The 72,089-nt window shown below is 34.0% G+C and overlaps 2 protein-coding genes and 1 long non-coding RNA gene across 6 annotated transcripts; all 3 read left to right on the top strand.

Annotated features, from left to right (window-relative positions):
• The first annotated feature begins 916 nt into the window (after nt 1–916).
• On the top strand, nt 917–26,794 carry LOC147382804 (sterol 3-beta-glucosyltransferase UGT80A2-like). Of its 3 annotated transcripts, XM_086428676.1 has the most exons (14): nt 923–1,216; nt 3,532–3,716; nt 5,488–5,730; nt 11,077–11,188; nt 12,015–12,185; nt 13,371–13,434; nt 13,716–13,773; nt 13,879–14,056; nt 21,930–22,060; nt 22,290–22,392; nt 22,520–22,596; nt 25,049–25,096; nt 25,189–25,338; nt 26,393–26,794. In XM_086428676.1, the coding sequence occupies exons 1-14, from the start codon at nt 1,045–1,047 to the stop codon at nt 26,567–26,569; spliced, it is 1,869 nt and encodes a 622-aa protein (XP_086284802.1). In that variant the 5' UTR covers nt 923–1,044; the 3' UTR covers nt 26,570–26,794. The 3 variants fall into 3 exon arrangements, with proteins under 3 accessions (XP_086284803.1, XP_086284802.1, XP_086284804.1); XM_086428678.1 differs by lacking the exon at nt 923–1,216 and having other exon boundaries at nt 3,575–3,716; nt 5,480–5,730; XM_086428677.1 differs by lacking the exons at nt 25,049–25,096; nt 25,189–25,338 and having other exon boundaries at nt 917–1,216.
• Nucleotides 26,795–33,325: 6,531 nt separating this feature from the next.
• Nucleotides 33,326–36,202, top strand: LOC147382803 (uncharacterized). The gene is made up of 2 exons (XR_015173972.1): nt 33,326–34,770; nt 34,970–36,202. It is a non-coding gene; the product is annotated as an uncharacterized LOC147382803 (long non-coding RNA).
• A 23,726-nt stretch (nt 36,203–59,928) lies between these two features.
• On the top strand, nt 59,929–65,948 carry LOC147382802 (putative pectate lyase 8). 2 transcript variants are annotated; one of them, XM_086427517.1, is made up of 7 exons: nt 59,929–60,143; nt 60,661–60,717; nt 62,445–62,516; nt 64,186–64,828; nt 65,131–65,234; nt 65,354–65,492; nt 65,683–65,948. In XM_086427517.1, exons 1-7 carry the CDS (start codon nt 60,043–60,045, stop codon nt 65,902–65,904), a joined length of 1,338 nt encoding a protein of 445 aa, XP_086283643.1. In that variant the 5' UTR covers nt 59,929–60,042; the 3' UTR covers nt 65,905–65,948. The 2 variants fall into 2 exon arrangements, with proteins under 2 accessions (XP_086283643.1, XP_086283642.1); XM_086427516.1 differs by having other exon boundaries at nt 60,661–60,741.
• The last annotated feature ends 6,141 nt before the right edge of the window (nt 65,949–72,089 follow it).

The following is a 72,089-nucleotide window of genomic DNA, read 5'->3' as shown; positions in this document are numbered from 1 at the left end:
ATTTTTTGAATGTCTAGGCTTTGATATTGATAGAATCAGGTAAGAGTGACTTAAAATGTTTTAACAAATTAGTCTAAAAGTCAAAATGATTTCTATCAAATTTAAGTAGTTATAAAGATTTTTTAATAGGTTTGACCTATCCTTTTAATTAAAAAATCCAATATCAAATTACTTAGTAGTTTGACCTACCTATTTGGTGGGTTTTGATGACATGATTGTGGATTAACCCAATTTATGGGTATGTAGGTCTAAGACCTAGTATATGTCACTTGGGCAAGTAAGGAACTTTATATTTTATTTGTGAAAATTCAAATTCAAATCATAAAAAGCATTTAACAAATGAGTTCAATTTCCAGGTGTAAAGCCCATTAATAGTCTTAGGGACCCTTTTTATTCTTTATGAAGAATAAAATAATTACTTATAAATTTGAGAGAATTTAGGGACTAGTGGAAAATTTTTATTCTTACACCTATTATGAAAAAAGAAGAAAATGGAAGATATCTCATTCACCACCCATGTATATCGAGATTGGATGATTCTCGATATCATGTTGTTTTTACAAAATCATTATATTTCTTTAGAGAGCTATTATTGTCACACCAATTTTTACTAGTGCCACATTTATTATCAAAGAATCACACACAATTGAAGTGGCGTTAGCAAAAGCTGGTGTGGGAATAGTAGTTCTCTTTCTTTTTTTTCTTTGTCTTGGACTCCAGCATCGAATTTTTTTTTTACCGAGGACCGACCAAAGTATAAATAAATAAAAGGTGGCATCTATACAAATCCCTATGTTTAGAACAAATCTCGAGGTAACAACAGGTTTTTATGCCTCTCCAAATCTAATAATAGAGGGATAGCTTCATCGTTCATCGCTATAGTTGAAAAGAACTGTCATAGACACGTGGCAGCCATATGCTCCCAAAATCTAAAACTCAAAACAGTTTCAGAACTTCGGTTTAAATTCAATAATCTTCTCTGGCAAATTTCTGTCTCTGTGGCTGTCTGTATGTCCGTCTTGCTATCCCTCCTTCTCTCCTTCCATGGCGTCTGCAAACGAAGGAGAGCAAAGTTCTTCAGATCTGCATCTACAGAAGCATGAGAGCAACAAAACTGAAGTTTCTCATGAATCAGGGGCTACGAATGGTCGAATCTCTTCTTCAGATAGTTCTGATGTTGAGGTGGTTGTTGATGGTGGCGGTGGTGAAGATGATCGTAAGCAATTTGGGTGACTTTGGATCTGTTTCGTAAATTTTGATTGATGATATAAATTTAAATTCTTTAATTTTTCTTGCATATTAGGGTTGTTAATTATAATCGAATTTGTCTAAATCTTACTCATTTTGTTGAGGATGTTATGTGTTTTGTGATCTCTGTAATTTTATTGGGATAAGGATTTGATGATGATGACTTGCTGTGTTTCATGGGGTAAAATTGATGGTCACTTCGTAATTTCAGGAATGAAGAACGAGATGTGATAAAAATTGCTTTTGTTTTGTTAATTTCATTTCGGTAATTTTGATCATATTGTTCAATAGAGGAGATATAAGTCAATAAGTATGAAAGTCTTTTTCTTATGGTAAAATTTAGTTGTGTTGGAGTATTTTGTACTAAGATCAAGGGTGCATGTGCATTAACAACTAATTCCATTTAAAATGGGAAGGGGTAAGTTTTTGGTGGTTGCTTGTTCTTAGAATCGTACAGTTTCTTGGTGATAATTCACGCAGAAATGTCTTATAGACACTATGTAATTCATGCCGACTTAATGCGCCAAAAATAAAAAAGAAAAAGAACTTTAATCCTATGAGCGTTATGATAATATACAAAGTGATATTGATGTAATTTAGACCAGGGTGTCCCTCGTTTATGAAAAAATTTCTATGAACTAGAAAACATCATCAAAAGAGTGCAATGATATCAGTTTAAAGAATATATATATTATCTAATGGTATCATTGGTTTTCGGAGCCATTAGATTGATGGTTCACACGGCTAATTTCCGATCTCCATAGGAGAGTCATGTTCTCAGTTCGGGTTGAGTGTGAACCACAACTCGGCCCTGTACTTGACTCCGATCAAGTATTTGAATCGTTGATCTCAATGATTCATGTTTAAGCGTCGAGTTCAACGATTTGAATTATTGATCTCAACAACTGAAAGGGGACAACGGGGCATTAAGAAAGCAAAAAAGTTTACTAACTGGACTATCAAGTTTTTTTTTGATACATGGGTATCCAGACTTAGTTCGACTGATCCCATGGACACGCCCGTCACCACTTCCAGCACGTGCCTTGTGTACCTAGCCTTTTAAAGCACCAGGTGGTGCCCAACAAGGGGTGAAGCGATAATTGGACTATCAAGTTACAACACAAAAGTTAGGGGTATTTAGAAAGAATTCCCTCTGTCAGGGTTCATTTTGTAATTTTCCTTAAAATCTAATGCCTATTGATGTGAAAAAGTATGTTTTTAATTATAATTTTCATTTTAAATACTTACAAAATAGTTTTCTATGTATTTTTGAATAAGAACAATTTATATTGGTTAAAGGTCAATGTTTCAATTTATTTAAAAAAACCGAAATAATGTAGAAAAATGGGATTTTAAACCGTGGGGATCACCACTAATCTTTTATGGGGAGATGCTTAGCGAAGGCAATACCGAATCCATTTTAAGGGATAATAATTTTTCTACGATTAAGAAATTTCTAGAGAAAGTAATGTGGGCATATCTTTGATGTTGGCATCATATTGAGAGCTTTCTCTTTTGGATGATATTGAAAAGGATGACAATGGGGAGGCTGCGTTGGTTGATTATAAAGAGGATGTCATCACTAACTTTTTTTTAATGGGCAAGCTAGACTTGAATTCGCGGCCTCAAGGATATCACATTAACTTGATGCCTTTCAAATGTTTAAGAGAATTCAAAGATGCCAGCTTGCTACATTGGTTAAAGTACGCGAGTGTTGATACCATGACCTAGGTTCAAAACACGCCTTCACATACTAATTACTGAACACCAATCTGGCTTGCCTAGTAGCTATAAAATGTTTGCTCATCCCCAATAGCTGAGATCTTCTCAAATGTTTTATCTTTTTCAAATTTACTTAAAGTCGGCTTTGGCATTTTGATAAGGAAGGCATAAATTTTTATCACCTGAAGATATTTACATAACAGGTAATATTTGTTTTGGTCATGATTTTATTTGGTGGAACTCTACAAGCCATTGATTTTACATGATACCCTCTTTTGTTGTAACTTTTTTCGTTCCCTTTTGAACTTCATGGGGTTCCTTTACTAGCTTTATCAACAATTATTTCTAGATATTTGCAAAGCATGGTGGATTGTCTATTTAGTTGTGGCTTATATTGGTCATGGTTGGATATAGGCCATGTTCTGACAGGGTGAGTTAAAGTTTCTGTATGGACATGTTTGGTGGTAGTTTTCTTCCAATGGCTTTCTTCCTTCTTTATAGTTCCAACGGCCTTCTTTTGATAAATCATTATAATGCCATTTCTGAATGTACTTTATTCAGGGATTGCCGATACGAGTTATCCTAAAGTAAAAACTTTGCCTGGGGAGACTTCAAATGCTGGCAAGTTAGAGTCAACCATGAATGAATTTAAGTTAGAAAGATCAAGCATTGAGGGGCATCAACAAAATCCTATATGTCATCAGGCAGCACATATTTTTGATGACAAGGTTTCCATCAGCCAGAAGGTATAATCCATTGGAGAATGTCTTCTAAAGTAGTTATATTACTATTTAACTTGGAAATCCTACTGAATTGCTAAGATATTCCTTGTCACAATAATATATGCTCATATTAAATGATGGTCAGAAGCATGCTTCCTTCATTTTACATGCTCAAACCATCTCATTCGACTTTATATAAAAATATAAAAATATGCCCAAACATAAAAATAGTACATATTTACTACTCATCCATCATATAATCGTCATCTATGCTATGCTCATTCTACAAACAAGCTTACTGACTGTCCAAACATTTAACTCTATATAGCATAGCTGGTCTTCAGGGCATAACAGTCGAATGATTTTGTCAAATGAGATGGAATTTTATATTTTACATAAAAATATGTGCTATTCCTTGACTCCCTTGAGTGTTCTCAATTTTGTTATGCTTCTTACTACTCATCCATCACAGAATCCTCATCTATGCTACGCTCATTCTGCAAACATGTTTATTGACTGCCCAGACATTTAACTCTATATAACATACTTGGTCTTCAGGGCATCTATAAAAGTTTTCCCTCGGTTTGGCTGGTAAACATGTCACATAATATTCCAGAGGCTCAACTCTACTTTTGCTACCCAACACTACACATCATCATCAATCTTTTCTTCTTTATAAATACTAAAACCTAAATAACATGAGTGCTTCTTTGGTGTAATTATACTCATCAATCACGACTAGTGTCTCATCTTTAAGAGGGTCCGTACTAGAGTTGTACTTTTACATTGGTATTACTTATCTCAAAACCCTTAATTGTGAAGTTATACATTCGTAGTTCTAGTTTTGTATTTATTGCATATTTAGTTTTATTGATTGATACTAGATCATTTGCAAATAACATAAATCAAGGGACCTCTCTTTGAAAATACATTATTTAATTTTACCTGGGAGTATGTTTTTGATGCTTTTGGATATGGAAATACACACCTCAATGTGCAGCAAAAGTTGACATAAATTCACATAGTTTCCTCAAGCCCAATATCTAAATCAGTTGCCACTTTTAATTCTTTAAAATTAGTTTCGGAATATGCTTTCTAATGCTTTATTTATTTTGGCGGACTCTCATAAATATATCAGCTTTCTCACCCTTTTAGCTTGTGCAACTAAACTTTGAAACATGTATGAGACTTCCATATTTTAGAGTGTTGTATTCAAATTATTAATAACCTAGTTTTTTCCATCAAACGTTTCAATTTATAAAGGTATTAAATTTTGAATTTCCCTTAAGCTTTGGTCAATTGAAGTTTTGAATTAATTTGGCATGAAGGAGCTTTATAAACTTTTCCAACTTAAAGAGTAGTTTGGATAATTATTGTCAAAACTATGGAAAAGCATATTGAATATCAAATCTGGTTCAAGTAGAAGACTTTGACATATGGTAGCCTTTGTTTGTTTTCATCAAGTTACATGTATACCTGATAACATGATCTCAAATGTCAACTTTGCATGAATTCCTAGTGCATCTCATTTGCAATTTGGGTATCACCTATTGGGGCAGTTCTTGAATGCCCTCAGGGTGTGTATGTTGCGTCGCTACCTTTATTTTTTTAGGTTATACTTCAATTGGTGGCGGATGGCAGTGTTTTATGTTTGTTATGCTTCTTGGAAAAGCCTGGAATTCCAAAGATCTTATTGGACTATTGAGATTTGCAATTTTGTATTTATCATTACTACTTGATCTTTTGGTAATTTTGCACTTGGTGGGATTCTTACTAGACTATTATAGTTCTGCAGCTTGAAATGTTTAAACGAATGGCTACTGTGAAACATGATGGAACTGTAGAATTTGAAGTTCCAGGGGATGTTAAAGCTGAAAATCTTGATTTTGGAACTGAAGAAGTTTATAATGAAGCTGCTGATGAAGAACCTCTCGACAGTGCTGACCTTCAGTACATACCACCATTGCAAATAGTAATACTTATTGTTGGTACACGAGGAGATGTTCAGCCCTTTATTGCCATTGGTAAACGCCTACAGGTTGTGATCTTTTCTCATTTTTGTGAGCTTGTTTTTATTTTATTTTTTTAAGTTTCAAAATTTTTTTTTCCCACTAACAACTTGTTGACCTTTATCTTGTTGCAAGTCTAGAATTTCTGATTCATTGTGTTCTGTGTTGTAGATATTTACTTTCAACAGCTAATGCTTGATTGTAATGTTGTTTCCTGATGATACTATTAGATTCAAATAAAAATTTAATCTTGTCCGGGCTGAATCTGAAAAAAGAAATGATACTCTTTCCCTCAAAGGGACATTTTTATCATGTTGATGTATTTTCTTTTCATAGGTAATTATAATTATTGAGTTATTGGTATTAATGAACCTAAAAGGGGCATGCCCCTAAATTTCAAGGCCACTCTACATAAAAGCTATTTAGATGGTTGACCCATTCACAAACCATGCTCATACAACTTTCCCAAGGGTCCCTTGATGTAGGACATTAGCTCCTATGTCAAATTGAGGTAGGACTATTATAATTGCTTGTGTAATAGATATTTATTTTCAACTGATAATGTGTGATTGCAACGTTGTTTCCTGATATTACCAGGTTCAAAGCAAAACATAATCTTGAGCAAGCTGAATCTGAAAAAAGAAATGCAACTGTTTTCATCAGAGAGACATTTTTACAATGTTGATGTATTTTCTTTTCATAGGTATGTGTTAACTTAATAGGGGCATGCCCCTAAATTTCAAGGACACTACATAAAAAGCTAATGAGATGGTTGACCTATTGACGAGGTCCCTTAATGTAGACAATAGCTCCTAAAATGAACTAATGCAGGACAACTAAGATTAATTGTGATCTGTGTGTTATAAGGGTAGAATGGTTGTTTTACCTTCATGATGTACATGTTTGTCTCTTTTCTTATGTCTAGGGGTAATATTGTCACCCCAAGTATATTCTACAAGCGATCCTTGGAGTAACAAATCATGACTCATGAACTTCTGTTCTCCTGATTCAACTTTTTTCTATTTTCACCATTCTTTTCTAGGTTTTCTTCCCTTTTTACTTAGAATATTCACTTGGTATCAGAGCCAATGAAGGGCTAGATGGTTTGAAGATCAAAGAAGACCATATTAGAGGATTGTTGGAGTGTTGACATTAGATTCCGTACTGCTGATGTTATTAGGCGTAAAAAAAACATACGTTAAAAAAGAACCTAGGTTAGCAAGTTGAATTTTTTGCCATTTGTGGTGATTTTTTCAAATTTTTTTGAAGTCATTTTGATGGTTTTTGGAAGACTTGATTGGAATGAGTTTTTTTCCTCCAAAATTTTATTCATCAAATGGATGCAATTTGTGGAAGCCTTTTTGGTGGCTTGCATCAATAAGTTTATGTTGTGTGTATATTTTCGTCCACTCTCGTTTTTGTCATGCCTCAATTAAGCCCCGTGACCCTCTCATATTCATAGTTCTCCTCCTCTCCAACAGATCGATCTTTTGGGGTAATTGGTTGGTTAACATGGTATCAGAGCGCTAGGTTTGTATAGGTCACATGTTCAATTCTTTCCACCCTTATAGGTGAGGGAGAGTGGTGAGTGTATATTTTCCTCCACTCTCGTGTTTGTCATACCTCAATTAAGCCCTGTGACCTTATATTCATAGTTCTCCTCCTCTCCAACAGATCAGTCTTTTGGAGTAATTGGTTGGTTAACAATCTATAATCACCCCAAATTTCTAAACATTTCAAGATTGATTTTGGAGGATTTGTAGTTCGGCTGAAGATGTGGTGATTAATTCTCTCGTCTATGTTTACCCACTTTTTTTTTGGTTGTAGAACCCTTGTAATACCAATGGTATTGATTCTAGGGACTATTTTGTGTAAAATAATCCCCATCTGGTGTGAGGATGCACTACGTTGCTTGGTTGCATTTAATAAGCATTGATCTGTCACGCCCTAACCCGACACATATCCCCATGATTTGTGTTAGAATCTCAAGGCGTGAGATGAGACCCAACACAATACAAACTACAATAACAATGAAATAAACATAATTATATCTTAATTAATCACAATTCATTCTATTTTTTCTTAACTTGAACCTAATGACTCACATAAAAATTCTTGAGTTTCTCACCAAATACACTACGAAGGCTTTCCACTTTTGATTAAAAGTGTTAGATCACTTGCAACTGAAGGTGGAGCGAGGCGTGAGTAGCATGAGTTACCCAACATAAATCAAGTGTCCAACATATAGTCACGTATGCAATCTTGAGCATTCTAAACAATTTTGAAATAATGCATGTTCTACCAAAATTATTTGTCAATCACAATACATAATACAAACAATGGTAGTGTAGTTGATAAGAGTAACGAGGAACCCCCACTTGTGGTAATTGAATGTCCCAATACTTAACCGCTGTGTAACACCACCGTTCTGTCCTTATTTTGTGGGCAGTCTTGCATACCACAATTGAGTGACCATTTATCCGAGTCAGGTAAGTCATTGATCAAGAACACAATACTGAATTTAACTAACGGTAAGGTCAATCATTTGACAACTACAAACTTTCAGTGATCACTAAGAAGCCCAAGAGCATTGCCCCTCGTGTCTTAATACCAATGTGGTAAACATGTGAACCTCATACATCTCTACTCTATATAGTATAACAACTACTTTTACAAACAAGTTCATCAATAAAAGTAGAGAGGAATCTCCTGGATTTCACTAGTGATCCTATTCTCCGTAGTGTCCCATACACCAAGGAGAATGAGAACCTCGAGTACTATCCTAGGCAATTGACCACCTCTTGAATGCAGTGGTAAGTTGCCTTTATAGGCTTTCATATTGATTCATGTACATTAGTATATACAAATTTTCTTTTCCTTATTATTATTTTGATGTTTCATCCACACTTTTTTTATGTGGATCATCTATGTAGTGCCAATCCAACACAAGTCCTTTTTTTCTGTATTAATAAATTGCATTTCTTTTGGTCTCTTAATGTTCATATTGACAATGGTGTATTGATCAAATATAATTCGATCGTAGATAAATAGATCTATTAATCTCCGTCCTATAAGTTTCTTTCTTTTACTTTACTTCATGCAACATTGGATTCGATGAGACACAAGATGTCTCTTTTGAAAGCAAAAAAATATATATAGATAAATTGAATAAAGAAAATTTCTAGCCTGTCCTTTTTTTTTTCTTTATCTAGGTTTCAAATAATTTAAAATACAAATCATGTTTGTGTGAATGATCCTCCATAATCTAATGCCTATCAACCAATCTATCAAGACTTACATGGCATAGCCAATGTGTTTCCTAAAATTGGAGTCATTCAAACATACACGCGATCAATTGAGAACTACATGTTCTCATCATCCATCCATCAATAAGACCAATCCATCATTTTCCCACAAAATTTATATTGTTTGGACATTCATTGGAAAATAATATTTTAGTGAAATACAAACTCATTTGATCTAAGTATATAAAAAAAAAAGCATTCTGAAATCTTTTTTGGACAACATTATCTGTTAATTGATTGAGGAAAACCCAACAATTTGAAAATAAAGCTTCTACAATCATGCTAACACAATTACAATTCAATGGTATAACCAGATAAGCTAAACAACTAATCATTATAATTTTTAAGTGTAAGTTGTGAAGTTAGCTAGCAATTGTATTCAAAACAGTTTGTAAAAAATTTATGACTATATGAAGGTTTCAAGATTCCTACCTGATTTCCCTCGAGTAGTTTTTCTTCCTAAATTCAAAGCTTTGATCGTAGGTTTAACGCCAAACCACTAGCTTCGAGTTCAAGCTCCTAACTATCCTCCAATCTCTTTGCTAACCTTGATGCTAAGTTACTGTTTTTTTTTTCTTTCTTTCAAACTCTCCTTATGATAAGTTGTTGTTCGAAGTAAAAAATAGTTAAAAAGATGTTGGAATTGATGATTAAAGAGTATCATAAGGTGTTGATTGCAGATTTCTTCAGGAGTATGAAGTGTATCTATAGTTTAATAGTTTGGAGAAGACTAGAAGATGATTGAAGTGAAAACTTTTACTTTCTAAATTCAACTTTCTCTTTACATAATTGAACTTTGTTACAGTTTATAAACATTTACAGACCAAAATATTTGTTTTCATTAATATGAATACCTTGTTTTGTACAAGATCAACATATCTATTTCTCTGCTATTCTATTTGTACGTCATACAAACTATAACTTCCCCTGGACAACACAAAAAGATACACTTGACAACTTTTTACTAATCTATCAACTCAAAGTTATCTTTGACACTTTCATCTCCTTCAAACTCAATAACAACAGGTTCCTGAAGCCTACAAATAACATCCTCCTCGCGTACTGGAACCTTCTCCTGAATAGGAGACACTAGTGGATTAAGAAGAAGGTGCTGATATTGACTACCTGTAACCCTAATTACCGGTCTATAAGGCTCTGCTCTCCTACTGGTATGTCCATCAATATAGGTTGTCTTGTGGCACATTCTCTCATCACCCTCCTCCAGCTCTATGACTATAAGCTTATAGAGCTTGTTAATATCCTCCTTTATGTGATTGACCACATTAGGAGTTGGTTAGAGGCGGTCTCTTAGTTTTTCTTATATGCTGAGGAGTGCAAATTATGCAACAGATTCTTCAGCTATAAAAAGGTGTAAATAGAGATTTTTGGTATATTGGGAATTCCTTGTTATAACCTTTACAATTTTTACATGTCCGTTGTCAAAAAAGAAAAACATTTGTAAAATCACCCTTACTGTCTTAGCAATGCAAAGATTGAATTGCCCTTGTAATGGGTCCTTGATGTGCCACTTTGTTAATATTTGGATCTCACCACCCAAAAGTTGGCCATCGATAAATTATTATTATTATTATTATTTATTATTTACTTTTCTTGGGACTTGCATTGTTGGCTGATATGGCTGTTACGACTTCTAGGCAAAATTTTATTAATTTTGTTGCTAAAAGGGGGCAAATAATCAAGTAACTTTTGTTATTGTCTTTTATCAATCACTAAAAATCCTGCATATAATATTAAGTATCATTTATTCTCACAAGACCTTTAGGTGAGATTTTATTTTCTTGGACATTGTGGTTTCCAACTAGTATGATCAAATTTATACCTAAGTGGCACCTTGAAGATCTAGTGGTTCAAATTCGATATATTGTTTCATATGTTCATTGCCGTGAAACCTTTGCATTTGGTTACTTGAGATCCTTATGGTTCCATTAAGTAGGATGGATCATGGAATATAAGTAAATGAAGAGAAATATATTTAATTACTTTAAGGTTCATGTCTTAGATAAAGTTATTCTTTGGCAAATTTTAGTTGACATGGATATTCACATGCAGGACTATGGCCATCGAGTTAGACTAGCAACTCATGCAAACTTCAAAGAGTTCGTCTTATCAGCCGGGTTGGAGTTCTTTCCTTTAGGTGGAGATCCTAAAGTTCTTGCTGAATGTATGTGACCAGCATCCATCTTCTTGATTAGTAAAAACAAATTTGTGCAGTAGCTACCTGCCTCGTAACTGAACCTTAACCATAACCCTCTCTTGTTCTCTATTCTGGCCTGATAGGAGCCTTTGCATTCTGTGCATTTTAATAATTTTTAATTATTAAAATAGAATATTTTCTGCTAACTGTAAATTTATACTAAAAATGATCTCTATCATTTTATCCTAAATGCATGCATCATTTTTTGAGGAAACAATAGTGTTTGCATGATTTTTACAGGGTTTAGAAGTTCAATTTCTCTAAATTTCAGAAAATTGATATAATTTTGAGGAAATGATGCAATTTAAAAACTGCAATTACAAATTTTGGTTGAAATACAATGTTCATCGAAAGCTTAATGAAAGTAATAGTGATTTGGCAGAAAAGTTTCACAGAAATATTTGTAGGCATCTTTCAATGGTGGTACTTGGTGAATGGGAGCTATTTTGGGATTGTTTTCGAAAAATTATGCAAATTTAATACCTTGAACCCATCTCACACCGTCACATTTAAAAACATTGCTTGCAACCTTAGCCTCTGTTCATTTTTTTTTTGAACATTAAAGAATTCCCTTAGCTAGAATCAACTTACCTTAGAATTCAAAAGTTTCTTCTGTTGGCCTTTTCTTTTTCAAAATGTTTCTTCACATTTTTCATTAGTCTTCAATTGTACTTTTTTTTTGGGTGTAAAATTTCATTTAAAAGGGAAGTGGAACTATCCTTGTTTCAACATAAAAATCTCCATCCATGAGTTGTTATATTTATTTTCTGCTGATTTGTTTTCTATTACCCAGACATGGTCAAGAATAAAGGCTTTCTACCGTCAGGACCTTCAGAAATACCTATTCAACGGAAGCAAATGAAGGAAATTATATTCTCTTTACTTGCAGCATGCAAGGACCCTGATGCTGATTCCGGTGTTCCTTTTAAAGCGGACGCCATAATTGCCAATCCCCCAGCATATGGTTAGGTTTAATCTTATATCTTTTACTTGGCTTTCTCATGTTCTCACTTCAAACACTTTTCCTTTCCGTCTCTCTTTTCTTGGATATCCATCATTTATAATATATTAATGTCTAAACCTCACTGCCTATCACGGTCAAGTGTAGTAGGCTGTCTTATCTTCTGTGCCTAACATGGTCAAGTATTCTAGGCTGTTTTTAATATAAGGCCTGTATGGAAGCTTAGAAAATTTTCCTTAAAAACATTTCTTCTGTTCTGAAATTCTTTAAAATTTTAAAAACAATAGAATTTTCTTGTTGTGAAATTTTTTTCAAGGAAAAGTGTTCTATGCTTTCATAAAAGGCCTTAATTAATTTTCAAGAACTAAGGGTGTGTTCGATTGTTGAGAAAACATTCTCTCCAGAGAGAATATATATCACTGCTTTGGAAAAATGTTAGAATTTCCCAATTATGCATGGAAAAATATTGGTGTTTATTCGCAAAAGAAAGAAGAAGATAGAAGTTTCCCACCCGATGAGAAAATATTTTGCATTGGGGTGGGCATGGAAAATATTTTCCTGCCTTGATAGGATAGTCCACTTCGAGATTGTGCCATAAAACTCGCGGTTATTGGCAATTTTGAGGGAAATCGTTTTTCCGCTCTTTCCCACAATCAAACTTACACAAAGATGATACATTTGGATTATAGCCAGGATTTCAACCATATACACCATTAAATCAACAAAATTAGAACAGTTTTTGACCAAAAAAATAATTGGGAGCAAAGACCCCCATGTCATGTTGTGGTACTTGCAGACCTTATATATATAGTTATATAATTTACGGCATATATTTATAGTAACTGGGTTACCCCTGTTGTTTGTCCTAGTCAACATAGGTACAATACCAATACATAGAAGAGCCTAACCGACCTTCATCAGTTGTAAGAATTATTTGAATGATTGTATTTGTATTACACTAACAGTCTTTGAAAAGTTGTCAAATATCCCAATATTCAACAAACTGCTTTGAAATGTGTTCTCCTAGGCATGCATGAACTAGCTAACCAAACTGATTGTAGATGCATCTTCCATTTTATTGGAATTGTTCTACATGTCTAGTGTGGGAGGTACTTGCACCAATACCTTTTAAATATCATTTGTATTTTATGCACAGTCAACTCCTAACATGATCGATTACTTTTTCAGGACATGAACATGTTGCAGAGGCTTTGAAAGTACCAATTCATATTTTTTTCACAATGCCATGGACGTAAGTCTTGCTTGTGCAATGGACTTATAGCGTTCTAAGTATTCTTTAAATGTTATCCTTGTATTTCATTTTCTTTTCCATTGATTACTTTTTCTAGGCCTTGTATCATTCATTTGTCGTGACACATTTCTTGGGTGCGCATATGACATGGCTAAGAAATATATTTTGCCTCTCTGTATTCCAGATAGAATTTCTTGTACATAAGCAGATATAGGAACATACTTCTTTATATGAAATATATTTAAGTTGCAGTATGCATGATGTTTTTATTCTTATCGCAGGCCCACTAGTGCATTTGCACATCCATTGTCTCGTGTCAAGCAAGCAGCTGGGAACAGGGTGAGCCCATGTTAATACTTTCTTTATTCTGCATTGTTAGCTTCAGGCTCTTTATTTGACTATATTTTTTTTAGTTAATTTTTGCCCCCTTTATAAATATTGCAGATATCATACCAAATTGTTGACTCAATGATTTGGCTTGGAATAAGGGACATGATAAATGATTTTAGGAAGAAAAAACTGAAGCTACGACCTGTTACCTATTTAAGTGGTTCTCAAGGATCTGCTTCTGATGCACCTCATGGATATATTTGGAGCCCTAACCTCGTTCCAAAGCCAAAAGGTTTGTTTTTTTAAAAGACTTTTGTAACATATTCTGACAACTTCATAATTCTGCTAGGAGTAGATGCATCTTATAACCTTTTTTTTTGTTAAGCATCTTATATCCTGAATTGATATGTTTTAGAGATATAAAATGTAATTTGTAGAGAGGCTAGGTCATTTAAAGTGGTTCTATTAACCAAACAAGGTTCATTTCTCAATATTGTGGTTGTACTGGCAAGCTGAAAAACAAATATATATATATATAAAGTACACTGGAAAATTAAATGATGTTTCAATGCAGTTCAATACACTTTGATACCTTTAGGTTATAATATAAATAACCTAAATCATGATGTTTAAAGCAATTAAACTGCCCTTATAAATATTGAGAAGAATCACACTTTCCTTCATCAAGATGCACCAATCCACTGAGATACTATTATATATATGCTTAATACTTAATCATGATGATGTGATATACTTAATTATATTCAAAGATGATTCAGACATGGCCCTCCATGCTCAGTCTTCTTAATAGAATAGTGGAAGAATAAAAAAGCCCAAATGAATGCTCCAGTTTTTTTGTTTTTGGTTGTATTATACTTTTGTAAGGCTAGAAATGTTTGAATTGGCTGATTTCTTTTTTATTTTTATTTTTATTTTTTTATTCTCATAAAAATGATATTTATGTTTAGGAGATTATCCTCACAAAAATTCAATCCTTGATTCATCTCCATGTGGGCTTCATTAATTTCTCTTTTTTGTGTCAAATGCTATTTACCTAGTATTGCCTGTTGTAGAAATAGCTAAATAATGTATTATGTTATGTTAGAGGGGTTCTAGCAATATTTAGTATTATGGAGAATATCTTGTAATTATAATAAGTTTTGATATAAATAATGAGAGGGGTTGATTAAATCTAATCTCATATTTTTTCCTTTCCCTAATCTCTACGTCTCCTCTCCTCTTCTTTTCTAATTTACAACTTGGTATTAGAGCATTAGATCATCGAAGGAATCTGATTGTTTTTTTGTGTCTTTGTCGAAGACCACAGTAGCAGCTGCTGACATCAGCAGGGTTTGTTCGAAAAATACATGGCTTGAATTGCCATGATTTGTGGAGGTTTTTAGTATCTTTTGCCCAAATTTTAGATGAGTTCTTGATTGAGTTTGTGGAGGTTTTCAAAAATAATCGGAAAAAACAGATTCTTGAAGTTCTGTTCTTTTGATTTCATGGGGTTTTTTTCGCAAGGGTTTGCTTGATGGATTTGGTCAATATGAAAATTCTCTACACATTGGAAGTGGTCTAGCTTGATTCTGTGAAGATTTGAAGTTTCGGTGAAGAAAATACTCCAATAGTTTTGCTGCACAGTCTATTTTGTTTTCATATATATATATGGGTCCCGTTCCCCACCCTAAGCTTTACCCTACACTTTAACAAACGTGTTTTGTCCTACATAGGTTAGAAGTTTTGGAATAGGCTGATTTTTGGTGAGGATGATTTCTATGGTGAGGAGATCATCCTCACCAAAAATCAGCCCATTCCAAAACTTCTAACCCCATCAAAAATGGTTTAAAAAAATGGACGGTCCACGATTTTTCAACTTGTAAACATGGGGCTAAAAATTTCGAAATGGGCTGATTTTTGGTGAGGATGATCTTCTAATCATAGAGATCATCCTCACCAAAAATCAGCCCATTCCAAAACTTCTAACCCATGTAGGACAAAACACGTTTGTTAAAGTGTAGGGTAAAGCTTAGGGTGTTGAACATTTCCCTATATATATATATATATATTGGTCATTTTTTCGATCTTTGTTAGATCAGAATCATATCCAACAAGTGTTTTACTAGTTTTTGAAGTAAATATGTCGGTGAATAGTATTCAAACATTAGTGGATCCAATCGAGGTGCTCCTGTGACTATTCCTCCAATAATGGGTTATGGAGATAACTCTGAGCTCAGATTACAACGATAAAATTGGATGGTACCAATTCCTAGAGTGGTCTCAGTCTGTTAAGATGTATATCGGCGGAAGAGGGAAATTAGGGTACCTCCCAGGTCGTATATCAAAGCCCAAGGAGGCTGATCCTTTGTATGATCGGTGGGAACAAAATAATCTGACGGTAATGTCATGGTTATTGAATTCCACCCAATCCCAACTCAGTAGGAATTATTTATTCCTAGATACAACAAATCAGATTTGAGAAAAGGTTACTAAGACTTATTCTCAGGAGAAGATTGTGTCTCGTGTCTTTTAGCTTCACCAAGGAGTGACTAATCTTCGTCAGGGGGAGACAAACCTGGCAATATATTACTCCAATCTTCAAGCTTTATGGAGGAGTTGGATCACTATCAGGTGATTTAGTGGAAGGATGATGATGATGTTGAGGAGTTCAGAAAATTGACCAACCAGAACAGAGTCTTCCAATTTTTGGCTGGTCTCAACCCAGTTTATGAGTTTATTCGGTTTTAGATTTTGGATCATGACTCCATTCCACATATTGAGGATGTGTACTCTCTTGTATAAAGCGAGGATAGTCGGTGGATTGTGATGCAACCTCTCTCTGAACCACCCTCCACAATTCTCATCTCCATGTTCAGCAACGGTAATAAGGGAGGATTTAAATGGAGTGTGAAAGGTGGTGATGAAAAAGACCCATCTTCAGTGTGATTATTGGGGAAAAACTAGGCACACCAGAGACATGTTGGGATTTTGTTGGTAGACAGACAAAGTTTAACAAGAGCAAACCATAACAACAAAAGTCTAATGCTCATGATGCCATCCTCGGCCAGCCACAGTTTAGTCCCACTAGTTCTAATACTTCAGTTTAATTATCTACAGCCAGAGAAGAAATAGAGCGTCTGAGCAAGCTTCTTACAAATCTTGAAGGATCCACCAGTTTCTCCTTTTTTGCCTAGTCAGGTATACATGCCTCGACAAATATTGTTAGTTCCATTTCCTCTCGTCCCTCATGGATCATTGACTCAGGGGTCTCTGATCACATGATTGGTATGCCTTACATATTTTATTCTTATCATCCATTGTTTGGCAAAGACAAGGTTAAAATAACAGATGGTTTACTCTCTACTATTTCCGGGAGATTAAAATTGATGACTCCTTGTCTTTATCATCTGTGCTTCATGTTCTTAACATGTTCATCAATCTCCTTTCTGTGAGTAGTCTTACATAATCCTTACATTGTTCAATCACATTCTTACTTGATCATTGTGTTTTTCAGGACTTGGCTTCGGGTAAGACTATTGGTAGGGGTAGAAAAGCGAATGGTCTCTATGTTTTAGATTCGTCTTCAGCACCATCCACATCTCTTCAGTCTGTTAGTCAGAGTATTTGTCTTAGTCAGTCTCATCAATCCATTTTCTTGTGGCATGCTCTTCTGGGTCATTTTTCTTTTTAGACTTTAAAATTTTTGTTTCCTTCATTATTCAAGTCGATGTCTATCTTGAGTCTTCAGTGTGAAGTCTGTCAGTTGGCTAAGCATTGTAGAGCTCTTTTTCATTCAAGTAATAAAAGATCTATTTCTCCTTTTACAATTGTGCACACTGATGTATGGGGACCTGCTCCTACTACGGCTGACGGGAGATACAGATTTTTTGTTTCCTTTGTAGATGATTACAACAGATACACTTGGACTTATCTAATCCGCACCAGAGATTAAGTTCCCTCGATAGATAAAACAATTTCACAAGATGATTCAAACTCTGTTTGAAAAGTCTATTAAAATCAGACAATGCTCAAGAATACTTTGAAGAAGAATTGAAACAATACCTTGTAGAGCATGGGATTGTTCACAAGAATTCCTGTGTTTATACCTCTCAAGAAAATAATTTAGCTGAGAGGAAGAGTGTCATCTTCTAGAAGTTGTTTGAGTGCTGCAATTGTCTATGTTTGTCCCTAAGAAGTTCTGGGGTGATGCATTGCTTACGTCACCTAACTTATAAATCGTATGCCATCGCAGGTCATCAATTTCCAGTCTCCTCTTCAACTATTCATTCCAGGTCATTCTTCGTCCCATTTGTTACTACGGGTCTTTGGTTGCTTGTGCTTCATTCATATTCTTGGTCCCAACCGTACTAAGTTAGATGCTAAAGCTATTCGAGGTGATTTTGTGGGTACTAGTCAACTCAGAAGGGATATATGTGCTTGGGTCCATGCACTGGAAAATGATACGTCTCCAGAGATGTCTCATTCTTTTAGTTTACTCCATTTTTTCATTCAAATGCCATTTTTTAAGGGGAGATGAGTATTGAAAAATGGCAGCATCAGAATCCAAACCCAATACCTTCGTTGCTATATGTAGCTCTTCTATCTACTGATATATGTAACCCTTCATTGCTAGTCTTGTGTCAGAGATTTTAGTAGATAAGGGAAAATATCCTATGTCAAGGGAGTCAATAGATAAAGAAAACAAGTTGAAAGTTTATTCCTGTCGTCATAAGACAATCCAACAAGAAAATCTCGTTGATCACACCAACCAGTTGGATTCTTTGGCACCAGGTAATAATTCTTCTGTTTTTCCTATTAATCATTCTAATCTTGATATACCTATTGCCTTAAAGAAGGGAACTCGCTCCTGCACCGTGCACTCAATTTCTAACATCTCTTATTCTTTACTATCTCCTGCATATCGCGCATTCGTTTCGTCCATTTCTTCTATTCCCATTCCTAACAGTATTGCAGAAGCCTTTAAAAACACCTGAATGGAAGAAAGCAATCTAAGAAGAAATAAATGCTCTATTAAAGAATAATACATGGGAGATGGTAGTTTTGGTAGAAGGAAAATAACCAGTGGGTGTTTACTGTAAATCATAGAGATGATGACACAGTGGAAAGGTACAAGGTACAACTTGTAGCAAAAGGGTATTCACAAACTTGGGGGATTGATTACACAAAAACATTTGCTTATATAGTCAAGATGAACAATATTAGGGTGTTGTTACTCTTAGTTGCAAATTTATCTTGGTCTTTACATCAGTTAGATGTAAAAAATGTCCTCTTAAATGGAGAACTAGAAGAAGTATACATGCATCCTCCTCTATGGTAGACTCTAGAAAGTGAAGGAAGAGTGTGTAGATAACAAAAAAAAAAAAAATCAATTTATGGGTTGAAACAGTCTCCCTGGGCTTGGTTCAATAAAGTGGTGAAGTAAGTAGGGTAAGTCATGTGGATCATTCTTTTTGTGAAAAGGAGAATGACTTCATCACCGTTCTTATTGTATATGTTGATATAGTGGTGGTAGGAAATTGCTCTCATAAGATATAGAGGTCGAAGAAGTTTTTGGTCACTGAATTTGAGATTAAAGACCTAGGAGATCTAAAATATTTCCTTGGAATTGGAGTGGCTCGGTTCAAGAAAGGCATATTTATTTCTCAATGCAAGTATGTTGTGGACTTACTTCATGATACTGGGAAACTTGGTGTCAATCCTACAGATACTCCAATGGATTCCAATCAGAGGCTTGATAACACAGAAGGTGAATTGTTAATAGATATTGGGAAGTTTCAGAGATTGGTAGGTCGTCTCTTGTACTTGCAATTGACTAGACCAGATATAACATTTGTGGTCAATGCTATTATTCAGTATATGCATGCCCCAAGGACTCCTCACTTGGAAGCAGCTGAAAGAGTCGTTAGGTTCTTTAAAGTTGCCTTGGAAGGGGGATTTTATATGCTAATCATGGTCATTTCAAAATAGAAGCAATCACAAATGCAGATTGGGTTGGAGCCAAAGATGACCGTCGATTCACTTAGGGTATTGTACATTTGTTGGAAGTAATCTAGTTACTTGAAGAAGCAAGAAACTAATTGTGGTTGCTTTGTCCGGTGCTGAGGCAGAATATCAAGCCATGGCTCGGGGTACAATAAAGATTATTTGGTTCAAATCTTATTAGGTGAATTTGGTGTTAAGGAAGCATAACCTATGAGACTTTACCGTGATAACAAAGCAGCCCTTAACCCTATCCAACATGACTGTATGAACCATATTGAGATTGACAGACACTTTATTAGAGAGAAAGTGGAGTCTAAAATTATGTGCTTCTCATATGTAAACTCAGAGGATCAACTGGCATGTGTTGACTAAAGGGGTTCCGAAGAGAAAACTGGATGAAGTTTTTGGCAAGTTGGTCATGATTAATATCTATGCCCCACTTGAGGGGGAGTGTAGAAATAGCTAAATAATGTATTATGTTATGTTAGAGGGGTTCTAGCATAATATTTAGTAGTATGGGGAGTATATCTTGTAATTATAACAAGTTTTGATAGAAATAATGAGAGAGGCTGATTAACCCTAATCTCACATTTTTTCCTTTCCCTATTTCTTCTTCTTTTCTCTCTTGTCCATCTATTTTCTCTCTTCTCATCTAATTTATAACTTATAGGACCAAGAGAGAGTACATGAGTGCAACTTGACTCGTATCACAGAGGGAAGTAGGGCATGGTCTAAGAAATACCTTGAAATGACCATTTCCGTTGCTTTGGTTCTATTATCTGTAAGTATGGAGAGATTTAGGAGGATGTTGTAAGGAATTCAACCCGAAATTCCCAACCTGTGAGAAACAAGAAATAGAGAAAAACACACATGTCGAAAAAGAAAACAATCACACGCACAAGACATTATTTACGTGGTTCGGCAATTTGCCTACGTCCACGGAGTTGCAGAGATTTCACTATTTTCGAGAAGAATTACAAAGTGCGGCTCCAGTCTCAAAGACGATAATCAAAACCTTAAAAAACCCTAATCACCAAAAACGGCCTTTATATATTGCGCACAAGATACACAATGGGTTACAAAACGGGCCCAACAATTTTTCCCAGGGACGTTGCCCCCTGGGCCTCTAGGAGGCTTATCCATGAGTGTTCCGGCTTGGGCCTATCGGCCCAAGCCTCCACTCCATGGATTAAGCCTCATAAAATATCCCATCAAAATACCACGCAAACATTATTCGAGTCGGGTCGGGTCGTCAACCGGATCAAAATATAACTAGGCTCCACAAAGCCCAATAGATGTTGACCTTAGTATTATAGTTTGATGTTTGAAGTGGAGGTGTGCTAGAGTGCTATGTGGTCGATGCATCCCTATCAAATTACAAGGTAAAAATATATTATAATATGGCAGTAAGATTTGTTATGCTTTATTGAACTGAATGTTAGGCAATCAATAAATGATTTGTTCAAAATGAGGATGCTAGGAGAGACGAATGGAAAAACTAAGGACGATAAAATTAGAAATGAATACATTTGGGAGAATGTAGGAGCAACTTTGATAGATGATAAACTAAAGAAAAGTCAATAAAGATGGTTTGGTCGTGCAGTGAGGACCTATAACTATATCAGCCCTATTTAGAAGGAACACACAAGTTGAAGATTCTAAAAGATTTGAGAAGAAACAATATCCTAAGGATTGAAGTCATGGGTATGGAACGGGGAATAGGATTTGTTCATCTGGGCTTAGATTTTGCAGTATAACTTTTATGATGATATGTTGTCAAGTACATTCGATATGCAGAATCTTTGATTTTCTGAGATGTCTGCATTATCTCAGCAATGTATCAAATGTGCTTGTCAACATAAAAAAATGTGGCAATATGAAGTGCCAACTTAGCTTGGTAAGAAGTTTGGAGTGTTGTTCCCACGTCTTAGGTTCAAACCCCCTTGAACCCAACTTTGGCTTCCTAACACTAGCCCTTTACCTATCAAAAGGAAAAAAAAAAAAAAATGAGGCAATATGACTTATATACATACAACTGCTACCATAATACATTCTTTCCTATTGGTTTGGAACATAAAAATATATCTTTTAGCTAAGATGGTGCTATTTTCACTCATCTTTGTTTGTATTAGCTAATGTGGTCTGCTTTGCTTGATCTGCAGACTGGGGACCTAAGGTTGATGTAGTTGGGTTTTGCTTCCTTGATCTCGCCTCAAACTATGTTCCTCCAGAACCTCTTGTAAAATGGCTTGAAGCTGGTGAAAAGCCTATTTATATTGGATTTGGAAGCCTTGTGAGTGGTTATACCGTTCTTGGTCTTCTAATTATGCTTATACTTTCTATTAGAGAGATCATCTAGGTTGAATGCAACTGAAATACATAATTTGTGGTGGTTACTTGTTTATGTTGTTACTTGAAGTCTTCAATAGGGGAGCTAACTCTCTTTTAAGTATTTACTACTTTTTCTTGCATTTGGTACTTGTTCCTAGCACTTCTAATTTTAACCTTCATGGTTCATGAAGCCTGTTCAAGAGCCGGAGAAAATGACCCAAATCATTGTGGAAGCTCTGGAGATCACTGGACAGAGAGGCATCATTAATAAAGGATGGGGTGGTCTTGGGAACTGTAAGTTTGTAGTTTGTAGTTTTTATTTCTGACCTGCTATTCTCTTTATGCTATTGTAATCTTTGTAACTATTTCATTCTGCTCCAACTTGTGTTCTAAATATTAACCCAAGACAATTGTTTTTCAGTGGCAGAACCCAAGGAATCTATATATCTACTGGACAACTGTCCTCATGACTGGCTATTCCTACACTGCTCAGCTGTGGTAAGACTTGGTTCTACAGTCCTTGTAGTGTAAGTTCGTGTTGAATGGATGCAGTATCATTATTGCAAGATAGATATCAGTTATCATGTCAATGCTTTAAACTTCTCTATCATTCTCAAGTCTTGGGTGTGGCTTGCCATGAGTTTGGGATGCAAGACTTTGGTTTCAAACAAGATGGATAGGCAAGGCATCTCAAGCTTGCGGAATCTCGTGAGATAAACGAGATTGACTCGTTCAAGATTTTGAAAATCTTGTCGTCAACCAGGATTTTTGTATATTTTTATTAAAATAAATTATTTTTTTAGAATTTAAATATATATTATCTAAATAAAAATATGATTTCATGATTAAACATCTTCTAATCGACCTTATTTTACAAAACAATATAATTATTTTTATATAAATATATATGAATAAATAATTCTAAACCAAGTTAAATTATTTATCTCGTCCGTGACAACTCGGTCTCAGCCTCGTCCATGAATGAGATGAGACGTCAAAGGGAGATTTAAAACCATGTGCAAGATCATAGGGGTCAATTTAATGTGCTTATTTTAAAATAAATAGGCATAGGTACCATTCCACTATGATTTGTTAATTAATCAACAAGATGTATATTTTGTCAGAAGCTATATCAATTCCCAAAAACATGGTATTGTTTCTATTGATAGTATTAGAATATTGTTGATTTGGATCCCAGGTTTGTGATGTTACCATTCAGACTCTACCATGTTACTGACTTTTTTTTTTTTTGATAAATATAAATTTTGTTAATGAAGAAAATGAGAAGAGGAGGCTGAGATAGCCCCCAAACAACAAGACAAGAAAAAACAACAAGGAAAGAAAGAAAAAAGAAAAATAAAAAATACACGCCCGGCAGAGTGCTACGAGTCACAAACGGTTTTCCAATTAAATACAAAATCTTGGAAGCACATTCCCTCAAAGTCTTTACTCATCTTTAACCAAAAGAAAATAAACCCTAAATCTCTAAAATCACTGTGTGAGATGAGCTCTCCTTGCTATGGAACACCCTGTTGTTGTGTTCTCTCCAGAGACCCCAAGCAATGGCGAAAGGAAGGATAGCCCAAAGATGCCTCTTTCTAGAAGAAAAGATATTGAAATTCCAACCATCTAAAAGTGCAAAAAAAGATAAAGGAAGAACCCAATCCACCTAGAAACGAGATAAGAAGAACATCCAAATAACATGGGATAAAGAACAATGAATAAGAATGTGGTTGATAGACTCCCTGTCCTTCGAACAAAGATAGCAAAAATTTGGGGTAATCCACACCCGACAGATCAACTTATTCAAGGTGAGGATTCTACCCAAAGAAACAAGCCATAAAAAGAAAGATACCTTAGAAGGAACAAGAGTAGACCAAATGACAAATGGAGAGAAAGATACCTCACACAACGGAAGCAAGCAATAATAGAAAGACTTGACACCTTGATCATTTCAAAATGGATTAGAAGGTGGTTAACAGATTCATCATTGCCTTTACACATGAAGCAAAAAATCGATGATGATTCTTATAAAGGTGATACAATGTTAGAATTTTATTATGAGCAGCAGGCCAAACAAAAATGGCCACTTTAGATGATTTTCAGTTTATAGTTTTTGTTATTTTAGAAATATTAGCGTTTCTGGGTTTGATTGACTTGTAAAAAAGGGCAGTGACTGCTTCGGACAATCTCTGGATAAATAGAATTTTTAACAATTTTATTGTTTTTGTGCAATATATCCTTGAGGTCTGCTAGATATTTGTTTGCATCAGGTTCTTGGTAAAACCAACATATACCATGTATAACAATCCCCGTACTGGAAGAAGAAATGTTCATGGAAGGACTTGAAAGGAAGTTGTAGAGGTATTTAGGTAACTAGATATGTTAATGTTACTCAGTTGGTACTAGGAATATGGAGTGGTGGACGGACCAAGATATGAAGCTGTTGATAGATTGTTTCAGAGCTGCATTCTTTGATGCTTAAAGTCGAGGTGTTTTTCTAGACTGCTGCCCTACCAACACATTCTAATAAGTTTAAAGGCTTTTTAAGACTGACTATGTTTTATGAAGCTGAATGTTGGGCAGTCAAAAAAAACAATATGTTTAGCCAATATGCGATAAACTAAGGGTAGGTCCATTGAGATGGTTTGATGTGTGAAGTAGAAACTGATAATAGCCTCAGTTAGAAGGAGCATGCAGGTTCTGAAAGTGCAAGAGGAAGGCAAACTATAAACAGGGAAAAATTATTCGAACTGTTGAACATGGAATGGAGATCACGAATGAGAGTTTTTGTTACATTTTCAGATTACATCCTCATTAGAGTTAAAAATATTGGGCAAAAACATAATCTCTAATGCTAAGCTAAAACACACCCATTCGATTGTTTTCATGCTTAGTATTTCTTCTGTTCTTCTCTCCCCATTTTCCATCACAAAGATATTGTTTTCAGGTGCATCATGGGGGTGCTGGAACAACAGCTGCTGGACTTAAAACTGCGGTAACTGCTTGTTTATCGTTTCCTGTCAATAGTTTATTTCGATCAACTTCTTTGATGGCTAATCATAGCTCCATATTTTTATTGATATTTAGTGTCCAACTACAATTGTACCTTTCTTTGGAGACCAACCTTTCTGGGGAGAGCGAGTTCACGCTAGAGGAGTAGGTCCACCTCCTATCCCAATTGATGATTTCTCACTACAAAAGTTGGTTGATGCAATAAATTTCATGCTAGATCCGAAGGTAAATATTATCCAACTCTTCAAAAGTTGTTAGGGCTCTCCGACCCTTTTTTTTTTTTTTTCTGGTATGTGAAAATTTATTGATGAATCCTCAAAGAAGCAAAAACAGATCAGTGTCCCATCTGAACAAGAATTCTTCGAAAAAAAACCCCTAATACTGCCAAGAGGAGTTTACATGAAACATGACCCATATAAAGTGTTCCCGAGTGCATGCAATACCTACCATTGCACACCTTTCTAGTCAATGTGATTTTGGTGCTCTATTTCCAATCATTTGAATTTGTTATTTTCACTCTGCTTTGAGACCAAAATTTATGAGTAATGTGTAATGCCAACTTGATTATAGTTGTAAAATATTTTGAACTTGCCATGTATCAGAAAAAATGACGAAACTGCGTTCATATAATTCTATTGTGGTTCTGTTGCAACTGGAAAGTAAGAAGAGGGGTTATTCCAAAAGACCAAATCTGAGGACCATTTTATTTTGTTGAGTTTAATCATACCCACCCCCATTCTTGGTGGGGATCAGATAAAGAAAATATAGCTGTATGTGTAGATTGTTTGTTCTTTTTGTAATTTGGGAGTTAGTTTTGGGAATTCAAAAATATTAGTTCCCTGCTACTCTACCATCCACTCATACTTGGATCCTATATCTCTATTCAACCAAAAATTCTAAGGGCAGGAAAATGGTTTTCCCAGGAAAATACGATTTTCAGGTGCATGATTGCACATTTTCGATGGAAAATCCTTTTCCCTAGAAAATGATATTCCCTTCTTGGTGGGATGATATTGTGCCCCAAAACCCTGGGAACACGATTTTAAATCCTAATCTCATTCTCTCACATTTACCAAAACTAAAAACCGACTCTTTTTGGCATTTTCGTAGGTGCAATCAAACCCTGAAATACTTTGAGGAAACCCATTTTCTCAGGATCATTTTGGTTGGAAGTTGACTTTTCTGAGAGAACATTTTCTCTTCATCATACGCACCCCTCAAGCATTAATGAACAATAAGTGAAAGAAATAACTTAATGGTTTCTTAACAATCAATACAGGTAAAGCAGTCCGCCGTTGAACTGGCCAAGGCAATGGAATCTGAGGATGGAGTGGAAGGAGCAGTGAAAGCCTTCTTGAAACATCTTCCTCGCAAAAAACCCTTAGCTCCAGCACCACTTTCACCAACTACTCCAGTTCCACCAAGTTTCCTAAAGAGATGTTTTGGTTGTTCATGATTGGCAGGTGCGTATTGTTCTTGTTGTTGTTTGTTATTTTCCCAAATATTCATTTTCATTATTACGTTCGTATGATGTAATTTGTTCCAATATATGATGTTCTGAAACACTCCTTACCATAACCAACACTTGGTTCTATGAAAATCACATTCTTTTTCTCCTTTACGAGAGGCATGAAGGTTTTGAATTGAGATTTTATTATATATGTTTTGATCTGTTGTTATATGTCACCATGGTTTATTGTTTGGTGCATCATGTTTTCTTACCATTTCCTGGACATTTGCAGTCTTATCTAATGTATTATTAATCGATTCAACATAATAATGGTTAAGGCTATCAGTGGATCAGTTTGGGATTGTATTGTACTGATACGATAAGAAATTTATTATATAGATGGACCTGATCAGATCTGTAATGTTAAGTCCAGACCCGATACGATATGCTATATGTTGATCTGGATTCGATCTGATCCAAAAATTGGTCCTAATCCGATCACACATCATGGGATTGGGAGGTAATTTATTCAAAATCTATCCAATAAGGATTGAAATTGGTTTTTTATTGGAAGCCATGACCTTGGTCCGGATCCATAGTTACTGGTTCGGATGTTGAATCTGATCCATTGGTAGCCTAAGAATGGTTAGTCGGTGGGCTGAGGTAGGGCTGTCAATGAATAGGTATTCGATCGGATAGTGTTATATCCGAATTTGAATCGGAAAAAAAATATTGATATCCGAATTTGAAAAATATATCGGATATTTGATAATATCCTAATTCGATAAAAATCCTAACAAAATTAGATTCTATGTTTATCAAAATCTTCAATCGGCAAAAATCAAATCGATTTTCCTAATTTTTTCAACTTTAGAAGTTATAATCTTCAACGTATTTCAGTCTTAAAATCAAATAAGCTTTGATTTTTGAAAAAAAAAATGATTTTAAAATCAAATAAACTTTGATTTTTGAAAAAAATTATGAAAAATTCGAATAAAATATAGGGTTTTATTGTGTGTGTGTGAGAGAGAGAGAGAGAGAGAGAGAGAGAGAGAGAGAGAGAGAGTATCTACCTGATGTTTGTTGGTCGGCCGGAGAAGATGGTGGTTATGGAGTTCGCACAATCGAAAAAAAGAGAGTTTTAGTTTTACTTTGAGAGAGAGAGAGAGAGAGAGAGAGAGAGAGAGAGAGAGGAGAGAGAGAGTATCTACCTGATGCTTGTTGGTCGGAGAAGATGGTGGTTATGAAGCTCGTACAATCGAAAAAAAGAGGGTTTTCGTTTTACTTTGAGAGAGAGAGATGAAGTATCTACCTGATGCTTGTTGGCCGGAGAAGATGATGGTTATGGAGCTCGCACAATCGAAAAAAAGAGGGTTTTAGTTTTACTTTGAGAGAGAGAGAGAGAGAGAGAGAGAGAGAGAGAGAGAGAGAGAGAGAGAGAGAGAGAGAGTGGAAATGCTTACCTTGATGTTCGTTGGCTGGAGAAGAGGGTGGTTATGGGGAGTTTCCACAGTCGAAACCCACCTGGTTTTGCGTCTTTGGTTGAGAGAAAATAAACATTTCAAGTTAAATTTCATTGTGAAATTTGAATATACGAGAATATATATATATATGGAAATGTTCAACACCCTAAGCTTTACCCTAAACTTTAACAAACATGTTTTGTCCTACATGGGTTAGAAGTTTTGGAATGAGCTGATTTTTGGTGAGGATGATCTACTAATTATAGAGATCATCATCACCAAAAATCAGCCCATCTTGAAATTTTTAACCCCATGTTTACAAGTTGAAAAATCGTGGACCGTCCATTTTTTGTAAATCATTTTTTATGGGGTTAGAAGTTTTGGAATGGGCTGATTTTAGGACAAAACACATTTGTTAAAGTGTAGGGTAAAGCTTAGGGTGGGGAACAAGACTCATACATATATATATATAGGGAAATGTTCAGCAACAAACATTTTGACAAACATTTTGGCAAAACATTTTTCAAAACATGGGTTAGAGGTATTGGAATGGGCTGATTTTTGGTGATGATTTTAGGACAAAACACATTTGTTAAAGTGTAGGGTAAAGCTTAGGGTGGGGAACGGGACTCATACATATATATATATAGGGAAATGTTCAGCAACAAACATTTTGACAAACATTTTGGCAAAACATTTTTCAAAACATGGGTTAGAGGTATTGGAATGGGCTGATTTTTGGTGAGGATGATCTCTACGGTGAGGAGATCATCATCACCAAAAAACAGCCCATTCCAAAACTTCTAACCCCATAAAAAATGATTTACAAAAAATGGACGGTCCACGATTTTTCCACTTGTAAACTGGGGCTAGAAGTTTTGGAATGGGCTGAATTTTTGTGAGGATGATCTCCTCATCGTAGAGATCATCCTCACCAAAAATCAGCCCATTCCAAAACCTCTAACCCATGTTTTGAAAAATGTTTGTTGCTGAACGGGACCCATATATATATATATATATATATATGGGTCCCGTTCTGGGTTAGAGGTTTTGGAATGGGCTGATTTTTGGTGAGGATGGTCTCTACGGTGAGGAGATCATCCTCACCAAAAATCAGCCCATTCCAAAACTTCTAGCCCCAGTTTACAAGTTGAAAAATCGTGGACCGTCCATTTTTTGTAAATCATTTTTGATGGGGTTAGAAGTTTTGGAATGGGCTGATTTTTGATGATGATGATCTCCTCACCGTAGAGATCATCCTCACAAAAAATCAGCTCATTCCAAAACCTCTAACCCATGTTTTAAAAAATGTTTTGCCAAAATGTTTGTTGCTGAACATTTCCATATATATATATATATATATATAATATGGGCAAAAATGTTTGGAATGGGCTGATTTTTTGTGAGGATGATCTCTGTGGTGAGGAGATCATCCTTGCCAAAAATCAGCTCATTATGAAACTTCTAGACCGTCCAATTTTTGTTGAAAAATTATAGACCGTCCAATTTTTGTAAATCAATTTTGATGGGGTTACAAGTTTTGGAATGGGATGATTTTTTGCCAGGATGATCCCCTCATCACAGAGATCATCCTCACAAAAAATCAGCCCATTCCAAACATTTTTGCCCATATAAGACAAACACGTTGTCTATATGTGTGTCGCAATGTGTGTTGCAGGAACCCGACCCTCTATATATATATATAAATAAAAAGTTCAAGGGCCATATGAGAAAACATATGTAAAAACTTTCGTTTTTAATAAAATTTTAAAATATGGGTTAGAAATTTTGGATTGAGCTGATTTTTTGTGAGGATGATCTCTATGATGGGAAGATCATCAAAAAAAAAAAAAAAAAATCAGCCCAATCTGAAACTTCTAACGCCATTAAAAGTGATTTAGAATGTGGACCGTCGATTTTTTTATCAATTTTTCTCATTAATTTGTAAATCACTTTTGATGGATTTAGAAGTTTCTGATTGAGCTGATTTTTTGTGAGGATGATCTTTTCATCATAGTGACCATCCTTGCAAAAAATCAGCTCAATCCAAAACCTCTAACTCTTATTTTGAAAAACGAAAGTTTTTTCATATGTTTTCTCATATGGCCCTTGAACCGCCCCCATATATATATATATATATATATATATGGAAATGTTCAGCACCCAAACATTTGCCTAATATGTTTTGTCATACATGGGTTAGAAGTTTTGGAATGGGCTGATTTTTGGTGAGGATGATCTCTATGGTGAGGTGATCATCCTCATCAAAAATCAGTTCATTCCAAAACTTCTAACCTCATGTTTACAAGTTGAAAAATCGTGGATCGTCCATTTTTTGTAAATCATTTGTGATGGGGTTAGAAGTTTTGGAATGGGCTGATTTTTGGTGAGGATTATCTCCTCACCATAGAGAGCATCCTCACTAAAAATCGGCCTATTCCAAGACTTCTAACCCATGTAAGACAAAACATGTTAGGCAAATTGTTGGGTAAATGGTTGGGTGCCGAGCAGGATATATATAAGTTTTGTTCTGTAACATGAATATATAACACATGTATTTACTATTAGAGCAGATATTATTGAATCGGATTTCATAACATCCGAATTCATATCCGAAAATTTGAATTCGAATTCGAATTTCAACTATCTATTGCCGCCCCTAGGCTGAGGCCCTGATCTCTAATACTTAAAACACAGATATAATGAATATTCTTTAAGTAGCGAAAGAACTTTTGATTGCAAGGAAAATTAGCTCGACATGTGCGAGTAAAGATAGTAGTCTTGGTCTGGAGTGTACTTAACACTCGACCCCAAATATTTGGAGTAAAACTTCCATGATGATGATATTTGTTGAACTTTATTGCCTATCTTAGATATAAGATGAAATATTGACCCTGAATTGTTAAATTTATTATTATTATTATTATTATTAATTTTTTCGGAATCTAATCAATTTATTAATATAAACATGCTCAGAAAATCATGCAACAATGACACCAATTTTTACGTAGAAAATCCTTTTGGAAAAATATCACAAGGTCGACATTCAGAAAGATCTGAATTTGATTGTTAGAACACTTGTTGGATTTTTCAAAGACGAATCAATTTTCATGCTATCTCTTAAAAAGATCTCTCTTAAATCCTAACGCAAATGTTCTTTTATTGAAAAAAATTCAGAATTTTAGTGAAGCTAAAACTTTGAACTCTGATCAATCGGAACAATGGAACAACCAGTCGATCAATCATTTTTATTTTTATGTTAGCCGAATTTGATAGATCAATAGTTTGCTTGCGTCAATTGATTGATTGAAAATAAAAATATTTATTTTTCTGTAAAATAAATTCAACTTGGACTTTGGATAATAAACTTAATTTTAATCAACTATGGTAAATTTGATCTCTAGGCCACTTTTCAATACTAATTCATGGAATCAAATGATTAGGCTAATCTTCATGTGCAAGCACTCGACTTAATTTAGTTTTAATCTTCAAACCGCGAGTTAACAAGATAAATACTAGTGTTTTTGGAAACAGAATTATGCCAACAAATGATTTCCTAACAAGTATGATCTCAGCGGTTGAGAAGCTTGAGATTCGATCGAAAATGTATACTAATCCCTAGAAGGACAGTGATCTCTAGAAATGGGTTGATGGATTCGTCCATGCCCACAAATTGGCCAAAATACAAGAGGGCAGGTTCGGTTTGACTTATTTGATTTCCTAAAGGCTCAGTCTGATTAATAAATGGGTTAGGCTGAAGCAAAGTTTTTAGTTCCAACTAAGATGCCCAATTTAAATTTCAATCCAAACCTGCCTTGTTTGTCCATTCACATTGTTCATTACAATGTGTAGATATCTCTATCCACACAATCATTCATGTTCCAATTACTTGGATAAATTACAATTTTATTTATAAATTTTAAAAAATAAAATATATGTAATTTGAGACTAGTTCCACCTCAACTCCTCGAGATTTTGGCACATTAATAGTATTAAGCTTCTCTTTTGACTATCAATAATGTAAATACGATGATACTTTGAAGATCAAGTCAATCAATAATTCGGTAGAGTAAACATCTTTATTTAATTTAACTCTATTTTATAAGCAAATGTTTATCTCCTATATTTAGGGTTGGCAATTCTTAATATGACTTGCCAACACGACTCCAAAACGATATGAAGTTAGAGGGTTTTGGTTCAATTTAATCATGTTCAGATCGTAATCATGTTAACCTATCTAACCTTGTTATTAAATGGGTTGTGTTTAGATAGTTGGTTCATGAGGTTACTAACCACATATCTTGAGGAATTGTGTTTAGCTAATGTACTTGTTTGTGTTGTTCTCTTCTTGTGTGGGAAAACAGGTGATTGAGAAAGCAAATCTCGAGGCAACTTTGATAGCCTACATTTTTAATAGGGCTATCATGAGTTGGGTTGTAGCCTTAAAGTTCTAATCCAAGCCTGACCCATCTAATAGATGGTTCAACCCTTAAAAATATGTCGATAATAAATTTTATAGATCTACCTCGAGATTTGGGAAAACGAGATCGCAAATGATTTGATTGATTTTGATAAAAATGAGAGTACAAATCTCAGTGTTATCCTCTGATTCATAGTTAATTAAAAAAAAAAAAAAAAAAAAAAAAAAACAAAGACGGTGACTTGTGCGTAGCTTTCTTCTCTTTGGGTTTCTCGCGTGATCGATTGAAAATGTTGCTCTGACGGTGGTGACTTTGTTTGTGCTTATTTTTTTTTGTAGAGACTTCTGTAGATTTTCTTCTTTCTAGGCTTTGTGCTTTATCCGTTGAAAAATGTTTCTTGACTTTCAGAGAAGGCTTTAGGTTTGATCTTTTCTTTAATCGGAGTATGAGATTCTTAAAGAACTTTGTTTCGTTTCTAGAAAAGGATTTGAAAGTTTCTTCTTCTCTAAATGGAGAACTTCTATCTTTAGAGAGAGAGTGATCCAAATCCTCCCTCCAGATGAGGAAGACTTTTGGTATTTATAGACTTAAAGATAATTTAACTTTTTAATTATACCTTGACTTAAAGAGCTTTGATTGATTTATCTAACAGATTAAATTCGTCCAAATCCATTTTCAAAGATTCTATGGATTGTTCTGGGCCAAACTCATTTATTTAGATGTAAGGCCCAATATTTAATATGGGTCACTTGAAATTGATTGACCATGGACTTTATTTGCGAAAACCAAAACCCAATTTATTGGAAGCTTGTCTTTAATCAATGGGTTTTATTTGCATGTGTGAACTCATTTATAATTTAAAGGGACTTTTATTCATTTATGAAATTTGTAAGGACATTCATAAAATTTTGATGCCTACAAATGCCCCATCAAGGATGCGTTGTCAGAAGTATAGTTGGGGACGACGTATCATTTACCATCCCGGTAAGAATACAATGTTTTGGTGAGGTCAAACCTTTATCCGTCGCTTCCACTTTCAACCAAAGTTGAACATTGAGATAAGTTTCTTTTATCTTTTTGACTTGGTATTTTACAAGATTTATTTGGCAAACGGCAAGGACTAAAACTTGAAGGAGCTAGCCATGTGCGGCTTGAATTTGCAATCTTGCGAGAAAGCCAAAAGAAATTTATTTTTATGGGTAAGCTTGACTTAAACTCACATGTTCAAATTTGCAACATATCAAACCAATTGAGCTATGAATCTAAACCATTTATTTTATTTTATTTTTCTTTGTTAAGAATTTACGAGGCTTCCATTTTGTGTGCAAAATGATATTTTTTTCATTTTGTGATGTCATCTCAAAGACTATGGACAACACATGTTGTGTGTTCAGTTTTTTGATGAGCTTGGAATTGGAATAAACTTGTATGATCCAACTTAATGAAAATAAGCCTAAGCCCAAGTTTCACATCCTTTAACATGGCTATGTTTGGAAGCCATTGTCATAAAAGAACAAAAAAATGTTCTCAATCTCAAGAAGGCAACCTCCCCATTTTAACTTATTAAAGCTATGATGATGAGTCATCCAAGCTATAGATTTACGCATGATGATGTCTCCAAGCTATAAAGTGAAAACAATGGTACATATAAGCTTGTGTCTTATGTGAAGTGACTCTCTAGGACCATTCAATCAAATAGTAGTCACAAACACGAATGATAAAAGACCATGAGCAACAATGTCTGGATCAATTCCTTACTCCGTCAACCGACATCGATCCCATCGCAACACCCTCATAAATTTTTCTTACTCTTTTTGTTTTTTCAAATATAGCAGGGCTGCCCCACCTTGATTTTACTGTTTTTTTTTTCTTTTTTCTTTTTGTTCCTAGTTTTGTTTCCTTCTCTATTTTCCTCCCTTGTTTTTTTTTTTTTCAACGCTGGATCAGGTTAGAGGCCAAAAGCAAACACCAAAAAACATAAGACTGATGAGTTTATTTATTGCAAAATGATGGTGAGAACATAGTCATCCTTTCCACCAGTGGCTTGGGAAGATCTTTCGTTTAATATGTGATAATCTTCCAAGTTTCATCTTCAATGTGAACAAGCTATAATACTTGATGCATAGACCGCAACTCACACGTGTAGGCTACAACGTTGATGAACATAATTTTTCATTTGAAAAGTGTTGTTGTGAAGGCATATGGGAAATGATTTTCCCCTAGTTTGATGATGCCTCCAGTGCGGATTGAAGATTAACGATATCACATGATTCAAATGGAAGTTGAGGGAATGGAGTCAATATTGCAAACGAACTTGTTAAAGGTATTGGATCCTTGAACTAAAATATAATTGTCGTTGTGTTTGTGGCGGTCAAATTATTAGCAGTATCTAGCTCAATCTTTCTTTGATGTACCAAGTTCATGATGTTTTCTTTTAGAGTACAACACTTTTCAAGATAGTAACTGATCATTCGATGGTAATGTCAATACTTTGAATGATCATTATGTCCTATTTCTTTCAGTCTGTTAGAAGTAGGCAGCACGATCAATTTCAACTTTAGCAAGTCGTCGAACATGCTGGGGATATAGACTTGTGAAAAAGGTATTCATTTACCTCGAGCTCTTTTGGGGTTAACAAAGTAGTCCATGTGTCTTAGAACTTGTCAACTTTGGACCTCTAACTTCTTTTCTTTGTTGACGTTTTTGTGGATGAGGTAAACATAACCTTTTGTTCTTGAGATGATGTTTCTTATTTTAACTCAGATTTTTAAGATATGCTTGGATGTAGATCCCCATATGTAGCAATACTTTGCTCAATGTCATGGGTTCGTGTTGCTAGCTCTTTGAAAGTGTGGGGGTTGCTCGCTTTTAAGATGTATAGCAGTCCCCAATGCATCCCATGAATACACATCTCGATGATAGATGATTGTGGGAATCGGTCTATGCAGTTAAGAGAGAGATTCCTCCAATGCTCGATAATTGATTTATCATTTTTTTGCTTGATGCCAGTGAGTTCCACCATACTACCATCTTTCTAGTGTTGTAGAAATGTCTAATGAATACTTTTTCGAGTCAATCCAAGTTATCTATTGAGTTGGGTTTCAAGTCAATATACCAATTGCACGCATTGCCATGGAGGGAGCGGACAATTATTTCACCATGAAGTCATCAAACGTACCAATGTTGTTACAAATTTCAACGGAGTGGGCAATATGTTATTTTGGATTGCTTTTTTCCTCGAACTATTGTAATTTTGATGGTTGATATTCCGTTGGAAGACGTATTTGCTAAATGCATTGAGTATAGGATTTGGAGTAGACAACCGAGGACTGTGGCATGCCCTCATATTGAGCGTGGATGGTGTCAATGATTATTGCCTGCAATTGTTGGACGAAGAGCGAGGCGACAGATCCTACAGAAGGTCTCATGTAACATTTTGCGAGTTGAAGTGATTTCCTCATAGCTCATCTTTATAGGGAGTTGTGTATGTTTCAGGGGTAAAACTTGGTAGATGCGCGGGTCCAACGCTTGATTTGTTCGTTTTATCTTTTTGTTCCAAACAATTGATTAGGGTGGCAATTTAAACGTTATTCTCTTCCATTGTCTCTGGCAACCTATTGATGATGTCTACCATCCAGGCTAATTGTTTTTCTACCATTAGTGATCCGGTTGTCATTACTGTTTTGATAGAAGTGTGAGTCTGTGATGGGGAAGTCATTGATAAAGATCCAGGCGATCCCTTACTTGACTTTAAATCGGATCCAGAATTTGATGAGTTGTCTTTCACAACGTCTGCTCATAAATGTCTTTGTTGTGTGTTGTTTTTGTGACACACGTCTTGGAGTAATGCTAGAGAGACTCAACCAGTTGGGAACTACCAATTTACGTCATTGTTCGTGTCATAGGATGATCACAACTAACAACCTGAGTAGAATCAAAGTTGGAGGAAATAATTTTCTTACCTTTCTTTGTAGTAACAAATGTGATAACGTTGGCATTGCGAGATGCCATTGATGTTGTTGTTGGTGTGCTTTTGCAATTTACTGAAAGATGAGAGATTGAGATAGTCCCATTAGGTGTGCCAGAAATTTGTCGACAATAAATTTCACAGATCTATCTCGTGATTCATGAAAAAAAGATCGTAAATGATTTTATTGATTTAATTAAAAATAAGAGTACAAATCTCACTGTTATCCTCTAATTAATAATCGAATAAAAAAACAAAAACAGTGACATGTGCATAGTTTTTTTTTTCTCTTCGGACTTCGTGCATGATCAACTAAGGAGGTTGCTCTGACGGTGACTTTGTTTGTGCTTGATCTTTTATAAAAAAATTTGTAGATTTTATTTTTTCTGGGCTTTGCATTTTATCGGTTGAAAATGATTTCTTAATTTCTGGAGAAGGACTTTATGCTTGATCTTCTCTTTAATTGGAGTGTAAGACTCTTGAAGAACTTTGCTTCGTCTCTAGAAGATGGCTTGAGAGTTTCTACTTCTTTAGAAGGAGAACTTCTGTCTTTTTAGAGAGAATAATCCGGATCCTCTCTTTAAATGAGGAAGGCTTTGGTATTTATAGACTTAAGATAATTTAACTTTCCAATTATGTCCCGATTTAAAGAGGTTTAATTGATTTATCTAAAATGTTAAATTTGTCCAAATCCAATTTCAAGGATTCTATAAATTGTTAGTGGGCCAAACTCATTTATTGGGTGTAAGGCCCAATACTTAATATGGATCACTTGAACTTGTTGGACCATGGGCTTTATTTGCGAAACCGAAACCAAAACTCAATTTATAGGAAGCTTGTCTTCAATCAATGGGCTCTATTTGCATGTGTGAACCCATTTACAATTTTGGGGGACTTTCTATTCATTTATGAAATTTCTAAGGACATTCATAAAAAATTTATGCCTACGGTATGTTCGAAAGTTTGACCAAAAAAATGTAAAAAAATTGGAAGAAAGATTAATAAAATAAAGACTTGTAATATTTACACTTTCTACTTTAAAAAATATTATTTTTTTGTTGATAATTCATGAATTCCAACTTCCATTCCTTTTTTAATTTTTAATTTTTAATTTTTAAAGTTTTTATATTTCATATACATATATAATTTGTGAATAACATTTGACTTCCAAAATTTTAAAAATTCTGCCAAATATTGGAAAATGTCAGTCATACGATATATTTTTAAAAATAATAAATGATTAACTTAGGATACATGTATGATTCAAGGTTTATGAATTTAATCGAAGAAGATGATTCACTCAATCAACCCCAAATTTTTAGGATGAAATTTGATGTTAGCGTCTCTCCTTCATTATCATAATAGTTGCCTAATCACAAAAAGGGTTGGGATCCGTTGACTCCTAAGAATGACTCATGATCCTGAACCTTTAAATACAAAATCTAATAGTTGAGATTTATGAATGTCTAGATAATATAAACTTCAGAGATACTTATCTTGAGGATAAGTCCCAACCATTGGATTTTGTATTTTAAGGGTTTGACCCATCATAGAATTAATATTTTATATAAGTTGTAAAGATTTAAATTCTTAAAAATAAATTATTTTAGACGAAGAAAACGTCAAAACCGCTCTACTTGGTCTAAATCTTCAGAACTCGCACGAGATGACTCTCTCTCTCCCTTGCATGAATCAACGTAATGGTCAATTCATTGTGGATATCTCGCTCGTTCGCTCCGTTCGAATTCAGGTTCGTAGTTTGTGGGAACTGGGCTCATAGAGGTAGTTTCATAAAGAATATTGAGTTAATTTACATTACTTAGAGAAGATGACAGTCAAGGGGTTTCTATAAATTTGACAAAAGTTGGAGGAAATTGTTATTTTCCTAAAAGTTACACATCTCTTATAATGACAAAACAATAGCTTCTAACAGTGACAAAACAAAAGAGGGGCATTTGTAACATCAACCAAAATAAAGTGTCACATTTGGTTCACTGCACATCAGTGACATCCTACAACACATTGCTTGTGCGAAAAACCTTTGATTTTCCTCGAGTATATGATACTCATATCTCGAGGAAAAGCATTTATGGTTCTATGCACACTACAAAGTCAGTGCAGTGCTGGAGGCAGTGTGTTAAGTCAATGTAGCATTTTTCTAACCCCAAACATGAGGCCAATAAGGCAATCACCTAAGGCCCCAATATAAAAGGAAAAGGAAAAACAAAATTGTATTTATTTATTTATTTTTTGTGCTCAATAGTGCTCATAGAATACTCAGTGATTGCCACGTCAAGAGGGTAGTTTTGTAACTAATAAGGGTACTTTTGTAAATAAGGAATGCCATTCAAATACAATGAGAACATGTGATTGGTGGATCCTAGATTTCTGTGAGCTCTTTGAGCGAGTGCGATTTTGTTGAAGTACATATTGTTGACGCATAGTGACTGTGCAATCCCCTTGGAGGATTACTTAGAATTTTTTTGTAGTAATCTCTCTATCTTAATTTTTTTTTACAATTCTTATACTCTTTATTAATTAAATACAAATCCAAAAATATGATTGGATGCTTCACTTTTGTCAAGGACAAAAGTATATGAATTTTGAAAAAATAAATTCTCAAAAAAGTTAATTTTCACCGTTGTATTTCAATTTTAAGTTTGGGAGTTATTTGAAAGTTCGGTATTTTTCAAAAATTTACATCAAGTTCAAAGAAAAAAAAATTGTTTTTTGAATTTTATTTTTTTGATCTCAGGCTTTTGATGAAATTTAGAGGACTATGGTAGTATTGGACTGGAGATGTGATTATCCATATGTGTAGAAAGACCCTTAGTAAGTATTAAAATCTTATTACGTTACTAAGACAAGTATTTTCCTATTTCAATTGAAAATGACTGTGTTTGGATTTGAATTTAATTAATAAAGAGTATAAGGATTGTAAACAAAATTAAGTTGGAGGGACTGCTACAAAAATATTCAAAACAATCTTCCAATAGGATTACGCGGTTACTATGTGCCAACAATATGCCCATCAACAAATTCGCATTGTCTTTGAGCAAAACAAATCTTCTATATTCACACAAATTCTTGGTTTTCAAAAAATATAAATTCTTTAAATATTATTCTCTCTTACACACATTAGATTTTTTTCCACTAGGAAAAAAAAAAAAAAAAAATTCACCACGTTGGAGATTTTCCAAGAAATTGGATAGTTAAAAAAAAAAAAAAGTTGTATCTCTCCTACTAGTTTGAGCCTCTTTCATTTAAAGTTAAAAATAGAAAATGAATTTTGATAATATGACGCATTTTTCGGCTGATGCACTTGACTCTATTTTCTCTATGTTGCCTATAGTGAAAAAAAGAAAAAAAATTCTGATCTGATCACCTTGTGATATTCAAAAACGTGATCCTATGCAATAGAATTGTAGAGGACAAAATTATATGAACTTAAAAAAAATAAAATATTTTTCCCCATAGAATTTTATTTTTAAATTTGAATGTTCTTTGGCCGTCCATTTTCAATACTTTAGATCAACCTCAAAAAATTAAGTTTTTTTAATATATTTTTTTTAGTATGAATATTTTCATGAAATTTAAAAGGCTGTGTTATTGGATTGTAAATGTGATAATCAATATGGGTCCAACGACCCCTTTTTAAGATTTGAAATCTCAAAAAATAAATATGTGGCCTACGGGCAAGAGAGAGAATCTCTCTATTGCTGATATCCGTTTGTTGGGTTGTGAGCAAACGCATCAAGCGTGTGCTTCAAAACCACATCATATTATCAGCACTCGTAAAAAAGAAGACAAAATTCACCCAAGTTGGAGATTGTCGAAGAAAATGATTAGTAAAAAAAAAAAAAAAAACAAACCCTTTACCCTTGGATGGTAAAATTTTTAGAATAAAAATGAAAAAAGAAAAATCTTCATTTCTCACTTGCTCTAGCTCATGATTCATCATTTTTTAAAGAACAAAAGATTGAATTTAAAGAATAATTTTAGCAAAAGAAAATTAGAAAATATTGATTTAAAAATTTTTGTTGTATTTTTTGAATTTTGAAAAAAAAAATTTACTTAAAAAAAATCTTTTTATAATTAGATTTTTTGTATATTAAAACAAATATTGAATAATATTTTTATCTTTACAGATCCTTAGTACCATGATTTTATTCTAGGGATTATTGGTGAATTGGTGATGGACAATGTTTAATACTGATATTTAATCAATCAATGAAACAAAAAATAGAGGTTCACTTATTTTCTCATTTTTATGATGCAAGATTCTATTTTTCTTTAGCTTTATATTTTAGTTTATTTTAATCTTTATTTAGTCGTCCATAAAAAAAATGATTATTTTATTTGCAAGTGTTCTTTTTAATTATAAGCATGTCTACTTGAAAATATGAATTTGAATATAAAAAAAAATGAATATAAAAAACTTAATTAATAATTTTGCATCTAAATAAACAAGAAAAGTTAATTTTAAATAATTTTTATTATTTAAATATATAATAATAATTATTTATAATAATATATTAAATATAAAAATGTCTCATTTTGAAGTTTCTCCTTAGGCCTCAACTTGTATTGAACTAGACCTACCCCCAAGGGTTAGATAGATGGCCAAGGCCATGCCATAAGGAATAGATGTCTTGAGTTCAAATCAGGTCTCCCAAGAATTATACGATACGGGTAGAGGGGACTGCACGTGCCTGAGAATTAGTCTGATATTGTAAGAGACTCGGACCCCTTGACAAGGGCAGATTTACAATGGGGGTACTTGCCCCCACACTAAGTTCTGCGACATGATAATAACAATACATAAAAAATATGTAGTTATTGTCCCCACAAAAAAAAATGAAAAGCATATTCTACTCTTAGTTGCCCCCACATGGGCAATATCTTGACTCCACGCCTCCGCCCCTGCCCCTTGATTTCCAAAAAAGAAGAAAAAAACAATTATTGTTAGCTTACATTCAACACGTGGGTATAGATGTAAATTCATCAGATTATTCGTATAATTTTGTAAAAGGCAGAATTACCATATCAAGTAATATGGCAAATTTTTAAATACTAAAACAAAAGGACTGATTCATTAATTTAGGCAAAATAGATAGCTGTTTTGGTACCTTTAAATACTAAAAAAAATCACTGATTCAATAACTTACGCAAAATAGATAGCTGTTTTGGTATTTTTCTCCTTTTTGAGAAATTCCCTTAAAGAGCACCACTGAAGTGGGGACAGCACAAATATTCACCAATAGTTTTTAAATGGGTATAAGCTTATGTCTATCCAACTCTATGATCTATTGAAAAGTTGTTGAAGAAGAGAGGATATGGTGCCACGTGGAATACAAGTGCATGTTAAATGACTTTCAAGGCACATGGGGTTGTGTTTTAGTGCACATGAGGCCATGTGGATGAAGCCTTGTGGGGGCCAATATTCAGAAAGGGAAATACATAGTAATTCAACCTTTTGAGCCCATTATCCAAAATCCAAAAAGAGAAAAAGACCTTATTTTCAAACACATTTGATCTTTTTGTCTTAAAGGAGAAGTTTCACTTGAGATGGTGTTTTATTAGTTAATGATAAAGTTGATACAAGAAGATTTCCACATGGCAGGACTGTTGATGGATCAGGTCCGGGTCGGATCTGGGACCAATTCAAAATTGATTGAATCGGATCAGATTTGAAATATTTTCAATGTGAATTGGGTTTTATTTTATATCAAATATCAATATTAAGATCCAAATACCATTTGACATACCAAACATAGATAAACTTCCTACATAAATAGAATCACATACCATACCATCTAATATTTTATGTGGGGGGAGGCTATTAGATATCAAATCGAGTCTTTAACTGGATCCAAATCCTCAATCCATATCCAAAGTTATCAATCAAAATGGGTAGAATTTGATTCATTTACCGTTCTACCAAAGGAATTTATTTTATTTTTTATATGAAGATAATTTATTTTATTTTTTTAATATTAAGAATACAAGTCTAATTATGTCATTTTGAAAGAAAAATTACGAACTTATCGTCAATGATGTTATTTGAGTGAATGGATGATGTAACAGAGTGTTAAGTGTAGTGGCCAGGCCGGCCTTCCACCAAAAGGGAGAGCTCTTGAGTTCAAGCCCCCCTTGTTGGCCACTCATCAAGATGTATCCCGACTTACCTAATATGTGGGGTATTGCATGTACTTTGGGGATTTAGACGAGATATTGTGCTTTAAGAGGCTAGTTGCCTCGCCAATGTTGGTCGGACCTACGAGTCTGGACACCCCATCATTAAAATAATAAATTTAACCCTATTTATAGGTAAAAAATATTACCTCGCCCCACACACACTCACATAGAAACCTCGAATCTTGATATTAATCTCCCTTTGATTCATGTAATAAGTCTCAAATATGGCAGCTTTTCCCATATCTAGACCTTTTGAGGATTGAATTAGTAAGAATAAACAAAGGGTGAGTTTAAGAATGAATTGAAAATCCTTTTACCTATGTCCCTTCCCCTATATTTATAGATGAGGAGAGTTTTAATCTCTTTTGGTAATTTCTCCTTAAAATCTTGTAGTTGATCTTTATTTTTTTGAGAAATAAGATCTTTCTATCTTTACCCTCTTAGTTCTGTATAGAATTGTAACTCTTTCTTATTTCTTCTACTTTTATTCATAATCTAGGAATACAAACCTAAATAGAATCTTGATCAAACTAGGGTTTCTTTTGCCAAGATTTGCATTAATCCCTTTACCATTTCTACATTTTCTTTAACTATAAAGATCACTCAACCATATTTAGCCGAGTGGTTTAACGTTGCCATGTGTCGATGTCAGTCTAGTTGAATCTTATTCTAGACTCAAGGGAACTAACACATGGGGGTCTCGATTGAGATTACTCATCCACTGAATGAATTATACCAACTCTTAATATACTATTGTAGGAACTGTGAAATAGGTTTCACTAATTAAAAATAATAATAACAATAAAAAAATGACAATAAAATCCAAATTAGAATTTTGAAATTGATCGAGGTTTGTGTTTAACATAATGTCCTTAAGATAAATTTATTCATGTTACTAGTGTCCATGGTTCTTTGAACAATTGTCTCCCAATATACAACAATTATAATTGTACAGAGGTAACACTTCAATTTGTACGTCTAACAAACCGAACACTTGTATTTTTGTACTTTCAAAGAATACACACGACAATGCAATATAAAGATGAGAGAAAATCTAATAAATAAAACCCAGGTTGAAATGACCTATTTAAAGGAAAGGAAGAGACATAGAGTCTCTTGGAAAATACCCAATGAACATATATGGTGTCTCTAAGAGACAACCAAAAGAATAAAGCGGTGCCTTTTGAAGACATTCTTTTTGGACAAACATATACCAAAGAAATAAAAAACAAGATAAGAATTAAGGATTGCACCCTCTTGCTTCCAGTGAGATTACCAAAGGTAGGATTTAGCTCAACAAGTTGCAAATGGTCAAGATTTGTACCCTCCTCATGCATGCATAAGCTTACCAATGCCCCTTTTTCTCTCATATCCACTTAAGTAATAATAGGGTTCTATATAAGAATTATATTTTTTTCTTCTACCTTTTCGATGTAGGACTAAACAAAATTCACTACATTATATACAAATTTTCACACACAAGTAAGGGTATTTTGAAGCTAATTTTTCATTAATGATTTTTGACTACCAAATATATAACATTATTCTCCTCAATGAGGATAATAGATTTCCATCTGATCTGGTCTCAAAAGGCGTGTGGACCTCATAAAAATTTAAACTCAAAGAGGCCTAAATGAACATGTTTAAAAAAATCTGATTTTACATTAGATTTTCGAACAACTACATGTGTCCGCCGAGCCTACTTTCCCTGTCCATTAGTCACTACATGGTCCCAATCTATTGGTCCATACCATCAACTTAATTTTTCTCCCACAATATTTATAGAAATAAAATAATCCTCAATGGGTTGGTTTTTAGTTGGGTACAAGTACATCCCAAATGGGAATCTCTTATAAACATTGGTTTCAACTTCTATTGTCCTTACTCCTTATACTAAAGGAAAAAAAAAAGGTGGGTTTCAATGATTCATGAGAAAACACATAATCTCAAGTATACTTATCTTGTGGATAGATCCTAATTGTTCGGATTTTGGATTTAAATGGATGGGATCATGTGCTTTTTCTTGTGTACTAAGAACCTGACACCACTACCCCGACCTCACCCCACCTCACCCACCAAAAAAAAAAAAAAAGAGGTTTGATCTAAACTGGTAAAACATAAAATCCAACGATCAAGTTTTATCATAGAAACACTTATTTATCTCAATACATATCAATTTCAATCATTGGATTTCAAGAGTTGCGATCATCTATTTTTTAATTTTTTAGAATTTATATAAAAATAATTAATAAGATTTTTATTTTATTTTTATAAATAAAATTGGTCTATCGATACTTTCTAATCATTTTATTTGACTAATTTTCCATAATAGATGTTAAACTCTAACCTTTTCGTCCTCTTGATCTTGATAAAAAAAAAAAGAAAGTTACTATTGCAACACCAATTCCAGTATAAAACAACAAAGAATTGAGCATAGTTGGTGTGACGTTAGTAAAAATTGGTGTGGCAATAACAACTCTCTATTAAATTTGCAAGCTGGTATGAAAATAATTTCATAAATTCAAATGAGAACATTCCATTGCCACACCAATTTTTTACTAAGAGAGCACCAATTCATGTGATACCAAATTATACTTGATCATTATTCTTCTTGGGACCCATGAACCAAACTTGAATCTCCTGACTAATGTAGGCCCACCCATTGCAATGTAATTGGTGACCTGTCAAGATCAACACTGTTGAATTTGTAGAAGTCCCATGATCAATGCAGACATGAACATCCATTTTTTGATGTTTTTGGTGATAGTGAAAAGTTTCTCCGCTGTCGTTCTGATTCATTTGTGAAAGGGAAAGGCCTCTTCCCCACTCTTAACTACCCAACAACCTCCACGTTGTGGATAAAAGTGTGATTCTTCTGTTAGGGTTACATATAAGTAGCCGTACCACGTGGGTTGTCAACCTCACTCCTTTTAATATCTTTAATACAATTATTCATTCTTTTTAATCTCCACAGTATAAATTATTTCTTATTTCTTTATTATTTTAATCATTCAATTTAAAAAAAAAAAACAAAAAACAGTGATTTCGATATACCGTACGAGTTTTGGTGAATATTTGAGAGATCAATCTGTATTCAAACTTATGATCTTTGACCGCGGTCTTCTATTAAGGACCAATATAAAATGATCTAAATGTCCTTATCTTCAATCGTTATTGGTAATAAATTCAATCAAACTCAAAATCTCATATGATAGCTTCAAATGATCTGATTTGATTAATTCTAAATCAACGATGTCATGATTTGATAAAATTTGAGATATTATTATATATTTTGCTTAAATGTACGATTTTCTTTTTTTGTATAATGATTTTGTAAATCAATCGGATAGGGTAATTCAAAAACTTAATTGATGTGTACCCTGTAAGAATCGTAGATTTTTTTCCCTGGAATACACAACTGCACATCCTCATAAAACATGTGAAGTTGTGTATCCCGGAGAAAAATCTATGATTCTTGCACTTATCAGGTAACCTTGTAAGGTTGAATTACAAAATCAACACTCTTTTTTAAAAAAAAAATTTATATAAAGATTTTGTATATCGAATTAGATTTGAAAGCGATCCAAATGTTATTGGATCAGATTTAGATTCTTATTTTGAGAACTAAATAAATATGATCTAATACTGATCCATCCCGATGCCTATCTGATTGGTTTTGGGTCCAATCAAATTAATCCTGATCTAATCAAACCCCAATCCATTGATGACCCTATTTTTCTTTAAAAAAATCATCATTGAATTCTCATCGAGCTTTGAAGATTGAAGATGGTGGGGATAAATGTTATAGAAAACATTGTTCAAGGGGTATGTCATGAGTATCAATTTGAAAACAAAGGGTATCTCAAACATTCATCAAACCTATGGGGACATATGGAAATCACTCTAAAAATGATAAAAAAGTAAAGTCAACGGTCAAGATGGATCAAAGAGGCGTCAAACTGTCAGCCAAAAAAAAAATTGAAAGTCAATCAGGCCCGTAATGGGCGCTGATGCCCATGTGAGTAGTTTTGGTGTTGTGTGGGTCCCACTAAACCAAATTCAATTTGGTAGCCAGACCAACCGTTTTGTGGGGGAGTTGGTCGGACGTAACCCTCCAACGCTAACTAAATAAATTTGATCTAAAATTACGAAAATACCTCAACCCTAGTTAGGTTTTACGTGCGGGGGTGCATGTGGCACGTGTGATATATTACACAACCAAATAATTATAATTATAATAAATTCAGATATAAAACTCTGGATTTTGATTAAAATTTGAGAGAAGTGTTCTAAACCAATGACATAACCTGCATTCCATAAGGGCATGAAGATAAATTCATATAATTATTTTTCAAAAATATAAATAATTATGAAAATGGGTATATGACCATTTTGGTAAATATGATTAAAAAGAAGACTGATTAGTTAATTTTGACAAATAGATAACTGCTTTAGTAATTTCCTTAAGAAAAAAAAGTAGGTAATCTTGAAATACACCACCTATTCTTGAAAATCTATAACCAAGTTAGGTTAAGAAGACAAAAAGAGACATGTAAACCTAATATTAGGTTGATACGTTGGTTATTTCACCTCTTTAAGTAATTTAATTTATGGTAGTTGTTTGCTTGTAGTGAGATGTTGTTGAAGATGAAGGACATGGGAAAGGTTCATGACCTTCTTAGAAGAAATTGAAGATAAGGGTATTTTTTATTTTTATTATTATTATAAATAAGTTGAGTTTTAATGCTTTTTTTTTCCCTTGGTCTCTCACAAAAGTCATTCATTTGACCTAATCGATATCCCGATATATGAGTTTGGTTTGATTACTCAGGAAAAATGATTCACGAGAAAACAAATGATCTTGACCGTTTAAATATGAAATCCAATGTTCAAGATTTATTCGTATCCCAATAACATGTCTCTCAGGGTTATTTATCCTAAGCATAAATCCCAACTGCTCAATTTCATGTTTACATAATCAATCATGTAATTTTTGGATGATTCATTCTTCACGAGACATCCAGAACCTGACCCCTATATACTAAGACTTAAAGGAAAATTTCAAAATTATTGGAAGATTAAAAACTAATGATAAACTGGCGCCCCAAAACTTAATGTTCTTTGTAGGCTCTCTAATGTGGCAGTGCATAGAATCATAGATATTTTTCTTCAAGATGCACAAGGAAAAAAGACCTATGGTTCTATGCACTGCCATGTCAAGGAGCGTACAAAGAGCATCAATTTATCATGATTCAAAGGAAAAAAATCTATGACTAAAAACTTCCTTATGACCCCATGTGCAATTACAAACAAAAAAACCACCTTCTAACTATCTAAGAGTTGGTGAGATGTCCATACCTCATGAAGTGGATGTCTTGAATTCGAATCTCCCTTAGGGGGCCACCTTCAAGGATTTATCTTACAAATTACTTGGTGCGTGTAGGGGGGTGGGGGGATTACATGTGCTTTGAGGATTAGTCGGGTTCTCTACGAGGTCCGGATACCTTTGTCCCGCCCCCTTCCCAACCAAAAAATTACATTTTTTTTATCTCTATATGTTTGAATCAGGTATTGTGGATCAATCAATAAGCTTTATCCATAATCTTCAAAGTATAATCCTAAAGATTAGGGTTTTGTTAAATGAGCCATGTTCATTTGTTCTACTACTTCTAGAAATGGTCGAGTTGGTATCTAGAAATCATCAATTGATCTGGTTTTAGTATAGAAGTTCACTTAGGATTTGAATCAAACAATCATAAGTCCAATTGATTTGGAAAATTGTGACACGTATGTATGTTAGCATACGTGTTGAAATCAATAGAAACCAAAACAATTGTAAATAATATGGTTTTGGGGACAATGATTCGTGGTCCCGAACCAATCCATTAGTATGGCTTTGGAGAGAAACGTATAAACAACATTGTTAGGGGTGATTCAAACCGAGAACCGAATGCTTTGGATTGGTTTGGTTCGGTCTATAATGAACTTTGGCTCGATTCCAAGTTAACAAAATAGAGAACCGACCAATTTGGTTTAGTTATCTGTTCATGCCTTGTATAGAACCGAACCAAACCGATAACCGAATCCTTATATTAATAAAATTATAAATAAATACTATTAATCTTTTTAATAAATTATACGAATATTTTATGGATAAATTGATTATTATTTTTATGGATAGATTAATAACTTTCTTTAATTGATGGAAAAATTATTGACATTTTTTTTTTGATTGAATATATTACCGATTTATTTTTTATATATTATTGATGGATGGATTAATGACTCATTATATAAGATTTCATATTCATATTTAGTAATTTTTTTTATTAAAAAGCATGTGTTGATTCAATTAGGTTTTTAAGATATTGACAACTCGCAGAACCAAACCAAACCGACCTTATCTTAGTTCGGGTTGGCTTGGTTCTATGGCAATTTGGTTCGGTTCCAGTCCTCACTTAATGGAACCGACCTAGGTCAGTTTGATTCCTATTTGACCTTAAATCGAACCAAACCGAACTAAGTTGCGCCCCTAAACATTGTCACGTATATGGTTCACAAACATATTGATCTAGAGTCTTGACCAATTAGCCAAGGGTTCCATAAAAAAAATTAATGTGCTTCTATAAATATTCCTTAATATCATACGGCAAAAGTGTAACTTGTTGCTACTAAATATTTCGAAACACATGATTGAAGAACGAAAAGTACTAATATCAATGCCGTTGCTCCAATTGTGAGACAAGATTCTAGTAATCTTGTCAAGTGTTTGTTTAAGACTTTTAAAAATCCAATTCATAATGGGTACTATATATACGAAAACGTTCGTGTATTTTGAAAAAGAAATGCTTAATCATCCATTTTATTCACAAAGATGGCCATATATACCTAATTTTGTAATGGTTTATTTTTACAAATTTTTTCATATAGTATAAAGTAACACATGATATTTACTTATTTACCCTTGCTATGAACCTACATTCGACTCATGGACGTAAAAGTAAATTCATCAAATTGTTTGTGCACCAAATATCATTTTTGTAAAAAGAATTATTACAAAATTGGATGTGTTGATGTTTCAGTTAATATTAAAAACATGGGTATTTCATTAGTTGTGCAAAAATTAGTTGTTTTAGTAATTTCTTATCTTCTTCATTATCACTAATATGTAGGTATAAATTATCTCACTTTTTTATTTGAATGAAAAAAATATATGATGGAAAAGGTTCAAGAACAAATTTGGATTTCTCATTCAACAGTTTCACAAAAATTAATAATTTAGAATTTTATTTGACTTTCTATAATTAAAACAGATCTTTCTTAATAGTTGAAATATTCTAATAATAACCGAGATCTAAATGTATGCAAATTTTACAATTTTGTTTTTGTTGTTGTTGTTGTTGTTGCAAAAGTCCCTCCTAAAAATTAGTTTAATAGTAAATAAATTAATAATGTTGGAGTGACACAAACAAGGACACAGGGTGGCTCAAATTATGTGGTGGCGCACATATAACTGTAGAAGCTTTTTACTCATATATCACAGAAAAGTGTCTATGATTATGTGCGCTCCACCATGTCATTGTGTCCACCTTTGTGTCATCCCGACATGACTCTAAAAAATAGGAAAATTTTTCCCATTTTTTACAAATTCCTTTAATATCTTGTTAAATCACTAACCAAAATCCGTTATATATAAAATCTTTACTATTTGCCCAAAATACCCTCACAATATATTAAACATTTTAATTAATTTTTAAATTGTATAAATATCATTACATTATATAAAATCGTACATGTTATAAATTAAAATATTCAATTATCTATACGAAAGTTTTAAAATAATTTCTTCAATTAATTATAGTGACAATTATATTCTTAGAGGAATATTGAATTTTCAACCAGCGACCCAAGGCATCCCTTTAAAAAGGGAGAGGTCTTGAGTTCAAACCCTCTCGTGCCCACCCACAAATTTATCCCTGTTTACATGTTTTTGATGGTTTGTGGGTGTATTGGATGTACTTGGGTGAGATATGGTGCTCTAAGATGTCAATTGCCTTGACCCTGCTAGTCAGGCTTACGGTTCAAGACCCTTCATAAAAAAAGTAAAAAATAAAAATAAAAAGATTTTCTAAGTGATCATGTGCAACCTCACATGCCCTCCATCTAACTTTAGATTTCCATAACAAAATGGAAAGAAATCTTCTCAAAATAACTTTAAGTACTCCATAAAGCTATACTAACAAACACTGTCAATTTGTTGAAAGTCTTTTTCATTCATCACATCTTAGAAATAAAATGAATTCTCTTTTAGAGCCTTAATTTCTAAAACTACCAAAACATTTATTGATATTAATAAAGGTTCACTACATTATTATAAATCCATAAATGAAACTATTTAAGAACAACTGGAAGTTTTCACCTAATCAATGCTCTTAATTTGATTTGGGAATCACTACAACAAAATCTAACATCCGGGGAGTAGATATTTTGTAATATGTTTTTTATATAGAACTTTTTCCACAGTATCACTCTAGGATTCATGGTCTCGATTAGATTTTTTTTATAAAAAAAAAACCAAAAACTTTTTTTTTGCCTGGTCAAAAGATTTGAAAATGGATGGCTACTGAACTCCCAAATTTTAATGGAATGATTTTGTTGTCTTGTCGATTGGAGCTCTTTCAACCATGGTAAAATGTTACAGAGGATCCATGCCCAACATCCCATTCCAATCTTTCACAAACCTCTCTAAACCTCCTCAAGTTTTATGTCCTATTTTAATTTGTGGCATAGAAGCATTCTCATTTATTTTTGAAAACTACTTTTAAATTTCCTAAATCAACATCAGATTCAATATTTAAGATGTTCTTCTTATAGCCTTACCAAACATAATATTGCACCATTTTTACATTTCGTCGGTAATACAATGACCTTTTAAGTAAATCGTTTAATGTTTGGGGTCCTTCACCAATATCTTCTTTAAGTAGTTGTTATTAATTTTTATTTTTCCTTGATAACTTTTCTTGTTACTGATGGCATTTCTTTTACGTCGTAAATCAGAAATTGAAAAAAGATTAGCCCTCTAGGTTTGATGGCCTAGATTAGATTAAGAAAAAAATATTTTTGGAACTGAGCTCTGAGTGATTTTGTTGTCTGGTCAATGTGGCTTTTTCTCAACCATTGAAAATACTACAGGGAATCCATTCCCAGCATCTCATCCCACTACTTGAACGTTCAAGATCTGACTAATCTCTAATATCAAGAACAATCTTGAATTTCTACTAAACCAATTCTTGGCACGTGCCTAATGTTTCTATCATCAATCATATGACCCATGATAATATTATAGGATTAATTTGTTCCTTCGTTGTTATGCATCCAAAACCACTAACCAAATTCAATCCCAACAAGTGCTGTACTTACTATTGGATTCTCATCGTTCGATTTGTTTGTGTGGGACTTCACTTTTGAGAATGTGATTCGATGTGGAAAATATTGCAGACACATTTTGAACTCATCACTAACCTCTTGAAGCCTCCTCAAGTTTTATGTAATATTTTTATTTTTGGCATAGACATCTTGGACATGTCTATAAAAATTGCCATTTATTATTGAATATTACTTTTTAATTTTTATAGATCAACTTTGGATTCAAAATTTAACAACTTCTTATAGTCTTACCAAGCATAGTATTACACTATTTTCACATTTTTCCACTGTAGAGGTGATTTTTGTGAATACCTCGAGATCCGCAAGCACTTTGTGAGTAGATCTTCAATTCCTTGGAGCTCCCCTTCTACCTGTTCCACAGAGCCTCCGATGCCAAAGTTAAACCTTAGAATAAGAATATAAAAGGTTTAAGAGCAAGAATCCTATACCTTTCATTAGCATGTGGTTGTCCTTTTATAGAAAATAGGATAAAATCCCTTTTTAGATGTTTATTATTTCATCTTATCCTCCTTAAGAAACATTCCTACATTAGAACTTGATCCTTTTTGAGTTATTTCTTATTTGGTAACCTTTTAACGACGAAATCCTTTCAAAATCACTCTCAAATCTTGTAAAATTAGATGTTTTATGTTATCTACCAAGGCACATCGTTTGAGAGAAGATTCCACTGACTTTATATGCCTTTTGGTACTTGACTTATAAGTTTGGCTCCCACGACCTTATGTCTTATGGTACCCGACCTATGAGCTTGGCTTATACTTGACCTTATGCCTTCTGGTACCCGATTTATGCCTTATGCCCAACCTATGAGCTTGGCTCAACTCGACCTTATGCATGAGCTCTGAACTTGACTCAACCCAATCTTATACCCGACTGATGAGCTTGGCTTAACCCAATCTTATACCAACCTTATGTTTTATATCTAGGCTTTAAAATCGAAACTAAGTGTATCCTTATAGGACATGGTTTATCATCTTTGGTTTTGTAGATTTATCCCTCCACAATGCCCCCTCTCAGAAGTTTGGACTTAGTGCAAGCTTCCAAGAACTTTCTCTTATTAAATCTGAAAGTCCCAATGAGCTCAGAACCATGAGATGTAAGCCACACCAATGTTATTGAACTCTATTATTCCTTGTTGCAGATTCTACCGATTTTCTACTTTCAATTATTGACTCTGCCCCTAGTTGCTTGTAATATCGTCTTCCAACATTAATTGAACCTACTCAACCTTAAAAGTGGGACTTAGTTTACTCAATTAATCGAGAATTATTTTTTTTTGAACTTACCCAACCTCAAAAGTAGGACTCGGTTCCCTCAATTAACGGACTCTTTAAAATTTTTGAACGTACCTAACATCAAGAGTAGGGCTCAATTCCCTCAATGAACTGAGTCTTAACCTACCCAACCTCAAGAAAAGGGTTCGATTCTCTCAATGAACTAAGTATTAACCTTATTAAACCTACCCAACCTCAAAAGTAAGGCTCAGTTCCCTCAATGAACTGAGTCTTAACTTTCTTGAACCTACCTATCTTCAAGAGTATGACTCGGTTCCTTTAATGAAAAAAGTCTTAACCTTCTTAAACCTACATAACTTCACGAGTAAGGATTAGTTCCCTCGATGAATAGTCTTAACTTTCTTGACCATATCCAACCTCAAGAATAGGGTTCAGTTCCCTCAATGAACCGAGTCTTAACCGTCTTCAAGAATAGGAGTAGGGCTCGATTCCCTCAATGAACCGAGTCTTAACCTTCTTGAACTCACCCAATCGGTTCCCTCAATAAACCAAGTCTTAACCTTCTTAAACATACCCAACCTTAATAACAGATATCGATTCCCTAAATGAATTGAGTTTTAAGCTTCTTGAGCCTACCCAACCTCAAGAGTCCAGCTCGATTTCCTCAATGAACCGAGTTTTAACCTTCCTAAACTTTAAGAGTAGGGCTTGATTCCCTCAATGAATCGAGTCTTAACCTTCTTGATCATATCCAACCTCAAGAGTACGGCTTGGTTCCTCAAATGAACAAAGTCTTTATCTTCTTAAACCTACCTACGCTCAAGAACAGGGCTCGACTCTCTAAATGAATTGAGTTTTAAGCTTCTTGAGCCTATCTAACCTCAAGAGTCTGGCTTGATTTCCTCAATGAACTGAGTCTTAACCTTCATAAACCTCAAGAGTAGGGTTTGGTTTCCTCAATGAATCGAGTTTTAACATTCTTGATCATATCCAACCTCAAGAGTAAGGTTCGATTCCCTAAATGAACCAAGTCTTTATCTTCTTAAACCTACCTAAGCTTAAGAGTAGGACTCGATTCCTTCAATGAACCAAGTCTTAACCTACCCCAACCTCAATTGACATTAACCTCGACCTCAAGATGGATGGAAACATCATAATTGAGAGTTCTATAACCACAAGGTGGATACAAATATCTTTGTTGATATGCCCTTAGCCTAAGATTTGATGGAAACATCGTAACTGATAATACCCTTAACCTCAAGATGGATGAAAACATTGTAATTGATAATACCACGAGAGTCACTACTAAATGATTTTTTATAAAATCACTTTTCGGGTGCCCATTAACACCCTTTCCAAAAAAGAATGGTGGCGACTCTAAACCCAATTAGGAGAGATCTTTAGACTCAAAAATCTCATGTTTACAAAAACATCATAGTTGACATTGCCCCCAATCTCAAAATGGATGGAAACATTGTAACTAAGAATATCCTCGACCTCCCTACTTTTTGATCATGAGATTGCCCCAACCTCAATGTCCAACCTCAAGATAGATGGAAACATCATAATTGAAAATGTCCCTGACATCCCTACCTCTTGACCATGAGACTATGCCAACCTCAAGATGGATGAAGACATCGTAGCACACATTTTCCTCGACCTTAAGATGGATGGAAACATCATAACCCAGATGCCTCCGACTTCCCTATCTTTTTAACCATTATACTTCCCCAACCTCAAGATGGATGAAAACATTAGTACTGACATTATCCTCGACTTCAAGATGGATGGAAACATCGTAACTAAGAATGCCCCCGAGCTCCTTACCTTTTGACCATGAGACTTTCTCGACCTCAATATGGATGAAAACATTGTAATTGAGATGTTCTCAACCTCCCTACCTTTGACTACAAGACTACCCCAATTTCAAAGTTTGACCTTAAGATGGATGGAAACATCACAACTGAGATGCCCCAACCTTTATGTCCTTTTCTTACCACATCATCCTCTATCTTTTTAATTAATTCCTCCATTTTTTAAAAGTCAAAGGATTTAGGAGGGGATCTTGCATGTATCTTGCCCATTCTTAGTCTATCGACCTCGTGGGTCGAGGTCACCTTCCCGATACCTACTGGTATCCTCGTTGCATTCATGCCCCTCTATGTTCTTATCTTTAAGTTATCTGTTGCCTCATCTCCTCGTTGTCCCTTCTCAAATCTAGGATTCCCTCGCATTTCTTATTGCATCATTTTAATTATTGATCCTTATGTTCACTATTTGTACGTTGTGTCCATTGTACCATGTTCACATGGATGAAGCCAATTTTAGAGGTGATTTTTGTGATTACCTAGAGATTTTCAAGAACCTTGTGGGTAGATCTTCAATTTCTTGAAGCTCCCCCTTCTACCTATTTTGTAGAAGCTTCGATGCAAAAATTAGACTTTAGAATAATAATATAAAGGGTTTAAAAACAAGAATCTCATACATCTCATTAGCATGTGGTTGTCCTTTTATAGAGAATAAGATAAAATCTTATTTTAGACGTTTCCTATTCCATCCTATCCTTCTTAAGAAAACTTCCTACATTAAAAGTTTATTCTTTTGGAGTCATTTTTATTTGGTAACTTTCTAATGATAAAATCCTTCCAAAATCACGTTCAAATCATGCAAAATTTAAGATTTTGCGGGATCTACCAAGCCACGTTGTTTGAGAGAAGATTCCCTCGACCTTATATGCCTTCTGATACCTGACATATGAGCTTGGCTCTCCCGACCTTATGCCTTCTGGTACCCGACCTATGTCTTATGCCCAACCTATGAGCTTGGCTCAACCTAACCTTATACTTGAACTCTGAGCTTGACTCAATCCAATCTGATACTCGACCTATGAGCTTGGCTTAACCCAATTTTATACCTAACCTCATGTCTTATACTTAGGCTTTAAAACAAGAACTATGTGTATCCCTATAGGACATGTGTCACCATCCTAGGTCTTGTAGATTTGTCTATCTATAACCACTCATACAATGGCCCCCTCTCAAAAACTCGTTCAAATATTTGGGATCTTTCTTCGGTATCTTCTTTAAGTGGCTATTATTACTTTTTTTTTCATTGACGATTTTTTCTTGCTACTCTTGGAAATTTCATTTACGTTCTAAATCGAAAGTCGAGCACCACTTCCTATAATTTTTAGGTTATGGTCCACAACTAATTTAATGCGCCTATTGAGACCCTTTATAGTGATTATATAGAGGGAAATATACCTCAAAGCCTTTTGAAGCATTTCTTTCACAAAATAGTATCGTTCATCAAATGTTTTGTACCTTAAACTCATCGACATAATGGTGTTAGCAAAAGAAATAATTGTCACATTCTATAAATAAGTCGTGATGTTTTCACTCCCACAAATACACCCAATATTTTTGAACTTGTTATCTTATAAATCATCGACCTTTATCACCCTAAATGTCCTAAAATGACCATATTAAATCCCTCCTATAAACAATTCAACAAGACTGACGATACACGTACATCTTTGTACCAATTATCTCCTTGATTTGTCCAATGTGTCATTGTCAGATATATCAATCATAAAAATGAATATTGTTGTTATGATCCAACCACTCACGAATCCTATATCATTGCATGAGTTGTGGATCTAGAGGTATCAATGGGTTGGTTCTGGTTAAATTCCTATAGGATCCATAATTGGAATCATTAAATTTTCTTGGTTCTGATTCCAATTTTTAAATTAATAAATTGAAACCGACAATAATTCTCTTTAAATTTTTGGATTTTGATTTTCAATCAATTCAGTTATTTAGATCAGATTCTAATCAATTTCAATAAAAAGGGATTTAGAGTCAGGGTTTTCAATTTTGGTTTTGATTAACTTCTTGTGAAATGTATACTCATTGACATTTCTAACAGGATCCCAACCCTTATAAAAGTACTAAAATCATAGGCTAAGTATTATCTTTGTCTTTTAATAAATGAAAACATTTTATTTAGAGTCGTGATAATCTTACGCTCCCCTTTGACCTATGCCCTCATCACAGAACCATAAACCATTTGCCTCGGGATACATAAGAAAAAGATTTATAATTCTATGTATCCCGAGGCAAATGATCTACGGCTCTGTGATGGGAGTAAGTATGTCAAAGGAGGTGTGAGAAAATCATTATTCTTTTATTTTTGGACAGACAACAAGTAACATTGGTTTACTTGCCAAAAGTCAATAGAATTTTGTAATAATTAGGGCATTATCAAATCAAGAATTTCCTGTCAAATGGATGGACCAGATTAAGTGCTATTGTACCTGTGTGGACCATATTAGACATCTTGTAAGTGAAAGTCCACCTACATGTAATAATATATATAGAGTGATATAATTATAACCAGGCGACCAAGGGTAAAATGGTAAATAAGAGAAAAAAACGCTTAAGACACGCGTGAGATTGTCTTATGATGAGAGATGCGTGGGTTGTTGCATGGGAGTATAATTGTGCCCCCCAAAAGCTAAGAAACGAATTCCCATAAAGGTTAAAATCCAAATTTTAATTACATTTTTATCCAGACCCCATAAAATTTTAAAATTTAACTCCAACCCACAAAATATAGTTTTGGATTTTCATCCTTTGACCAAGTTTCAATAGATGATATTGTTTCACCTTGAGATACGTAGATTTAGAAAAGGAAAATGTTGATCTAACTTCCTTCAACATTACATTCAACACTATGTTGACGTGGTATTCTGCAAAGAATCATAAATTTTCTTAGTTGTATATCGAGAAAATAAAATTATGATTATCAATTTGAAAATATGGAAAACCCTACTATATTTAAGGTTTATTTTAGTTTGAAAATAATGATATAATGCTAAATTCACTAAATGGATGCTCTTTTTGTAAAATTATGTTCATTTGTATAATTGGGAAAAGGCGTAAAGGTGAATTCAGTTTAATGTCTCTATAATCGATAACTGTTTTGGTAAAATTTGAATTATGATTGACGTCCCTACCATAGATACTGTTTTGGTAAAAATGTACAAATATTGGCTATATATTTCAAAAACATTGAGGAGCCTGTAATTTCGGCAGCATATTCGGCTGTTTTAGTAAAACACCTTAGTTTTAGACTTTAAACGCTTTTTACTCATAAAAATCATTACAGACATAATAAGTCAACGACAATGATAATTCGTCAAAGGATGAATAACTAAAATTGCCTTTTCTCGTGATGTGATTTATTCTAATTTTTAAATTTTAAGAGGGGCTCTTAATAAAATAAACATTTTGCAAGGACACCGTGATGCAGCGCCAAGGCATAGAAAATTAAAAAGCTTACAAGATTGGTGAGGTGTCAATCAGTAACAGAGGTAGGACTGTCAATGGATCGGATCAGACCCGAAATTCGATCCACTCTTATTAATGGATCTAAATTGTGGAATTGGAGTCTGATAATGCAATGGTTCTTGATCAATCATGTTGGATCCGATAGAAACCCAACTTTTACTTATCGAGAAGAAGTAAAAGTTGGGGTATCAATAGAAATTATATTTTTTTTTAAGATTTAGGATTTTATATGGCCTAGTCTAATAGTAAATAATTGCTGAATTGTTTCAATGTGTTATAAGACTTTGTAATGTTAAAGTACTAACTTGAGATTTTTATAATATTTGAATGGTGTGTTCTAATATTTAATTAGGGTGTGATAAATAATTTAAGAAATTGGGGTGTAATAAATAAAAGTTGAGATGCCAATAGCATCTCTCTATATATTTTGTTAGGTGAATCCGATTTTTCATTTTAATATATACATGTGGTATCAAGGGTGGATTTAGGGGGGGAGGGGCCCTCACAAGAATTTTCAAAGTTTATGAATTAGTGAACTATTACGACAGACTTTAGCGACAGATAAATAAATCTGTCACTAGTGCCCCCACAAATTTTTTTTTTTTTTTTTCCATTCTTAGTTGTCCCCACGAAAAAATTTCTACTCTTTGTTGCCCCCACATGGGCAAAATCCTGGTTCCGCCCCTGTGTGGTACACGGTTCACTTTTTACGCATCTACGAACTTGTAAGTTTGTCACTTTTAATATCCACGAATTCATACATTTATGAGTTTTAAACTACGAGTTCATAGATGCGTGAAAGTGATCAGTGTACCACGTGCATGTATTTGTAAATAAAATGAACAATGTATCAAAATCGTAATTAGAACAAAATTCGTGCATGTTTTCGTAAATATCTCAATTTTGTTTTATATATATAAAAGTTATTTAGATTTTATATTATAATTCTGTGTTGATCACTTGAACCAATCAGGACCCGATCTGGTAGCAACTGGATCGGATTAGGATATTAATACCCAGATCCGATCCTTATTGGATTGATCACAAATTGACCCAATCCGGATCCATCTAGTGACTGAAACTCTGACGTGAGTGACCGACACCGTTCGCCCATGTCAAAGAAGCGTCGGTAGGCACACGTGTGGTGAAAAAAAATAGTCCGTTAGTGACAGTTAAAAGTGGATTTAATGGTGATACTTAACCTAACCATGGTGTGAAGTTTAGTTAACGGAGTTAGGCAGTTGGGCTAATTTTTCTATAAAATGGCCGTCTCAATGAAGTTTTTCTTTAACTCCATTAGTTCCTCTGTTTATTTCTCTCATAATCTTTTTCGTTGATTTCAGAGAGAGAAAGAAACAGAGATTTAGAGAGAGAGAGAGAGAGCTGAAACAACAATGGCGGTTTCTCTGAGGTGGTTTTCTCTGTGTTTGACGCTTCAATTGTTCATTGTTTCAGTAATGGCGAGTGTAGAGAGAGAGGAGATCTTGGATTCAAGGTATAATTTGCCTCTGTTTATCTGCATTTTCTTTTTAATTAATTCTCCGAAATTTGTTGAGTCGAATTTTTACTGAGGAACAGAGGAAGTTCTTTGAAGAGTTTTCTGGTTGATTTAGGGTTCAATCTCTTATAGAAACAGAGAAATATCAAACAAATCGATCATAGAGAAGTTGCATTTGTGTTTTCTTACTCAATTTGGAGATTTTTTTTACATTAAACGGACGATTTCTTTCTGTTTCACCTGCATTCGATGTTTTGTTCTTCGTAATGAGAACTAATTACAGTATAAATAGAGAATTTTTTTTCTAGGTTTCGTAGCTTGATTTGCGCCAGAAATGCGGATTTGACTCAAGTTCTCTGTTTATTCTTCATTTCTTCGAATTTTTTTTCCATTTTTGTAATAAAATTAGTAAATTAGCTGGATTTGACTCAATTTCTCAATTTCTTTGATATATTTTTTTCATTTTTGTAATAAAATTAGCTTCTAAATTGTTGTTGTGTGTTGTTCTTTTTAGAATTGGAGCAAAAGAGCAGTTTCAGAGCTCAAAGAAGAACTCATCAATGGCAGAGAGGTCTGTAACTATCTTAGTACTTCGGTAACTTTTCAATTATTCCAGATCAGCAGATCTGGACCGTCTGTCTTTCTTCTATAGAAATTTGTGATATTTTCCATGAATTTATTAACAACAATCTTAACCGTTAAATTAGATCTAGAAATCTGGATCGTTTAATTCGTTATGTTTAGCTTTCTAGATCCGGCCTTTCGTTTCAATTCTCGAGGAAAAAGCTACTTTAAGATTATTATCAGGGTAGTTTAAACTTTAAAGACATCAACTAATTTCTTGACTGAAATCTCCTTACATCTTTTACCATATTTCCAAAATCATCCTGAACCTGTCTGTTTCAATGTCGAGCAATCGTTACTTTATGGATGGATATACTGAGGGTAGATTAGTCATTGTTGGAGAATTTAAGAAATTTTTTTCGCAAGAGATTCCGTCAACGAGTCGCCTCGTCCCTTTCGAGTTTCGACCTTTAAATTTATAATTCTACTTTTTACGGTTTTTTAGTGGAAGGTGACTGCCTCGAGCAGTGAACTTTGTTCGTTTGGTGTCTCAGAACATCACTTTTCCAGAGAGATGATGTACGGTAATTCTGTTTTTATTAATTAATTTTCTATTTTCTAATTATCCGTAAAATCAGACCCGAAAATTATTATTTTATCGAAACCTCTTAGAAAACTAATTTTTTTAGAGATTGTATTACCACACCAACTTTTACTTAAAACACCTCAAAATGTGTAGATATATTATTTGTTGGTGTATTATGAAGGGTTTTGTAACATGTGCCATAAGGGCACACGTTAAGGTGTGCTGAACACACCCTGGAAATTGGTATTCGTACCAAAACTGTACTAAAAAATGCTCATAAAAAATTATTTTTTTTACCAAATCTTGTGGGATGCTTATTCCCAAAGTATATTTATTGCCTTTTAAGGGCAGACATTAACAAACCCAAACTTTTTTTTTACTAAGACCACCCCAATTCATATGGACCACCCCAATTCATATGATGCCAATAAAGAATTCTTCACATGTATCTAATGTGCTCCAAGCAAATGTTGTCATGACAAACTATCTAAATCTTTAGATTTTTATGGTCCAAAGAATTTGATAATTTCTATATAATCCTTCAATTTTTAAAGAAAAATACTGGAATGACATAAAGAGAGATACAAAGGTGATAAAAAGGATGTGGAGGCACACACATAACTGTAGATGTTTTTTACTTATATCTTGCAAAAAAGCACCTATAGTAATGTGCACAACACCATGAACTTTTATCACCCTTCCGTCTCCCTTTGTGTCACCCCCAGCAAGACTCGTTTTTAAAACATTAAATCTGATGGCATGTGCTCTTTACAGTATACCAAGTGACATAACACATGATAAAGTTAAGTAACAATCTAAGAAAATGTGGGAGATCATTGGATTAACAGATTCAAACGGTTCAGATTGTTTGCATCTCTTTCAATGTCTTGTCAAAAAGCAGAGAAAGTCCACACAAGCAACTAATGAGATTTGTATCTTTCCTATTTTGTGTCGAGTTGTGTTAAAATTCTGCCGAATCTCTTCACATGGGGATGTATTAGTCGGTGAGACATTGGCCTTCACGTTAGATGCCATTCTAAACTCCTGACTAAATAGATTTTTTTGATGGGTAAGGTGTAGATGAGATTCATATATTGTTTTAATTTAAATTAACCATTTTTATTCTATTCTAATATATGTGGTTTCAGGTTGAAGGAATCTGAAGCCGGGAACAATCATGCGGTGGACAATCCAGATGAGATCGCCTCAATGGTTGAGATGTGAGCCCTTTTTTTCTTTTTTTAATCTTAATTTCTACCAGTCTTTTTCAATTCTTCTCTTCTTGTCTCTTCTGCCATTGCTTCATTAAAACTCTTATCCTAGTGTACTTTAACTTGTAGTTCACTTCTTCCCCTTAGAAATACTGTTGCATTAATCACTGAAAAGCGAACAGAAAAGCTCACATGATCCGTACGTTCTGAGAACGACAAGTGCACATGTCAATTAATGAAAAATGAAAATGGGAACAAACCCACCACATGGCCTGCCCTTGCCTGACTCTTTACTTACTCGAACCTCTCTCAATAAATGATGTTGGATCTTGGAAAGTGATAATTCAAAGAATGTTTTTTATATATATTTTTTTTCAACATCTATAAGAGATGAATAATTTTTAGATAGTTTTCAATATTCTATCATCCCTTATCAGAGTTCACACTTTATCCAATTTGTTGGTGTTGGGTTGACAACAAGAATATTTTAAAAATATTTTTTAATGCTTTAAAATAAATAAACATGTTTATTTTTGTTGTCCACAAAAATATTATGTACTGTGGAATAATTGGATCGAGCTTCTAATTCAACTCGTTTAGATTTTTGAGCTGACTCAGCTGAGTTGATAAGTTGACTCAGCAGATTGGTTCTATAGAGTTTTGGGGTCAAGTCACTGTAAAATGTGATCAAGTTGAGTCACCTTGGCCAAGTTTTTGAATCTATGGATTCAAGCTTGTTATTTTTCATTCTATTTACTTTTCATTAGAATTTTCAATCCTAAAATTATAAACCATGCTTCAAAAATCATGATTTTGATATTTGTCAGAGGCAAGATGAATCATGCTAGTCATCTTGATTTCAAAGGCAATTGAGCAAGATAGTCAATGTGAATCATTCATCCCATTTACTCATCCAAGATCTAAGATGAGTTACTAAATATTTTCAAAATCATAAATCCGGTCGAATCAATTGTGTTTACAGTATTTTTTATTAAAAGAATTAAAATTTTAATGATTTAAATGTACATTATATATTTGGTAGTAAAATTTTGTGATAAAGCACCTACGGATCTACAAGTTTGAATGTCAATTGGTCCCTCTCTCTCTCAATCACCCACAATTTATTAGCCTCTGTTTGACAGTCCCTTCCCCACATGGTGTGTCGTTAGATTTTCCCAGGCATTATTTAATTACAACTCCCCTGTTTTTGTTTCCAGCAACAAAATCATTTTTGTTTTCGAAGTGTATTTTCCACTCACTTTAAAAATAAAAAATAAAAACTTTGCCAATTAGTGGGACGATTTCAAATTTCATGAGACCAACATACCCATTGGAAAATCTTTCATTCTTCTTTAGAATTATTTAGCATATAATTTCTATCTTTTCATCTTAACCTGAAAGAATGTTTTTTTATCAAGAAAAATATTGAATTTGCATATGAAGTAAAAGGGGTTAAAAAATGTACTTTACCTATTATTTTATATCTTAAAATTCAATTTCCATTGCCAAGGTTGGAGGCCAGTACTTCTTCCATCATCATTTAGTGAAACCTTATCCTAAAGATTTAGGGTCGGCTAAATGACTAAAAAACTTTATTTTTTATATCATCATCATCACCAAATCTTTACTCCAACTATCAAGGGTGGGTTAATACTCATAATAAGTTGTGATCAAGCAGGACCATACGCAACAGCACCGAAAGAAGGAACTTGGGCTTTCTATCATGTGGTACTGGCAACCCAATTGATGATTGTTGGCGCTGTGACCCCAATTGGCAAGCCAATCGCAAACGCCTCGCTGACTGTGGTATTGGCTTTGGACGCAATGCCATTGGTGGCCGTGACGGTCGTTTCTATGTCGTAACTGACCCTAGCGACGATGATGCTGTAACCCCCCGCCCTGGCACATTGCGCCACGCTGTCATCCAAGACGAACCCCTGTGGATAGTGTTCAAGAGGGACATGGTAATCACTCTTAAACAAGAGCTCATCATGAACAGCTTCAAGACCATCGATGCCCGTGGTGTCAATGTTCACATTGCCAATAGGGCGTGCATTACCATCCAATTCGTCACTAATGTTATCATTCACGGCCTTCATATCCATGACTGTAAGCCCACTGGCAATGCCATGGTACGCAGCTCTCCGTCTCATTACGGGTGGAGAACAATGGCTGATGGTGACGCCATCTCTATCTTTGGTTCCAGCCACATCTGGATCGATCACAATTCCCTCTCCAACTGTGCTGATGGTCTTGTTGATGCTGTTATGGGTTCAACTGCCATCACCATCTCCAACAACTACTTCACCCATCATAATGAGGTATACATCTACATTTCTTGCCACCATAGTAACAAAGTTCAGATTCAGCAATTATTATACAAATTATGCCAAAAACCCATAATCTTAATGTTGAGGTTGAAGGGTAAAAATTTTATCAAGACAACCAGTTTTTTTCAGAGGAAAAAAAAAATGAAAGAATGTTTAATTAAATTTTGGAAGAAGAATGAAGGTTTCTGGTACCTTATTAGGTGGAATTGGACCAATTTTTTAGAAAAAATTTGGAGAATTTTGTGAAACAAAAGCTTAATTGTCCTAAATATTGAACTGGTAATGCAATACAGGTGATGTTGTTGGGACATAGTGACTCTTATGTAAGAGACAAGCTGATGCAAGTGACCATTGCTTATAACCATTTTGGAGAAGGTCTAATTCAGAGGATGCCAAGGTAAAATACCACATTCATTGACTGACTTTTATAAGAAAAATCAAGTCCTCTTAATAAAATATTAAATATCCACCTATCTTCTTTAATGAATGATTTCTGAAATCAACAAAATTTTGCAGGTGTAGACATGGGTATTTCCATGTAGTAAACAATGACTACACTCACTGGGAAATGTATGCCATTGGTGGAAGTGCAGAACCCACCATCAACAGCCAAGGCAACAGATACCTTGCCCCTCTCAACGCCTTTGCCAAGGAAGTATGTATCAATAACTCATAATGATCTTTATTTTTCGCTCAATTTTATTAACGTGTTACTTCTTGATCTCGCTCTACGTTTGTATCTATAAAAGTATACTATTTATCTTATAAAACATCTGTACCTTTTTAGTCTAATCGGGATGATGCATCACATCTCCATCTGATAATGTGATGATGTGTGTGGACAGGTGACAAAGAGAGTAGAAACAGATCAGGGTACATGGAAGAACTGGAATTGGAGGTCAGAGGGGGACCTATTGTTGAATGGAGCATACTTCATCCCATCAGGAGCAGGAGCCTCTGCCAGCTATTCAAGAGCCTCAAGTCTTGGAGCCAAATCATCTTCCATGGTTGGCTCTATAACTTCTAGTGCTGGTGCTCTCACCTGTCGCAGGAACTCCCAGTGCTAGCTAGTTATCATTCTCCTTCCAGAAAAAAAAAAAAAAAAAAACAATATTTGATCAAAAAACCCCAAAATCCATATTTCTTTCTCCTCTTTGTTCCCAAATATATATATTTGACAAGTGTACATTTTTCACACATGTCGTTATGTTGAGTCATTCGCACCCCCCATATATAGCTCCATTGTTACTCAAATTATTCCTTGTCTATCTTCCTCTCTATATCTTTATACTCAATCTTATCCTTCTTCAATGGCCAAAGGGAAAAAGAAGAAAGAGAACTTAAGAGTCTTCTCCATTCTACCTATGTTTCAAAGTCATTGTCTATTTAATTCTCTTACTCTCTCGGGATATGTATGTTTTTTAGATTTTTTTTCTTTAAAGTCAATACATGTATGCAAAGTGTGAAAATGCATTATAGTATTTGCAAACTTTTGTTCTCTTGTATGTGTGTATCAGAGAGAGAGAGAGAGAGAGAGAGAGAGAGAGAGAGAGAGAGAGTAGTCTATTTAACCAAAAATCTCTCAAAAGTAAGAAATGATACATATGTTAAAATAGGCACACAACAATAACAATCAAAATCAAGACAAAAAATCAAAGATAAACACGGCAGGAAACAAGATTTACATTGTTGGATAAGATTGCTTATGTCCATGGTCGAAGATGAGTTCTTTTCAATACTTTGAAAGTCGGGATTACAATATGTCGTTCTCACTTCCTCTTAGTAAAATTGAAATTCTCCCCTAGAAAATCCTAAATGGAATCACTCTTGATGTATAATCCATTCTATCAATCTATATAATAAAACACAACGGTTCTCTATACAATGTTTATCACTCATGGGTTGAGATTTGATCTCCCTACGAATCTTGAGGATAATTTTTGTCATTTCTCTTATTCCTTTTTCGAGGATAACCTTTCAACTTTATTACCTTTCCTCGTCTATCCTTTTGAATAAGAATTATATCAAGTAAGGTGTCCTGTTCCTATAGAATAGGAATGGTGTTTATATTGTAGGTATTGGTAGGAGTTCAAACTACACTAGACTCTTAACCAAGCCATTTTCTATAGAGTCATGTTGGAGTGACTTCAGGCTCGAAACTCATATTGCACTTTTGACGTGAAAGTGGATAGGAATCGTAGATGCTTTTTCACTCGTATCTCGATAGAAAGCATCTATGGTTTTTGTCCACTTTCACATCAAGAAGTGCAATATGAGGGTTCCAACAGGAGGCCACTTCAACATTATTCTTTTCTATATTGCATGCAGTTTGATGTGTTTATAGGAAAGAAACATTGCTCTAGATTGCGATTCTTTCAATAATACACTCCCACTACCCTTCTTTCCTCTCTTTTCAATAATACCCATTCAATTTTATAACATTTTCTCTTTTATCTCTTTTCTAATAATATCCCTCCAACTTTATTATCTTTCCTCATCTCCTTTTTCTGGAATAATACCCTCCCCTTCCTTTAATAATTACTCTACAACTTATTGTTTGTCCTTTTTACCCACTTAAGTCCAAAGAGGATGCTCGTGAAATAGGCACGGACAAACTCTAGTGTAATATATAATATCACCGACAGAATACAAGGCACAAACATAAATATAAATACAAAATCAAGTTTATTTGGTGTTTTGTGGAAAAGAACATTTGATACATAATACACAAATGAGTCGTGCTGGAGTAACATTTAAATTGGCATCGATTCTCACATTGCTGATGTGGAGATGCTTTTCAGCCGTTTCTCAATGGAAAGCATCTAGGGCTCCATATATACATCCATGTCAGTAATGTGAGAATCGATGTCAATTTTAATGTTACTTCAACATTTTCCTACACAAATTATTTGGTATTTGTCAATCTATAGATGCTAGATATTAATTACCAATGTATATGTTAGTGAATCTATGCTTAGACATAATCTATTAAAATGATCAAATTGAATGACTAAAGATTTCCTACTAAAAAAGTCTTCTAGACACAATTTTATTTGTTTAGTAAATTAAAGAATGTGTAATGATTTTGTAACTCAACCTGATAGGATGACTCAAAAACTCAACTAACATGTTCCCTGCAAGATCCGTAGATTTTCCCCTTGGGATACACAACTGCACATCCCTATAATATGTGCATTTGTGTATCCCGAGGGAAAAATCTACGATTCTGACAGGAACACGTCAATGAGTTTCTTAAAGAATCCCTTATTTTGAAGCCAAATTTCCATAAAACCATAGTTGTGAAACTTGCTTCGATTAGCTGGGCAAATGGAGTTGATAAGTCAAACATAAAATAAAATAAATTTATAATTATTTAAAACTAATTTTTAATAATTTGAAAATAAAATGTCTATTGACACCCCAATTTTTACTTATAACATGCCAACCTTTTAGTGACACCATTTTTTTAATTTTTTGAGAGAACATAGATACCCGTTCTTTTTAATTCTTATAGAACACTAGCCTCAAACCACAATTAAGACTCCATCAAATAAACAATAGAGATGCCAAGAAAATTTTTTACCAAAAAATTATACGAATCCCCAGAAGGCCAGTTTAATCTCTAGGAAATTTGTGTTTTGTCTCTTATCTGAGCACCCCAAACCTTGTTTGAGGTTAGAAAAGTAAGTTTCAATAAGGTACCAAATGATTTTTGAAATTTATTTTTTCAAAAAGTCCCTTTTCAATTCTTTTTAATGTAGGATTTCTTATATGTTTTGGAAACCAAATTCAATTCCCTCTCTTTAGGGTTTCCTTTTTTCAGGTTTTTAAATAAATCCACTCTAGAAATCCTTCTGGAAGATGTCCTTGGTGTCTCTTTAATCTTGTTGGGAGTAATGTATAGCTTTATCAGTTGGTGTGTGATAAGTAAAAAGGTGGATGTGTTAATAGAAGCTCTCTAAAATAAATAACAATATTTATATTTACAAAAATATAAAATATATCAGCAAAACCCAATTGAGTTTTTTTTTACCCAAATCAGTGCATTTTCAAGATGACTCAATTGAGTTGATGAATTGACTAAATAATTTCTCAAGTTGACTTGAAAAATTATTTCAATGAAGTTTTTGGGTCAAGGCACCTCAAAATCCAATAAAGTCAACCCATACCTACCAAATGTGAAGTTTCTCTAATGTAAACATCAAAACTTTAAGTGTAAATTTTTTTTATTATATAAATTTGCTTATTATATATGTACCATAGTTCGTAAGTAAGGATATCCTTTTTAGGGTTAAAGGGGTAAAAAAGGAAAGATGGTAAAGTCAGAGAGCGATATAAAATTAGAGGGGTATTATTAAAAAGATTCGCGCTGGAGTGACTATATTATTTAATGCATTTCATATTGTGCTGACATGGAGGTGTGAAGGAAAACATAGATGTTATCACTCGTATCTCGAGTAAAAACATCTATAAAGTTGAGGGGGAGAAGAGGAAAAGGGGAAAAAAAACTTTAAAGCGGACAGCCCAAATGTAGGGTTGTGAAATAAATTCTAAACACCATGTGTTTTGTAACGAGAAGGATTCTTTAAAATTTTGATGTGGACTGCCCGCTGTAAAGTTGGATTCAAAGGTGGGGTAGTATAAACCCTACTTACTGTAGCAGAAAGAGACGTTTATTATATAAATGCACAAAGGAATTGAACGAGTGAACCTAAGCGAATCAAGAAACATACCCTACAAATGAGTTAATTCTAAAGTGGCGAACCCCAAACCCAAAATCGAACCCAACAACCAACCAAGCACCAATGTAGGATAGCGATGGTTGAGATCTATGTGGTGATGATGGATGATGACAAAGCCACCCTATATTGTTTGCCATGTGGTGTAGTAGGTGCACATGGCATGTGTGTGGCATGGCATGTGAGGTGTTTGTCACCCACAGGACATAGAGGACATTATTATGAACATGTTACACTAATTGGACCTGTCGCCTCATCAACATACACCACCAATAACTTCATCATCAACCATGAATGAGGGGAGTAGAGTCGTCCACTTTATAAGGCTGGCCATCATGATTCACCATGACATACATGATGGTGGTACCTCACATGCATAGACAATTTCTATTACATTTAAATTTTTTTTATTATTATTGGGTAGTCGTACAAGCAGTGTGGGTGTGAATGGTACACTTTTAATCAAATTCGAAATGAAAAACCTTGATTCTGAATTTTTTTTTTCTTTTATTATTTATTATAATAAACGGTTAGAGCCAAGTCTAAAAGGAATCATAATCGATTCAATTCTATCTGATTGGTATGCATAAGAATTCAGAACCGATTTGTTTTGTCATTTCTTTTTATAAGATAGATTATTGAAGATTTCCTCATCTTTTAAAGTTAGTAGACGTTATATAGCGTTCTTCAAGTTTCCATATAAACTATATATTCAAGTTTAAAGTGGATTTATCTATTCTAGAAGTTCATAACTTGTAAAGAAAATGAATTTTAATTTTAATTATTATTTTTAAATATTAACTCGTATTTTCATTAGAACAAATTGTAATAATGTTATCAATATTTTTATAAATATGTGTTGTACTCTCGAAAGGAAAAAAAAAGCTTTCGAATGATTCATAGAAAGCATTTTCTCATATTTCTTATATTTTGTAATGAAAAAGAACTTGTATCTAGTGAAGATGGAATTCTAATATTGTGGGTCCTTTTATCTACTTGATCCTTGCTCCTTGATCTTTCTCTCCAATTGTATATTTGAACTTTTATCTCATAGGTTCCCATACAAATACACACCGATGATTAAGTTAGTTGTAAATTCAGTAGAATTTTCACTTCAAATAATGTAAATTGTGTACTTTTGCCTTAGATAATTATATGTTTATAATCTTGGAGTTCTTAGTTATAGTACATGTTAGGGGTGCACATGGTTCGGATTTGTGACAAAATCGGAACCGAATCAAGCATGATCGGTTCTACAAATTTGGAACCAAACCAACCTTGATTCGGATTGGTTTGGATCGGTTCTTGGTTCTCATATTTTTTATTTTCAATAGTTAAAATTTAAAACTAAGTAGAATAAATAATAAACAAAACATCACGCATAATACATAGCTTTCCGACGAGGTGGCGAGTAGCGAGATAAGGAAGACGAACGGCTAAGGTTTTCTTCAAAGAACTTGAAGAAGAGGGGATAGATGAAAGAAACTAAGAAAGTGTTTGAAACTTTGAGTATTGTTTGAATGTTTTTACCTTTTGTCTTTTAAGATTATATTTTATTTTTAAATAAATATATATACTTTAACAAATATAAAAATTGGTTCGGTTCTCGGATTGGTTCAGTTCTATTATACCCCTAATCTAGAATCGAACTAAATCAATCGGTATTTCTTTTTTACAATCCGTACCCAAACCAAACCATGCTCAATCCGAACCAATCCAATCCAAAAGGCTTTGGGTTGGTTCAGTTCTCGGATTTACCTGATCCAGTGTGGAGCCTTAGTACATGCTGACCTGAATGCATTAGTTACAAAGATAGGAACACGTGTCAATGTGAAGGTTTCTTTTCCATGATATCCATGTAATATCAGGTCACATGTGCTTTTAATAACCGTACGACACTTTTAGGTAAATTTCTGTCAAGTTAACTTGCAAAGTGTCAAACTACATGAGCTCAATAATAATGATGTGCATGGGGAATATATTTTTTTTTAAACAAGTCTTTCAACTCTACACTCGACATTGAATCCTTCACCCACCTTGGGATATCCCCATTGAATTTGTTTCCATTTACATGAACAAATGAATCCTACACCTCTTACATATCGGCATTATACTTTACATATCGGAAGATCACATGTCATTGTCTTTTGTCTTAGATCCAATGTGATTTTTTCTTGCTCCCACTATTATCGCTCCATTTTTTTATTTTTTTACCTCATTCTAGTTCTTGAAAACAAGAACCAATGGGTAGTGAGGTTCTAGGTGATTCCAACCCCACTTAATTTATAATCGAAATCGATGCGAATTAAAATTGAAAGAAAAAAAAAATGTAGGTTTCAATAATAGGTACCTCACGAAGAAAACAGAACCATTGATCCATCAATAAAAATACTTTGTGTCACACTCTTTGGGTCCATTGATCCATCAATGTTTGGGCCTAAAGAAGTCAAGAGAGGAGATTGTATGTGTATTGCATTATATAGAGTTTTGTTACAGTTGCTACAAGGGAAAGT

Source organism: Akebia trifoliata, chromosome 16 (genome assembly GCF_017979445.1).
Source record: "Akebia trifoliata isolate Shusen 1 chromosome 16, ASM1797944v1, whole genome shotgun sequence".
Classification (NCBI taxonomy): domain Eukaryota; kingdom Viridiplantae; phylum Streptophyta; class Magnoliopsida; order Ranunculales; family Lardizabalaceae; genus Akebia; species Akebia trifoliata.
Note: the sequence above shows the minus strand (reverse complement) of the source record. Positions and strands in the feature narration are given on the sequence as shown.

Excerpts from the sequence above, each read along its gene's own strand:
- LOC147382804 (XM_086428676.1), top strand. The coding sequence starts at position 1,045 with ATGGCGTCTGCAAACGAAGGAGAGCAAAGTTCTTCAGATCTGCATCTA. Across the intron at positions 12,186-13,370 it reads TGCCAATCCCCCAGCATATG|GACATGAACATGTTGCAGAG; the intron begins GTTAGGTTTAAT and ends TTACTTTTTCAG. Across the intron at positions 22,393-22,519 it reads ATGGGGTGGTCTTGGGAACT|TGGCAGAACCCAAGGAATCT; the intron begins GTAAGTTTGTAG and ends ATTGTTTTTCAG.
- LOC147382802 (XM_086427516.1), top strand. The coding sequence starts at position 60,043 with ATGGCGGTTTCTCTGAGGTGGTTTTCTCTGTGTTTGACGCTTCAATTG. Across the intron at positions 60,144-60,660 it reads GAGGAGATCTTGGATTCAAG|AATTGGAGCAAAAGAGCAGT; the intron begins GTATAATTTGCC and ends TGTTCTTTTTAG. Across the intron at positions 62,517-64,185 it reads ATCGCCTCAATGGTTGAGAT|GACCATACGCAACAGCACCG; the intron begins GTGAGCCCTTTT and ends GTGATCAAGCAG.